Source organism: Hyalella azteca, unplaced genomic scaffold (genome assembly GCF_000764305.2).
Source record: "Hyalella azteca isolate HAZT.00-mixed unplaced genomic scaffold, Hazt_2.0.2 contig10453, whole genome shotgun sequence".
NCBI lineage: Eukaryota > Metazoa > Arthropoda > Malacostraca > Amphipoda > Hyalellidae > Hyalella > Hyalella azteca.
In genome coordinates, this window is record NW_025940493.1 from 11,873 (window position 1) to 83,961 (window position 72,089).

A 72,089-nucleotide genomic window follows, 5' to 3' on the forward strand; every position below is an offset into this window, starting at 1 on the left:
CTCTAAACCAATTTTAAGGCAATCAACTTGAAACTAATACTGTGAACAAGCAATGCCTACGTAACACAGAAGAAAACAAAAGACGAAAAGAAAAAATATAATACATGTTTAATTTTTTGCCCCTTTGAGACAACTTCGAAGTATTACTCCGAATGCATTGTCAATATTACTGATAATGCTCAAACGTCAGTTAACAGTTAAGAAAGCGAGGGACAATGATTGATTTGTTATGGATCTTGTCTGACATCCGGACTGCTTTCGATCTTATTGAAGTCAAACATAACTCCCTATTCCACATGAAACATGACATCACTTCATCATAAAAACCTAACGGAATCGAAGAAAGTGTATGTACTCGTCTCGTATACTACTGCAACTGCGGTGCCGGGGCCACCAGTCATTAATGGATTAGTCCTAACCTGGAATGACCTCAGCTCTTGCAATTAGTAACCAAGGGCGATGGTTTGATGCTTTACCATTTACAGCTCATAACCAAGTGTCAATGAATTCTTCGGAAACTATATTTTTTCCGTGTAGGTACGCGCATTTTATTCAGAAATCGACTTTTCCGTTATAATGAACCGATATACATCAAAAATCGATATGGATGACAATAAGAAACTGTTATTTTTGAAAGACGAGCATCAAAATCTACATATACACAAAATTTTTCGAACAGCTAAGATTTAAAGCACGACCATATTTATGTAATTTATTTCTTTAATGTCCCTTGAAAAATTATATATACCGTTATAAATCACACACGGATATTAGCAGTTGAAATATTTCAAGCATATATGCGCAATGATTTTTTTCATTGATTTGATATAGGAATTTTTCGGTGACGACTCGATGTTTTGCGGACATCAGGCCCAGTCTTCGTTGCCAAGCTTCGCTGACCGCTCCGACCTTGCTGAGTAAGCAACCTTGAGAGCTGTGCTAGGTGAAGTGGTTGAGATTCACCGATTGGAAATATTCTATGGATATATTGAGTATTATGCAATATGCACGTGTTCGATAAATCGAATTTCGCGGCGTTTATTGTTTTGATTGAATCTTTGCTTTGGATCTTGTTAAGAATAAGCACCCCAGTATGACCTTGTTAATTAAGAAAACGCAGCCTGGTATAAAATTTGGAATCGTATTGGAATACACAGAAGGAGTTTCTTATTCCTATTTTCAATAATTCATGTGGCGAAATCGCTTCTCAAAAAATGCTTTTGAAGCTTTATAGAATCATATTGCGGTTCAGTACTTTGAATAAGATGTTTAGCTTGTCATATGGGATTTAATGTTTTGCAATGTATTATTTTACATTAAATTGTAATTCTTAAAAAAGCACCCCGGTAACGTCTGGGTGGCTTATTCTTAACAAGATCCGAACCTTTTAACGCCTCAAAAAATTGTATCCACAATATAAATTTACGAGCGATAAAACGAATATACCCCACATAATGTTTCTAAATTACTTTAATCAGACATTGCAGTCACTGCCAGTCAGACCTTCAATGAATTAAACATATACAATTAGAAGGCTATGATTCAGCCGCAGCGTTTCAAGCCACCGTTTTCTTTGGTTAGCGAATAGAAAACGAAAACTTCGCGCGTGCGGAAGCGTCAATGCAAGTACGCATGTCGCCAGTCGCTGCGTCACGACGAGGAAGGGGCAAGAGATATGACGTACGCATAGTAAGCATTTAACGGACCAGTACGGAAATGACGGTAAGCATCGTGCTATGTCTGCTCGCGACTATCACTGGCTGAACACTAATTCCTTTGAACATTTTTGCGTGATATTCCGATATTTATTTACTTAATTAAATTAAACTTTTGATTGAAAAAATATGTACTGATCATATCGAAATTATGCCATATCAACAAATGTACCCACGTATCATCAGCACGAACAACTTGTTGATAAATATCATCAACATAAACACAGAATGAATTTTAAGCTTGACGTGAAGTTTTAACTTCACGGTCAACGGTCATTGCCAAGGAGTAACATTTCTGAGCTGGTCTATGGGGATAGAATGCATGTCCATCTCCCTAACTCCCATGGGAGCCGGGGCTGCGGGTAAAAAATTAGGCCTAAAAGCCGCCTCAATGAGATGGAAATGGCTGGATTTAACAAGTGAATATTCAAAAGTCAAAACACAAAATACATCTGAACAGATACTTAGTTTGCATTGTTCATTTGGTTCGACAGTTTGATGTTTGACCGTATACTTTTTACCATGAAATAGTTCGTGATTTCTGATTTCGTTCATGAAAAATTAAATTTTCTTGGCTTCGTTTACCAAAGAAATAAGCACGTGGAACTCCAAATTGGTTTGTGTCCAAGAACCACGTTTTCATATCAAACACAATAAACATGAGTGTGAAGATAATTTCGATGTTCAAAATGAACGATAGTGCTGAATTTTTTTGCGAATTGCGAGTTACATTTGCAGAAGTGTTACATATTAACATAGTAACTTCCTACATCAACGCGTTCACTGCGTTGCTAAAAATGATCGTATAGTGTAACAGATTACTGAAAATAAAAAATAGAAATAACTGTCATGGAGATATGGCAACGTTTTGAATTAGCTAGGATTTCCTAGGAATGAAGTTACGGATAGGCACAGAATTAAGAAAAACAAAGTGATTCCATAATTTCCTGTCTGTCGATAATTGTCTTTAACTAGCTACGAGAGCACTTACAAAGTTACAATTTAACTAAGATTGGCAGCTTAGCTAGCCTAAGTTAGTACCTACGTGTCATCAGAACTCATTCATCATGATTCATGGCAAGATTTTATTACTGTGTTCACGAATTTAAAAATCTCAATCATAACATAGCAGTCATAGGTAATATCACACAATAGTACCTATATAAATAGCAAAAATGACCTCGGAAATTCGAATTGAGACAGCAGTTAGAAACCATCTTGAGATATCAAGCGAAAATTATGCAAGTACACTACAAAACGAATCATGATAATTAAATTTAGTGTAAGGTCTCGGACACATAAATAAGGGCTACGAATCAAAACAATTCTGTGTAAACGCATGTGCACCCATGTGGCATGTGTCAGAGCAGCACCAGGTTCACTTGACAACTGCTTCACCACGTGGGTCCAGTCGAGTAAGTCCTTGAAACATTCTCTTATTAATTTATGGTTTTCACTCACATACCCACAACCGTTCAAAAAATTAGCCCTGCATTATTCACAGTTCATAAAATGATATCAGATTTTATAACAACACAATGGTTAAATAACTGCATCCGAATAAGCAACTTTACTCTTAAACGACCTGCCAACACGAGTTCCCGCGCTTACTGAGAAGCTTATGACGGTGTGACGGGACTCGGGAGCGCGTACTAGTGCGGCGTATGTCGGTGTCTGGCAACTATAGTTTGTGCGTAAATTCTAACTCAGTTCCACCAAACACAGATGAAATTGTGTTAGGGCGCTTCATTCAAAAACAGAATCGGGGATCTGACAGGCTTGTGTTCAAAATACTTCAGACAGGTTATCAGTAAATAATATACAAATGATTTCTAATCGATTCCGAGATCGGTCAATTTTGCCTAGACACGTTCTTCAATGGATTCATTTCATTTCAAAATTTCAAATACTATCATTACAATTTGCATCGTAATATGTTTCCATATGTACATCATAATAAAAAAGCGCATATTTTCGAGATGTGTAAACCAAAATCATGAACTGAATTAAAATTTTAGTATTAATCTATTCTTCGAGTGCAGATTTAACAACAAAATAATATGCGTTTAAAAATTACTTTTTAAAGACAACACTTCCAAAGAATCCAATGTCTTTGATGTTACACTGTTACACATGTACAATGAATTTCTAATTTTATTTTAAAATATTCAAAAAAGTAATTATCAAACTTTTAAATGTGTAGAAATTTTGTGAATTTCAAAATTATGTATTCTGTCAACTGATTCATGCAACAATGTCTCTAACTTTATGCCAGTGTGCAACATTTTGGACAGGTAGAAATGTGTGTCAAATATAGATTATAAGATTTGCAGCTAACAAAATTATTTTTAAATTCTTTTAAATATTAAAAAATGCTTAATTTTAAAATAATATATTCTGTCAATTGATTCACGCATTGTCTTCAACTTTATGCAAGTGTGCAAAATTTCATATCGATTGGGCAGGTAGAAGTGTGTTAAATATCTATTATAATATTTGTAGCAGACAGACAAACAAACAACAAGAAGTGAAGTTTAAGAGAAGTGTTGTAAAAAGTTGAAAGTAAAATATTCATATCAACTCATATCAATTTTAGCATTGCAGTTTAATTACTCCTCAATCATGGAAAATCGCTCCATTGTCCAAAATTCCAAATTTTATTTAAATTATCGCACAAATATGGAAGAAGTTCAGGTAAGCCGTAAAATTTCTGGTATAAGTGTATTGGCATTTAGGTACAAGTTCCAAGATCCGTGTTAAAAGAAATGAATTTACATGTTAAACTCAAAATAAAATTAATTGAATAATATACAGTTTCGCCCAAAATTATTAGTTATGTACATTTTGAAAAATCCTACTGGTTGCGCTTGTTATGGAAAGGACCAACCTGTATATCATTAGGCATCTCTGTTTTATTCTGTCGAATGTGGTAAAAATTCAATTATTAGTTACAAACTGCTTCTTTGCAATTATAGAATCCCATTATAAGGAACCCGTCAAAATGACTGAAAATGTATGCTAAGAAAAGAAAAACCCGTTTAAACTTAATTTCATCGTAAAGTTCTCACTTGAAACCAGTCACAAATGTGAACAAACTTTTTATTTGTTTGGTAACAAAATACAATTCCTCTAAGATCAAATTTCAGGCCCAAATAATATCCTACCACGATAAGTATTATAAATATGCACCCGATCAGCCCCTACATATTTACGGCGACAGGCTTCTAACGCACAGAGAGATGTGCAAATAGCCAATTTTGATGTAAAAAGAATGCAATAGATATAAGTTTAGGATGTTGTTTGCATTGCACTACCTGACACAACGATGGTGACTGCAGTCGAAGCAAAGCACACGATAATGCTCTCGTAACTTTGGCACCTCGAGAAGCATCGTGCTTCTGGTAAGCCAAATTCAACCTTGAATGGTGTAACATTGTTAATGATCGCAGTTGTCGTACACTTGGATCCACAGGTTCTTGGCGATTTAAAGGCCACACGTGTAGCATCATAACAAATCATTTTTCTTCCTGAACGTTGCAATATGAATTCGAAAACCCCTTCAATATAAGGGATTCAAACGTATAAATTTTTCATTTACAATATGACTTTTAGCCTAATGGTATATATGAATGGATTTTCTTCACGTCATGTAATTTGAATAATGTCCTTACATATTTTATCGATTGTACTTCTAGACTAAAATGTCTTCCTAATGAATTTTTAAATAGATTAGTTCATAAACAAGTATTCCTACTAATAATATTATGAAATAATTGAATTTTCAAGGGAGAAATTTAAGACTGATTCAAATTTGTGTTGTTTCTTCTGCAGTAGGTAGTTTAAGTACTCGTACCTATATATCTGGCACCGCTAGGGACCTTTTCGGGACCTTGGGTGAGTTCCTTAGCCCTGCTTCATAACCTTCGATGCTAAAACTTGCTTAGTTGTTCGTTGTGTTTAGAAGCAATAGGGATTAAACAAGACGTGATGCAACTTCTTCTCAGTGGGAACGTCACTTCTACGATTAGATATAAAAATATACTTTAATACAATAAAAATAAAATGAACAATAATTTCAAATGGATAAAAAGAAAATAACGGCAAATCTATGCATAATTTAACTAGAACTCAGTTGAAAATATACCTAAGTGAACTTTAGGTGTTATATTTCTTATGATTGTATTGGTAGCTCTCAGTGTCAGCTGATGTAGGTCACGGCATCGCACGATAAGCAACCTCTCTTCCCTGACCTCAATATCGCAGCAACCTAATAGCTTGCGTTCAAATTTGTGGCATAGCGATGCCTGGTGATATTCTGCAATACTAACGTATCATTTTGTATTACTATAAAAACATGTCAGTCAATTTTTATAATTCAATAGTTTGATTTTATTTTACCCATGTCTAAAACGCATTATTTTAATTTAAATGATGAATATTTCATTTCAAGCTTTAATAAACATTGCCGTTGGAAGAATATTAACAAAATTTTATTCATTTTTTAGTTCTTTCCTTGACTATTGTGATATCGGTCAAAATTGAGGCCGGACGCAAGCTTCTCAAAGCAATCGATGCTTTGATATCTAGCGACTATAGGAATAATTTTATAAACAATCACGTTAGAGTACTATCATATACATATACTAATATACTACACACTGACACAATGTACCGTACCTCAATTCTGTTGCAATTTCGATATTGTATGCCATAGATATTCCTATTCTGCTGATTAAAGAAGCATAAGCATTAATTGACGTTCAAAGGAGCTGTTGCACCTTCTTTGTCACTCTGCGCTCACTCCAGACAGACAAGGTTGGCTCATAAATAATATACGTTTAAAAATTACTTTTTAAAGACAACACTTCCAAAGAATCCAGTATCTCCAATCTTACAGATGTACAATGAATTTCTCATCTAATTTTCATTTCAATTTTTTAAATATATATAAATTTTTTAATATATAATTTTTTTCAAAATTATTTATTCTGTTAATTGATTTGTGCATTGCCTCTGATTTCACACCAGTGTGCAAAATTTCAGATCAATTAGACAGGTAAAAGTGTGTCAAATATCAGTTATAAGATTTGTAGCTGACAAAATTATTTTTTCAATTTTTTTAATATTAAAAAAATTTTTTTTTAATTTTTCAAAATCATTTATTTTGACATTTGATTCGTGCATTGTCTCCAACTTTACACAAGTGGGCAAAATTTCAGATCGGTAGGATAAGTAGAAGTGTATTAAATTTTGATTACAAGATTTGTAGCAGACAGAGAGACAGACAAGAAGTGAAGTTAAAGAGAAGTGTTGTAAAAAGAGCTGTAGAGCGAAGGTCACTGCAAGAGTTTACGTTTGCAACAATTATTTCGTAAATCAAACAATTCATAATACAATTTACAAACTCGGCTTGCTGCATAATGTAAAAAGACGGGAGACATTTTCAGCTTGTCATTTTTAAATGACCTAAGTCCATTCTTTTTGTAGATAATCACAAACTAAATGCAACCCTTGTATTGACACTTCCGTACTTGATATCGTACGTCTGGTATATTTTAGATCGTGGCGGGAAGCTGCGCGATTGGACACTGGCAAGGATGCTGTCTGATGTTGCTGTTTGACGTTGCTCCCATCAGGAACAAAGAATTTCTTATCCACTTTGTCGTTCCGTGGATCAGTGTAGTATAGTTAATACCAATTATTATTATTAGCTGTAATTCAAAATGCAAAAATGGTAGATTCTTCACATTTTTCATATTATCGATAAGTTGAATAATCGGAGTATGACTGTATTATGCAGTGAAGCTAGTGTCTTGTTACAGTGGCACGAGTGTTCAGCAATTTCAGGATTAATTATATATTTATTAGATTTTGAACTGAAATCATTTATCCATTCTTTACGTTTATCCTCAATTAAGGAATTATTTGTGTTATGCCTTAATTGTGACTATTGCAATCGTGTAATACCCGAGAATATTGTTTATTCATAACTTAATTACGACTTACATGAAAATGCATATTATTTGTTTTAGATAATTTAGTCTACAAAATGTTTTGATGAATTATTGATGGCAAATTGGCAAATTTTTCGGGCATTAATTGTGCGGGTATTTGAATAAACTTTTAAAATATAGTTTTACCTCATTGAGCGTACCTGTGGGCAGTGGTACTTATTATAAGTATTTCGTTCGCTACTAAGATTTATTCAATTGAGTCCATAGGCGTTCTTATTTAGTTTGTGTAATATGTTGTAGGAATTGATTTTTCCGTGAAGCTAAATCGATCCTTAAAAAAAGTTATGTTTTCATTAGAGAGCTGAGGCAGTGATTCACCATACTCATTATTGAAAATTTCAATCTTTTACTCAATGCTTCATAATTATTTTATGTATTATTTTATTATGTTAGTAAAAAAGTTTTTTAAACTCCGTTAGAGGAATTGCGGACGTTTGCACATTATATATGCATTTCTTGATTGCGGTAAAACTCCGGTATCTCATTTGGCAGGCAGCCCGCTACTGGTGCGAAAGTTCTTAATCTTGCAGGCGTCACTGCCTGAATGGAGGCTCCTTGACGTGCTTGCTTACGTTCACGTCTGAAGTTACACAGCGGCTCAGAATACGCTTACCTCAACTATTACGTCTTAAAATATGGTCCTATTTTCGATGCGCAGATGAACTAATGAATCCCTTGAACATGAATGAAAAGAGATAATGTAATTTATATGAAAATTAAAAGAGGTAATGTAATTTTTATTGAATAAAATGTTTTATTAAGTATTCAACATGCGTTTCGGTCGCGGTCAGCTTGTCCCAGATGAACTCCACATTTGAATAAATATCCAATTTTATAGCAATTGCTCGCAAGACAGTTTTTTTATAATTAAACTAACGGATTCAACTGCTGGGAAAGTCCAATGTTAACAATCTATTCGAGCAAACAAATATCAGAATAAAATCCTAACAGCGTTGTACAAACTAAAAAAGAAACACTACCAAAACCAAAGTTAACAAGTACGAGGAGTGACTAAAAAAATATAACTCAGTACTCACAGCAGTGAGTGACAGAGAGCGCATTTTCTCGTCGACGACAACATGAAGTCACGGACAGACGGACCGACAGACGGACATGACGAGCACAATGTAGCATTTTTCCATAAATGAGAAAATGCGCTAAAAATTAACTGCCGGAGCATGGTGGGCGAAGTTTTGGTAGTAGCCGCACTCTCCAGGTATGTGTGTGTATATACCGACATTATATGCCACTGAAATTCATCACTTAATACGTGTACGCATTTTTTTAGCGCATTTTTTCATTTATGGAAAAAATGCGCTATTGTGCTCGTCATGTCCGTCCGCCTGTCCGTCCGTCCGTCTGTCTGTCTGTGACTTCACGTTGCCGAGTATCCATGATACTCAGCAACGAGAAATGCGCTCTCTGTCACTCACTGCATTGAGTACTGAGTTATATTTTTTTATCAGTTAGTACGTGTGCCGCTCACTTTTTTTGCGCGCACGTCGATTTTTGATAATAGCGGTTTAATAATAATAATAGCGGTTTCAGCGTTATTAGGCCGTAGGCCTGTTGCCGATTTTTAACATTGCAGAACATTCACAGCATTTTGCGGTCTCGAACTCGCAAATCACTGCTACAATTCTGCTATGCTTAACCGCCCGGCCTCCTTGCCGATTCTGACCAGAAACTTTCGCACATAACTGGGATCGAACCCGCGCCTCTCTGCGCCAATCTTGGTACTCTGAACTTTAACCACTGGGCCACCCTGCCTCTGATGTCTGATTTTCGTGAGCAACGAGCTGCCATAAAATTTCGCTGTAAAACACTGGGAAGGAAATGCCACAGACAGCCTACATGGATGATGCTATGGGGAGAATGAAAATTTTGTAGTAGTTTTCCCGCTTCGAAATAGGGAAAATGTAAACTGATGAACAACCTCGCTCAGGTCGTCGTCCTTCCACTTCCCTGGAGAAACTGTTGTGAAAATTTGGGATCAAATCCCTGAAGATCGACGTGGAATTACTGAAAAACTTGCATAAATGTACCAAGTAGCTTGAAGTTCACTCCAATAAATTTTAAAATAAATTTCGGGTAGATAAATTAAAAAAAAAAAAAACAGCTCGGTTTTTTGCGGGTCTCCCCTAGAATCTATTACGTTAATCCAAATATTCGGTCTTTTACCCGTAGACTTAAACAAACGGAAAAATTGTTTCCAGCCGCAGCTTCTGAAATACTGGTTGCTGTCAAAGTAAAAAGTTTGTTACTTTTTACTCAAGTTTTGATACTCTTTTTGTTACTATAAAATTTGTTACTCTTTTACTTACTCAAAGAGTGCTACTCACAGGAGTAGCACTCTTGTCTTATTTCAGCCTTGTCTTCTTGTCTTCTTGTCTTATTTCGTCTATTTTATTTCACAGGAGTAGCACTCTTGTTTCTTGACCTCCGACTACTTTCTTATTTTATCAATGAGTCAATGACCAATGCATGAGGAGATAGGAAGCATAGGATTTGTTAGTCTCCGTATATTGTTCTGTAAATACGAGTAATGTACGAAATATTAATAAGAATAAGAATGAACGTTAAAGTATAAACCTAGAGCATATATAACAGATAATAATTTCTATGATATTAAAGGAATACACTCACCTGTTCCCATGTAGTAGGTTGCGGGCGCGTACATCGGTGCGACGATGAGCACAAAAAGTTCCACTCGATAATTTATAACTTTGATTTGCGAGAAAAAAACGGTTGTTCTAATATTTGAAATATTAATTTTACATGGCAAACTCTCAATCATGAATTCACGACCAATTAAATTTTAAAAATTCATTGCTACTGAGCATATATCACTCGAATAGCTTTCTGGTCAGTAGCTACCGTGACAGTGAATTAACTTGTGAGATGTCTGTAAATAAAAATTTATACATACCGTTACATTTACACTATGTCATCATATTCATGCCAAAAACATTACTAGATTGCTGATGAAAATGTCCTAATGTCAATACTTTGTTATTGCAATATTTTGCTTTTAGCTTTTTTTGTTATAAAAACATTACAGAGCATGAGAACTATTGTGATGCGAATATTAGGTTCTCATGGTAGTGTTTCATAACCTTCATAATATGATTTTTTCTGAGCTGCATTTAAAGTAAATATTTATCAACAATATCAGTTAAGAAACATGGATAAATTGTGCTTCTGTTATTTCTCACTTTTTTCATGACGGAAGCGTTTTTTAGATACGCGGCTCCTGTTGAAGTAAATGAAGTGTTCGCAGCACAGCGACTCCTTCCCTACACTAGAGCGTGGAGACTATATTGCATCTCATTAATATTACTGACAGTTTCTTTTAGACTGACGCTGTGAAAAGTGACATCAGTGGTTAATGAATGTATGCTGACATTTTCTTATTTTAAGTTTCACATTGTAACGGAGTTATTCTATAGAAATGCGTGTGAGTGATAAAATTTTTGTTTTCGTCTGAAGAATCTTTTTAATGTCGTAAAGATTTTTTTCAAGAGCCGTTTGAAATTGAAAATTATAGTTTGCTTGCGTATTTTCGGCTAAATATTGTTTTCAGTGATGCTAAGAAGGGTATTTATAACTATTTTCGTTATGATATACTTAGTTGGCTGAGAATAATGGTCTCCTATAACGTATGAATTCGATGACGCTTATCAGTTTTTTTTTCCATTTTAACCCACGATTCTGTTTATTTTACTTAATCCTTCTCACGAAACAGTTTCGCTCAATTAAAAAAAAAACACAATCTAGTCAAGTCAAAGAGGTCGTATAAGATTTTGCCGCGCACGAGCGTCAGCCATTTCCTTGTTTTTTTTTTTTTCAAATGACAATGCAAATATATAAGATGTCAATGCCCCAGCATGTATCACAATATTGCTTGACATTTCCATGTATCAGTCAACAAAAATGCAGACCTTCTAGTGTCAGAGGAGGTACGTCATGTGTCACTGAAGTGTAAGATGTCATATGCTTGTCATACGCTAGAGGATGCTTAGCTTCACATCTCCTGCACTGTCAGTAGTTCTGGGTCTTCCGTTCGTGTAATCCGACTTTCAGTGTTGGTCGTGCATTCGTCGTTGGAGTGTGTTAAATACTATGTTCAGTAATGCAATGAGCATTCATTTAAATATATGCACTTTCTAAATCCTAATTTTATGTTCTACAATACACATTGTAAGCTAAAATCGGGCCCCAAGTGTCTTCAATCGAATATTCAGAGTATTTTGAATATAGTTAAATTCTATGAAAAGGCTAAAGTTTTAAGGCTGCATATAACTTCATTATGAATATTTTACTGTTGAAACTGCATTTCAGTGAGGAAAATATTTTTGGGAGAATAAATCGCTCCTTCATCTCTATGTGGCAATTCACAACGTTGCAGAAATAAGCTTTAGTTTTAACAAGCAGACGCTGTGTTCAAGCGACGCTCTGAGATCATACAGTGTGCACGTTTTTTTTTTGTTTCAAAGAATTCAACTGCCGCTGTGTTTAATTTTCGCTGACATAAAATTTCAAGGAAAGGAAGTTATCATAACATAATAGTTTATACGACACTGTTTGATGGATGAGATTTACGGAAAGCGCACTCTTTATCTAACGTAATTTTTTTTATCATCTGAAATATTTTTTCTAACGGAGGTAGGTTTTTCTAATGGAGGTCTAATATAACAAGCGCAATGCTAGAGGAAACTTAGAGTACATCATGATCCACCTTGTTTATGGTAATTTCATTAGCATCAGTTGTATGATTTCTATGATTGTTACAAAATTTCGCACAACTCATAATAAAAAAAACGTTCGAACATCAGCCTATACAACGGGATTCGTATGGGATTTAACGTTTTTCGCTACTTCGCTGCTGCTTTTTTCGTATAGTGAAATATTTCCACATAGCGAAAATATTAATATCTGTTCAATTTGTCTCAAACAACGACGATCGCAAGCCACACGAGCTGAGCAGGACGTAAGGCTGTTTGGTTGTTCACAAGGCAAGGTAGAATAGCTACTGCTGCTTCAGTGAGGTGAGAGCAGCTTGAGCCCTTAGCACGGAGATGCTGGCACGCTAGCCGGGGGGTGTGAACGCCTTAGCTTAGGGCGGGGCAGCTTCGTTATACGAGAACTCTACCTTCACGCTCGGTATTTGCTTATAGGAATATATCAATGAAAATGGTTTTATGAGCTAAATATAGAAAATTATAATTGCAATAGTTTTGGGGATTCAGCTGGAAGTATTATTGTTAAATTCGAACAAAATTTTATTGAAGTGTCTTTAAAATTTTTCGTTCCATTTCAATAAATTTTTGAAATAAATTGATTTTAAAATGAATTCAAAGTTTAGATCTCTTGCAATTTGTGCCGCATATTTTTCTGCTTGTCAAACTGCCGCTATTAAATACAATGAAGAATGATACATATTTACTAGATATATAATGACTACATAAATATTTTTAAAATGGAAAAATCAGTTTCTGGACTATTAAATAGTGCATTCCTTGTCAAACTTGTAGTAAAGCAGGCACATTACTTGCATTGTGAAAAGGCATACTATATATTATACTGATTACAAATGAACTCATTAATTTCATGCTTAATATACTTGATTTGGATGTCGCAGTGCATGAGATTGAAATCGATGAATGCGTATATAATGCTGTCACATGTTTAATACTAATTAGATTATTTGTGACATAGTTCAAAGTTTAAAGTAGGGGCATTTGTTCTTATATTTGCTTATATAAATCGTTTATATATTTCATTATATTTTCAGAACATGAACATTTTATTATCAAAAATATATTCATAGAAAAATTTCTTTCTTTGTTATTAGTTTAACGAAAAAATCTATTAACTGTACCTGTATTTCACCATTTCAAAGTAGTATTAGCAACTTGGAATATATTCATTCGAGTTCATCCGTCATTTTAATTTATTCAGGGTAAAATTTTAAACCACATCAGTATTTATTAGTACAAAAATAGGACAGCTGCGTGCTGCGTCAGGGCTGGCTGTGGCCGCTCGTACGTCACTGTAATGCGTCCGTGCACATCGCGACTTCTGAAGAATGTTCTTGCGCGTGCGCTCACTGAACTAATATTTCAAATTTTTTATGGCTTGTTCTTGCAGATAAAATCTTATTCGTCTCTTCGGTGTATATTTATCAGAATTTTATGATCAGATTTGATGGACTAATATAACATCAGTATTAGTGCTACTTACCTGAATTTTCTTTTTTATATTTTTTTCAAGTTCAGTGCAGTCGAAGATTCTTAGTAATTGAATTTTTTTACCGCCGCGATGAAGTCTGGTTCGTTTTCAGTGTGATTTTAGCTCAGGAAAATAATTATTTGTATGGGTTTTTGTTTAATTATTCAGATTTTGTTCAATTATTCAGATATGAAATCTTGTTCGTATCGCAGCGACGTCTATTTAATGGTCATAATTATATAAGACAAGAATTTTATTAAATAAATTGAATGTATAGGCAAGGATGAAACAATGGCTCACTTCATTAATTGTGATTTCGACTAATCAAGAGTATAAATGTTTAAAAAATGAAAAAATTCATTTAAATACCAAAATAGATTTTAAATTGGCGTTAAGAGCTATAAAAATATGTAGGTTGAAATGACACTTCTTGTAAATAACGCACTTTTCTATTTATCTCTAGGTGATTCAATATGACGGGACGCAAGATGTTTGGATTTGGAATAACGAGTTTCTCGATTAGTGTGGATAAATAATCGAAACTGATCAACGTCGGGCTTACCAGCTAGTTAGAATTTATTGTAGTTCAAATTGCCTTTAATCACGTGAGCTTATAAACATTTGCGGTGACTCATCTATCTCAGTGTGCGGTTAACATAATATGCAATGGAAGTGTTTTTAATCGACACTAATCCCAGTATTACTTCAATGTATGTTGGGTGTTTTCAATTAAACAAGATTATTAGCTGGTATCGAAACCTTTCATTTACAATTAAAATAAAATCTAGATAATTAAGCACGCATCAAGCGTAAGAAAACTTCGTTTTGCTTTCCTGATAACTTGATCTTATTGCTTATTCCAACTCCGTTTACTTCTTTGCTGATCTGAAGTTGTTCATGAACATCGACCCTTGCTTTAATATAAAATATGACGCTTAAGACGGAAATTTCAATAGAATTGAATAGAAGTGCCGGCACTGAAGAAATAGGCTCATGACCTGTAGCCGATTCTTGAATTTTTCGTGACTTGATTCATAAGGGATCCTGCCTTTGTAACCCGATCTTTCCATAACTGACGATTGATTGAGATAGCTGCTGGACTTTTTGCCTGGTCCGTAAGGTGCTAGGCATTTCAAGACTGAACATATGCTCCTGCATAGCTTCGTCTAGTCTGTTCTTGAAGGCGTTCATACTCGGAGCGTCAACGATGCTATCAGGGAGGTTGATCCACATGTCGGTATGCTATCGTTGCAAATAAATATTAAACATTATCAAGTAAAAAGACGCTTCTACAACGCTTAAAATTCAAATTTTGAAATGCCACAATTAAAAACATTGAAAAATTTGGACATATAAATAGTGAAGTCCATACTTTACACATCAGTTTCCGTTCGTCCAATGTTATGACTATGAGCGGCAGTAAATCAACCTACATACATTGATAACATTACCAACATATAGGAGCGGCAGTAAATCAACCTACACACATTGATAACATTACCAACATAGGGGCGGCAGTAAATCAACCTACACACATTGATAACATTACCAACATAGGGGCGGCAGTAAATCAACCTACATACATTAAATAATACTGCTCACATAAAAATTAAGGGCGGCAGCAAATCAACCTACATACATTGATATACATACATACCAACATATTGGCGGCAGCAAATCAACCTATATACATTGATAACATTACCAACATAGGAGCGGCAAGGGAGGAAGCGTATGCATCATATCTCTGCCCTCATGGCCAGTCTGCAATAGTTGGCGCTGGGCCATGCCTCTTAATGTGCTGGGTCCTAACACTGACTCCTTCGCGGTGCTATGAAAATAACCGCTGCTATTTGCCTAAGCCGCGAGACCCTCTCATCTTCATCACTTACTCCTAATATTCAAGACATTTGTTTGTCATCCGGTCCTTGTCGTTTAGAAATATTTTTAATGGTTGGTCTTTATAGTGAATTAAACATTTGTTTTAAACTGAATTATATGGCTCCAACAATTGTTCTACATTACTTGATCTTTATAATTACAGTTTTTGGCCTATGGGTCATACATGATATTTATAAAATTGAATGGCATTGAGTTTTTAAACAATACATTATCTATCTAACTTTCTCAATAGCAGGGAAAATTATTCAAACATTTCACCAATATTTCGAAAAATGTTAAATTGTATATAAAACGTGAAGACTCTTATTTTTAGACTTTTTTGCGTAATTAACTGATATTTCTTCATATTCAGGCCACAATTTGGCCTCGTGGTGAAAGCAACGCAGGGAAGTAGGAGTATAAAAGTAAACTATTTTATTTGCATACTTCAATTTGCTTAAATAGGAAGAAAAAAATCCAATAGATTCAGAAAATTCTAATTTAGAAATGGTCTTTAGTTGAACGATCGTTTATTGCTATAAACGATCTATTCGTCTGGTCTTATGAATATAAGTTATAATGGCCTAATCGAGCTAACACAGCTGATTAACAGCTGTCAGATTCGGGGTTAAATGAATTAGTTGAATAATTTCAAGTTTATCCAAAACAAAATAGACGAAAACCATTAAATAAAAAACTATTAAAAGACAGCGTTATAATATTAAGATGAGATTATTTTTACGAACTTATGTAGAAGTCATCATCCCTCAGCTAATGTCTGCCACCTTCACATTTCTTTATGAGTTGTAAATGAAAGAATTTTTGTGATGCTATGGAAATCCTCTTAACGCGTTAAAACAAAAACGTTCATAACGCGGTAACTACGGAAACGTTCATAACGCGGTAACTACGGAAACGTTCATAACGCGGTAACTACGGAGATATTCATAACGCGGTAACTACGGAAACGTTCATAACGCTGTAACATCGGAAACGTTCTCAACGCGGTAACTACGGAAACGTTCTTAAAGCGGGAACTACGGAAACGTTTTTAACGCGGTAACTATGGAAACGTTCTTAACGCGGTAACTACGGAAACGTTTTTAAAGCGGTAACTACGGAAACGTTCTTAACGCGGTAACTACGGAAACGTTCATAACGGGGGGAACTACAGAAACGTTCGTAACGCGGTGACTACGGCAACATTCTTAATGCGGGAACTATATATGGCGTTTCTAATGCGTAACTATGGAAACGTTCTAAATTAATCGTTCATTCATGGAAACAGAACTTTTGATTTGCAAATGTGCCGAACAATTTATATTAAATAGGAAGGAAATAAACATTCTTTGAAAATATAACAACTAAAAAAACACGCCTACTCATTTTTGTTGATATCTTTTCTATCAGGTTCAATGTAATTTTAGTAGATTTAATCACTGTTCTAATCACAGATTTAACCACAGATTTATTAGCAGATTCAATCACAGATTTAAGTTGTATTTAATTATGCACTATTACTTATACGCGTTTTTAACGGTTGTTTTCAAATTTGTCGGCCCAAGTTTTGCAATAAAATGTGAGTTTTGATAAAATTTTCCACGAGCGCCCGCACGAAAACTATGTTTCATATTACACGTGTAACAAATATAAGATAAATTCCTTTTTTATTAGAAATTCATGGGAACTCAAGGTCCTCGCACGTTGCCTGAACTCGGTTTCCCCTCAGCGCAACATATGTCAGCGATCAGCCCGAAGACTTGCACCGCTCCAAAGAACATAACATGGAGCGTAGCGTTCATAACTCAGAGTAATGGTAACGTGGGGCATGTCAATCACCAGGTCCGCATCTTAATGTTTGTGAAGGCATGCGGCCTGTAGCGTTCATACTTGCAGCCACGCCAAGACAAGACTATACTCCCTCTTAGCCTTGCAGATCGTTTGAAGCTCAGGTAGACGAGATCTTCCTTAATAAGGTTGCGGTGATTTCTCGGGCAAACACCTGGTACCGATTATAACATTTAAAACTTTTCAGTCTGACCGAACTCAATTCGTTCCGTGATTGACTTTTGCGTGGATTTATCGATTCAAAAATATCGAAAATGTTGCGTGGATTTATCGATTAAAAGTTTGATTCTACATGACCACGGATTTTTTTCACAAAAATTGATTGTACAGATTTTGGGATTCAGCTCTAAATTTTGGCAGCCCCTGTATGAATTCATGACAGAAAAAAGCCAGGAGATAATTTAAATGTCATTAGTTACGATGTAGTTTTCTAAACTAGATTGCAAAGTTATTCTTCAGAGGGAACCATGTGAAACTGCTCTGAATGTCCACCTTGTTTTTACATCGCGAGTAAACTTCTTTACCGTCTGTCTTTACTTTATAGAAAGTATCTAACAAATAGATGGAATATCTATTTGTTAATTATGCTTTTCAAAGGCATATGCAATTGGATTACCGTTTCTTTAATGGCATGATTGAATGTATTGGAAAGCTTGTTGTTGTCAAAATTATTTAAGTTTGATACATTTTATATCCATAAACTGTTTCGGGTACTTAAAATTTTAGATATAGTATGATAGTAATAAAAATAAAAGTTTTCACGCCCATTTACCAAAGAGCCGTATTCCTACAAGCTAGAGCTCGGCCCATAATAGTGTAGGGCTCACGTTGTATACCCATCAGCTGACCGCTGCCAAAACCTCCACCTCTAACTTATTTTTATGTTTTTTGTTTGCTCAGTCGTCGCTCATCATTCGTTGTCATTTTTAAACCCTCTCCCCCTCCCTCTCTCTTTTTCTTTGCGGTCGCGCCTTCTCTTCAAAGCAGCCAACCACAACATCGCTTGACTGACAGCGGAGAAGCTCGTGTACTGCGAGCTGCCTAGCGTAATTACTGCTCCGCTCGCTAAAATTAAGCTGCTAATTGACTACCATTTTTATCGCTTATACTCAAGTCAACGCCTATGATGCAAGATTTATATTGTCCCAAAGCGCGTAACGTTGTACCTCGAATACTATAAATTAATTGATAAATTTAAATTAAATGAAAGGTTGCATGCTTCCTTTAATGCATGAAATGAATTGATCCAAAATACGTAGCCTTGAGCTTTTAATGCTATCACTGCGCCGAGCGCTCACAGGGAGCTGATAATTGAATAAATTTTAGTCGTTACACAACCGAGTGCCTTTAAATTTCTGCCGAAAGCTAATGTATCCAAAATGCGTATATATTTACCAGATATTGCCGTACTAATTAGGATTATTTTTCACACGTAGTTAGTTTCTTATTCTTTGGCCAGCCTGCAACTCTGACAGCATCGAGACGCAACCTTATCGGCCGCAACGCTTTGAGCATCAAATGGCCTGGAATGGTAGGTGCTTATAATAATAAGTATAATAGCGGTTTCAGCGCTTATTAGGCCGTAGGCCTATCGCCGATTTTTAACACCGCAAAACATTCACAGCTTGTTGCGGTCTCGAACACGAAACTCACTGCTACAATTCTGCTGTGCTTAACCGCCCGGCCTCCTTGCCGATTCTGACCAGAAACTGATGCACAGAGATGGGGATCGAGCCGGCGCCTCTCTGCTCCAATCCTGGTACTCTGAACTGTAACCACTTGGCCACTAGTGCCAGTTGTGAAAAAATAAATGTTTATCGCGTAAACGACTATACTTTCTGACCTCGTTATGAAGTCATTACGAGTCATTTTTCACCACACTGGTTCCTTGAAAATCTCGATAAAATAATCAAAATTTTTTAGTTAACCACCTTTCAGCGCCCAATTTTCATGCGAGAGTGAACGTCATGTTGCTGCCAATCTAATAATTCATCTTTCAATGAAGCTTTCGATAAGAAAATTCATTCTAAATTTAACTACGGAGGTAAAATTCCTTCAAAAACGAAAAACAAAGTAAGTGCACTAAAAATTTGCGTTCAAAACCAAAGAATGACGACTCGTAAATCTGAGGAAAAGGAAGCCAGTGCAAAAAGTTTTATTTTATAATATTAAAATATGGCATTGTCTGCCATCAATTTACTTTTCGTTAGAGGTAAATCTGTCTTCATTTTTGTGTAAGTAGGTTAGTCCAATGATCTTCATCTTCATCATCGTCGGTCAAGTCAGACTCACGTTCTTCGTTTTCTTCTTCATGGGCAACCCACACACCTTTACCACGGTCACCCCCTCTGCTGCTCGCACACGCCACGCTCAGGGGACGGACCAATTCCCCCCATAGGATGTACCCTTTACATCTTGGACATGTCCCGTCCACTGGGATCAGGGGAGCCACGACACTGACATCCAGTGAGGTGGTCGGTTGTGAAGATTTCTTGAGCTGACTTCCAGTGGATAAATTTTTTGATCCGCGTTGGGACGATGTCAGAGCGTGGCGGCTATCTTCCGTGTTAAGTTGGATCCAAGTCGGGAGAGACTGGGTAGGGTGACGACGAACGGTTTCTTGCAATAGCAAGAGACGTCCCAGACACAATGGGTGACTAACCAGATAACAATCATCGTGGGTACATCTGCAACAGATACGAATTTGGTTTAAGTTGTCCCCAAGCTAAGATGACCATTTTATCAGGTCACAAGATAACTTTATTATTATTCTAACTATAAAATCTCCCGAATTTTTAGTCAATTCTTATCGAATAAGTACAAAATAAGCTTAGGCTACGAAAAAACTAAAGTTTTAGCATCACAAGTGAACGTATAACATCAAATTTTCTTGCAAATTTCCAAATATTAAATCCATTACGAAAAGAATGCATTTACATTGAATGTAAATGCATTCTTATTCTATAATATATTCTTCTATATTCACCTTATTCTATCTAAAACGTCCATTGAGTCGTTGCACAGCCCACAAATGGCAGGACCTCCGTCAGCGCCTTCATCAGCAGGCAGGCGCTTCGACTTCTTCAGTTCGCTGATGTCGCACGTTCTGACCACCATGTGGGGAGGCGGATGCAGGTCTTGCTGTGGCAGACAAAAATATATTCACACCTGAGAACGAAATTTACACAATGGGTGGCTTAAGCAAACTTGAGTATGAATGGAATGAAAGGACGGGAGAATGTATATTTTATGGCCTTTATAGTTCTAGAAGCCACACAGTAACATCGCATCCTCGGTATTCTCGATAAAAACGTGTGTAGAGTGTGTGTTTTTAATGTGAGTACCGTTTCGAAATATAAAACACGTGCATCATTAAAAAAACTATACAGTTCAAACTAGTATTGTTTACCCTACTTTTCTATTTAATTCCCACTAATAATGAGGCACTTATCGCATCTTGGGTCCAGCTTTTGCATGCAATCGTCAAAAAGCTTGCCACCAGAGTGGAGAACTGTTATTTTACAGTCGTTTTCACTGCGTTATCATCGGAATGGCACTAATTTTTAGCGCATTTTCTCATTTATGGAAAAAATGCACTATTGTGCTCGCCATGTCCGTCCGTCCGTCTGTCTGTCCGTCAGTGACTTCACGTTTTCGTCGACGAGAAAATGCGCTCTCTGTCACTCACTGCAGTGAGTACTGAGTTATATTTTTTAAAGAACTATCGACACGTGTGACTGGGTTTATCCAACTTACAGACTTTGAAAACTGATAGTTGCGTTGCCTAATCAACTGACAGTGAAGGGGGAGTCGTAGCATTGGCTATTCAATAGACAGTGAAGAAACTGCATTCTCAACAGTGAAGAGACTGTATACTTAACAGTGAAGAAACTGCATTCTCAACAGTGAAGAGACTGTATACTTAACAGTGAAGAGACTGTATACTCAACAGTGAAGAGACTGTATACTCAACAGTGAAGGGGATATATACTCAACAGTGAAGAGACTGTATACTCAACAGTGAAGGGGATGTATACTCAACAGTGAAGGGGATGTAGTAGCGCTGCTCTAGCCACGTGACAGTGAGAGGCAGCGCGCACCACGGAGGCGTCTGAAGGAGGCAGCCCAGCAGCCGTACGCTGTACGCCAGTCGCGACTCCGAGGCTTTCTTGCGCGGCACGCCACGCAGCCGACGACTGGCTTCTGGGTGCTGCCAGGCCCACTCTACCTGTCGGGGGCATTAATATGCACCATAGCTTAATTACAGTGGTCTATCTTAATCATTGGCCGTCACCATATCCTAATTATATTGATCTATCACTGGCCAGGGCCACTCTACCTGTCGGGGGCATTAATATGTACCATATCTTAATTACAATGGTCTATCTTAATACATTAGTCACCATATCTTAATTACAATGGTCTATCTTAATACATTAGTCACCATATCTTAATTACATTGGTCTATCTTAATACATTAGTCNCATATCTTAATTACATTGATCTATCTTAATACATTGGTCACCATATCTTAATAACATTGGTCTATCTTAATACATTGGTCACCATATCTTAATTACAATGATCTATCACTGGTCTATTGTACATGGTTATTAATATGTACCATATCTTAATTACATTGATGTATCACTGGCCTATTTTGCATGGTCATTAATATATGCGATTTTGTAATTACATTGATCTATCACTGGCGATATATGAAAATAATTACCGTACATGGATCTGATCGTGAGTTCAAGCAACGGTTTTTTATAGTGGATAATCAAATAAATAATCACTTGAACGTAAGTAATATTTTCCCCAGCGTGAAGTGATTTTCCAGTAACAAGGACCTCATGCTAAATTAAATCATTTCAGGATTTACTCATGGAAAGTAGGAATAACTTTGATGCAATATGAAAAGACATATATGGAAAAATAATTATGGATGAAAATTTTAAGTTTTCTAATTCTTAATTATATGAAATTGTGAAAAAATGTATAATTTTCTATCAATGGTGGTACGTTGGTACGTGATCTCCGGGCATGTGTTACACTACGTAAGCTGAACTTACTCTCAGAGCCGAGACTTCGTTGGGGAACCCATGTGTCACTAAGACCATGGACCTGAAAAATAAATTTTTAATTGCAGTTAGAATAAATAAAAAAATAAATAAATAAATATTTGAAAATAAATTATATATTTATTTAAAATTTTATACATTAAAAAATTAAATAAATTATAAATTCCGTATAAATTTTGCAGAATGATATACAACTCGGTCATCAACGGGCGACGTATTACCGGTTCGGTTTTCGAGTTCAAAATAATGGAATAGGCTATGAAAGAAATTATTCAAAATTTGTACATAGGAAATAGGCTAAAATGAATATTATCTAGCAAATTTTATAGATTAATAATTTACTTCTAGTGTGAATATAGCGAATTACGAAACTCTAACAAGAAAACTACGAAATAATGGAAATAAAAAATAAGTAATAATATTACAGAAATAGCTGTGAATTCTGAATACAGATGAGAATATTACTAAAATAGCCATGAATTCCTAAATAGAATGAATTCCGCAACATCAGAATATTACTAAAATAGGAAAGAATTCAAAAATAGAACGAATTCCGCAACATCAGAATATTACTAAAATAGCAATGAATTCCGAAATAGAATGAATTCCGAAACATCAGAATATTCCTAGAATAGACAATGAAATCCGAAATAGAATGAATTCCGAATACAGATGAGAATATTGCTAAAATAATTCTGAACTGCGAAACTGATCATAATATTACTAAAATAACAATGAATTCCTAAATAGAATGAATTCATAGTACAGATGAGAATATTGCTAATATAATTCTGAATTCCGAACACAGAAAAAGTGCTTAGGGTAATAATAAGTCTACACACCACGGTCCTTTATGGCTTGTTCTCCACGCCCCGCCCGCATGTGAGCCGCGGTTGTGCTGCCGCAGACGCCGGTGAGGGTCGACGGTGAAGCCGATGTACGTACGACCAGAGAAACGAGGGTTCTCGCTCACCAGTAAATACACTCCGTAAAAACCGTCTTTTGATTGAGTCATATTTGTGGCGAATCAATACATTTTTATAAATTTAGTACGTATGCCAACTCTATAACGTCGTAGTTAATTCCTATTGCACTACCTAAACTAGTCAATTAACAGATCGATCTCACTGATGTTCTGAAAAGGTTCTAGTTCATTAAAGACTCTTCACAAATGTATTTGTAACTTTAGATCGAAAAATTTTCGATAATATGCTTTTACTAATCATTTAAACTTCGGCTGGGTACAGATTTACTTGCTAAGGAAGCCACACTCAAAGTCAATCAGGGGCTGGATAATTTTTACGTAGAAATTTTTTTTTTTGTCTTGTTTCGACAGTGCACATGGAGACTGTGACACCAAGTCGGTTGCGATCGAGCATACTACTAATGTTATATATAAGCCGCCATTGAATCGTATCAATTATATTTTATTTTTCTTATTGCACTCATAATAAGACTTTGAAGTAGTTTAGATTAATGGAGGTCTGCTAAGACCTGGTGGATTACGTATGTCAACAGTTGCACATCGGGGCCAGTTTATGCCGTTCGCAAGTAATACTTTTCATACAGCAAAAAAATCACATTCCATAAATCGTTCATGACCACAATAGTGTTCGCGAACCCCCTGAAAGGCCCTTGATAAGCGTGAACTCGTATTGAGAACACACATCACAAGCTGAAGTTGTAATTACTTGCGTAACTTCAGCGTTGTAATGTCAATAGAATTTGAGTTGAAGATCTTAAGGGGACCGTCTACCCTAAAAATCGGAAATAATAACTGTAAAAGTTTTTACGGAGGGTAGACGGTCCCCTTAAGTCGCCAGCCTTCCATGGAAAAGTTCTACTTCAAGAACGAAACTGGACCACGTATTTATGACGAGATCGAAACATGTCGGTAGTTGTGTGGTTATTAAATCATCAGAATTATCAGTAATCATAAAAATTATGATCTTTTCTAGACAAGAGGCGAGTTGAGTGCAGGATCTGCTCTGTGGCGACTCACGTATCATTTATGATAGTTAATATAACCTTCGCTTGCATTAGGCAATTGCCTCGTGTTCCACTTTATTTTGTCTGTATCTTGAATTCTATCCACTCTACAAAAATAATAAACCAAGCTTGAATAAAGCGGGATGAAATTGTCAAATGATAAAGGGTGCAATTACCTAGTGTCCATATTATATTTTGCGATAAGTTCGTGTATACAATTTTGCAGACATTATTTTCAAGAAACTAAGGTTCCCCAGGGAACGTCGACATCCCTTCAGTGCTTGCACGAACAAACACCTCCATGAGGGAGTTCTTCAAAACCTTGTAAATTCTCAACTTAAGTTCTGGGGTTAAAAATTTACTACCACCATCACTAAGAATTTACACGGTTTAGAAAATCTTATCTACGGTAAATAAAAACTCAGAGAAGGCTTTGTATTTATATTCTTAAATATGAAGCGACAGCACAAAATTATCTTCTAGACTGTAGGGAAATCATTTGGAACTGTGAAGCACAAAGCAAGAGAAGTCAAGCGGACGTTTACTTTGAACTAAAACATGAATGAAGAAGTTACAAGAGTGAAACACTAAATTAAAAGTAAACAAAGCTACTAAAATACATTGCTAATATTACCTGATAATACCTAAGGCTTATGTTAAAACCTGAGACTAATGAAAATAATAAAGATGACGTCCAGTCAATAAATGTACAGCCTAAGAAAACGTTTCTCATTCTAAGAAGAAAAGCAAAGAAGGTAGAAATGTAAAGATCACATAATTTACTCGAAAGGAAGTAATATAGCTTCTTCGAAATGTACCACCAATTAGCAGGCAGTTATTACAACTATCTAATGCTCACAATTATCGTTTTTCATTCAGGACCTAATCTCTACTTTTATTCAGAAACTAAAAAATCCTAAACTAAGATTCCTCGAGATCTTGGTCTACAAGCAGGCAAGCCAGACAATAAAACCATATGTTGGCGTATCAGCCGTAAACCACAGTCTTTTGTGAACATCCACGTGTTGTTTTCAGGACATCTCGGCCAAGATGCTGCGAAGTTGCGTCAGGTGATACGGTAATTCCTGCGTCTTGATGTTGAAAAGAGCGTCTTGCAAGGTGCGTCGTAGCTGTGATGTAAAAAAAAAAGAATTTCATAAAGACTGAAGACTGATCCATACTGATTCATTCCATTAAGACTGAAATAAAGGCAATGGAAGACGTACACTGAAACAACACTAAAATTTACTGGAAAAGCAATTAAATCAAGTATCTACCTACGAGAGATAATTTTTTTCGGAAAAAGCTCCTTGTATCCTAATTTTCCAATATATTTTCAATGCTGAGCAAATGGGCTCGTGATTTACAATAAATAATGTGACCTCCAATAAAGTGTGAAAAGTCATGAAATCTAAACAAAAATGTAACGAACAAAGAATTCAAACTTCAGTGACTTCTACAAATATTGATAATACAATAGCTTATACCAGCATACAATACAAGCTTATACAAGAATACAATAGCTTATATAATACAATCCAACCAAGCAAGACTCCACAGAATGGATATAATAATTCAGTGAATACTCAAGTGGAAATAATTCATTTCCACTTTAGCGCGCCACAATAAGCGGAACAAATTGTCGACTTACATCAGCTAGATCGGGCAGCTGAGAGCAGGACGGCACGTTGAGGAGCGTGTCGAAGAACTTGTGCCAAGCGTCTTGTTGCCAGTACCTGTGAGAGAAACCATGAGAAAACTGTACAGTTTTTAGTGCATTTTCTCATTTATGGAAAAAATGCACTATTGTGCTCGCCATGTACGTCCGTCCGTCTGTGACTTCTCGTTTTCGTCGACGAGAAAATGCGCTCTCTGTCACTCACGGCAGTGAGTACTACTGAGTTATATTTTTTTGACTGTTCATGAGAAAAGTGTGCATGAATAAAAAGAATCAAGAGAAAACTTTTCAAAACAAACCCTCATGAGTAAAGTGTGCAGTTTTTCGAACTGTGTATGAGAAAAGTGTGCATGATTTAAAAACAAATCAAGAGAAAACTGTGCTGAAAATTCAAAGAATGCGAAAAGTCTAAAATAACATGAAGAAGCTCTTCATAAGTTTAAAAGTTATACCGATTGATCTCAAACTGAAATATTTTCTAATACAACCTAGAATCAAATCAATCATTATGCAAATGAGCATATATTAAGTTATAGAAATGAGCAAATAACTTAACAATGCGATTAAGATCAACAAATTCTAATGACCGTCAAATCTACGTAGGCTATACAAAAAAGTTTTTTTTTAGAACTTTATGGTCATTTCCCTCCTCCGCAAGAATAAGAGATCATATAATAACCTTTTATTGATAAAAGATAACAGAAAAATTAATAAATTTGGTATATTAAAGCACAAATAACTTACAAATAAGTAAAGAAATGCGATTTAGAAAAGAAAGTTAAGCTGAAAGAGGGTAAAAATATGATAAAAGAGGAGGAACCTTTTTGAAGAAACGCAATTTAAAATGAATAAAAATGAGATTTGAGAAGGTTATTAACATGAGATAACATAACATAATGAGATTTGAAAAGGTTAATAACATGAGATAAATAACATAATGAGATTTGAGAAGGTTAATAACATGAGATAATACTTTTTTAATTAGTTCATAAATGGATTAAACTTATAAGGCTATAACCCTCACCACGAGTTTTCATCCAAAGAATCCATCACACCATGTATTTTCATCTATCTTTTATATAATATAAATCCAAGCTCGAAGTTCTCGATATGTAGAGGTTATTCAGTGAACAACGTTATAAGCGTTGTTTGGTCGATCAGCTAGTCTAGGCAAATAGGAGTTTTTTTACGTGGCATGGTTGACCCAAAAGGAAGGGAAACTCCATTTGCAGGAAAGAATAAACAAATATTTGTGAGAAAACATTTAGTTTGCCTAAAAGTTACCCACTTTTCGTTTGAACGTCGTGCCTTTGGGCAGCAGCGTCATGTCGATGCTGCGGCCAAAATCGATGAGCTTGAGAGAGCTTGGACACTCAGAGAACATTTCATCAGCAGATGCTGCCGAGGCGTTAATGACGGGAACGCCTTTGACGAGGAAATTATCCGGCTTGATATCGGCGTGGACGATTCCAGCAGAGTGCACACTTTCTAGAATCATCAGCACTTCAATCATGAAGCAGATTGTTACGTGTTCTGACATAGTCTGGCCTTTCTTCTTGTACCTTTTCAAGGAAAACATGTCAATATTGATTTTAGATGTCTAGGAAGGTCCAGGTACTAAGAATACCATAAGTAAGCAAATTTAATAAAGGAGTGAGTCAAGAAAGCTAAAAAATTCAAAATTCGACTGAATAATTTTCAAAATGCATATATATACACCGAGATAAAAAAGAAATTATAACTTTCGTCCTAAATTCTGCATCAAAACTTGAATCGAGAAATAAAAATATTTAACCTTGCTTTTAATTTTTCATCCAATTTTGATAGATGCATTACTCGTTTCCGATATTTTTTATATCTAAAAATTCTCTAACAGGAGTTACCGTTAAAAGTTTCAACCCTTTTTCTACATATGCATTAATCATCGCTAATGTTATTAACATCATAGGCTTAGTAAGTGGAGTAACCGTCAGTAGACACAGGGTCAGACACAGGGAGGCCGAGTAAGTGGAGTTACCGTCAGTAGACACAGGGTCAGGGAGGCCTAGCAAATGGAGTTACCGTCAGTAGACATAAGGACAGGGAAGGCCTAGTAAGTGGAGTTACCGTCAGTAGACACAGGTTCAGGGTCAGGCACAGTGAGACCTAGTAAGTGGAGTTACCGTCAGTAGACACAGGGTCAGGGACAGGGAAGGCCTAGTAAGTGGAGTTACCGTCGATAGAAATAGGGTCAGGCACAGGGTAGGCCTAGTAAATGGAGTTACCGTCAGTAGACACAGGTTCAGGGTCAGGCACAGTGAGACCTAGTAAATGGAGTTACCGTCAGTAGACTCAGGGTCAGACACAGGTAGGCCTAGAGAGTGGAGTAACCGTCAGTAGCTACAGGGTCAGGCATAGGTCTTACGCGTTGACGAGGTCGAGTAGACTGCCGTGTTTGTGGTACTGAGTGACGAGGATGGAGCCATTGTTGAAGAAGTAGCCACGGTTCGCACGCATCACGGACTCCAGTATGTTGGCAGGCCGGCCGGCCTGACGAAGGCGTTGTCTCAGCTCGTGGCAGATGTAGAACTCCCAAGGGAAAGCTGGGCGTTGAACCTTTAGTATCATCTGGCCAAAACAAACAGATGTATTAGCGATAGTAAAAAGAGGATACCAGATAGTCGATGAAACTGCCATATTAACCTTCGGCAATACAGTCACTGACCAGTAACTAGATTTACCGTTGTTGACAATGAATCAATCAAAATCAATTACAAGATTAATCAATTACTTCACTGAATAGCATAAAGCACTTTGAAAATAAAATAAAATGACATCAGACAAATTACAATAAAACCATTAAAATATATCATTATATGCAATTTTATCCTCATTCTTAAAAATATTCATGTACATTAAACAACAAAAAGAACAAAACCAAAGTAAAAAAAATCCCTTCAATGCAAATAAGAGTATTTTACTTGTTTTTTGTCATCCTCTTCTTCAGGAATCTGATCAGGCAAGAGAGTGACATTCATCGCATCAACAGTCGAGGCCTGGTAGACTTTAGCGTATGCCCCCTGGCCTTTGATACGCCGTACGTGGAAGTGTTCAGTGCCTAAAGTTACCTGGGGAATGCATGGATATTTGAAATGTGCAATAATGAAGTCCAACCTGTACCAGAAATTAATACATCTCTGTCACGGTACTAATTACGTAGACCAAAACCACTATACACGAGTAAAAAAATTACAAAGTAGTAATACATTTGAGTTTCGGATTGAGGAGCTAAAATTCTGGACAGATGAATCATAGTCCTTGCAGCCATTCAAATTTGAAGATTATTCAATTTTATGAATAATATTGATAAGTCGATGCGGTTGGGTTTTCAGAAAGCAGGACAGACCACCAGGGCCCCAACATTCGTAAATGGTATATTGGTTGGTTGTCAGCAAAGAAACACAATATGGTTCTAATTCATAATAAACTCACGTCGGTCTTTCCCTCAATGACTGGGAAATTTCTTAACTCGATAGGCCCTCTGCTATACTCACGTTTGTCTGAGGTTTCACCAGGGGCATTTTGATATCAAAGCCGATGAAACCGGGCCTATCATGTAGCGGGACTTTGAGATTTTGTAGCAGATTTAATATTAAATCTTCATTGAATGGGTCGATATCGTCGGGGTTCTCAGTCGTTCGCTGTGGAACCTACGTGATTGAAGAGTCGATTAGAAAATACTGTACAATGTCATGGAATGCCTACGGCATATCTAAGAAAATTGAGTAGGGATTATTATTATATTGCACGATTATATCAGTAAGCAAACGAAAAGTGCTGGCTGTAATTTTAATCTGTTACGTCAACAGCATAATTTTTGCAAGGTTACTGAATTGATCTATTTCTTGGGTAAATAATAGGTAATAAAATGTCAACCAGAAAAAAAAATGTCAATGCTCGACCAAGGTACAAAGTACTGACAGGCATTGATGTTTCAGTAGAGCTTGCAGTGTATACGGCCAGATTCTGGTCATCAGCTTTGGATGGTTGACGCTTCAGATCTTTGTTGTCATCTCGGCCTGTAGTGGCGGTAACAGCGAAGAAAGGTTCATTGCCGGACATGTTCAGCAGCATTTCGCTCAGCTTGTCGGGGTCAAAAGAAGTCTGATTTTGGCACGCCTGAAAACGAAAAATATGGACAAGAAAAAATTGAGGTGAGAAAAATAAATAATGGTACACAAAACTGAGAATTGAAGGCTAAATAGAAACTAAACTCGTAAATAGAAACTAAAATTAGTCCGAAAAAGAGCCGAAAATGTAATTTGGTCCCCTTACAAAAGATGTAATGGAAATAGTTTTGTCAAAAAGTGCTGAAGTACTTCTACTCGAAAATTAACACTAAGAATTGGTAAATGAAAATCGTGAAGTTGAATTTTACAGCAATTATACAAGAAAAACCTGAAGCTTATCTTAAAGAAGAATAACATTTATTCCGTTTAGTGCCAGGCAACATCTTGTTTCTCACTTGGGAATCAGCAGAGCCACGACGCTTCTCAGTGTCCAGCAACCTTTCCCCAGTCGAAGCGGCGGGTGGGTCAACTGTCATGGCGCCGGGTGGGTCAGCTGTCATGGCGCCGGGTAGGTCAGCTGTCATGGCGCCGGGTAGGTCAGCTGTCATGGCGCCGGGTAGGTCATCTGTCATGGCGCCGGGTGGGTGAGACCTCAAGGCATCGGTTTGGTCAGACCTCAAGGCACAAGTCTGGGAGCTTCCAATAGCAGGAATGGCGTCAGCGTAACTAATGGACCTGATTTTAGCACATGTTCCGGAATTCTTGGCAAACGAGATGTGGTCCATCATCTGTGTGCTCTTACTGTGATCAGTTGAGCGGCACAACGTTCCGTCTCCCTGATTAAATACAAATAAATTAGGCAAGGCAAACTGTAAATGTCGTTACATCGATCTTTTGCTTTCTACAAAGTAACCCCAATAAAAATATTATAATATTCAACTCTCTTGAACACATAGCAGAGATGTTTGAGACTTGGTATTGAGTACACACATACCTCCGTGTAAATTATTTGCTGATAAAAATATGTTATAGAAAGTCTCATCCTACCAATACAATAATTTTAAAATTAACTTTAGTCGGGTACAATCAGATAACCAAGAATAATCAGTTCAAATAAACATATTATAAATTGTTCTGTTCTTTTGTAGAAGGATGGTGTATCCAAGTGAATTAATACTCCAACATCATAAGGGAACCCTCGCCCAGATATTAATCGACATGAAGCGTATAATACATAGAAACTAGCTGGAGTCAAAGATATGTAAGTGGAACACTTACTGCGTACAAGAAGGGCTTGGTCGTCGTCAAAGTACTGCAGCCAGTAGTGCTCCTGTTGGTATCATGTAATAATTTAAATATAAGTCAATGCACACCCACCAAGAAGTTTTAAGCCTGTAAAACTAATATTCAGTGTTCAAAACTGCTCAACTAGATTACAGAAGTCGATGACATCTGAATTTGAATTAATAAGGTCATTAACCCGACTTCCCACAAGCAATACATACATTTTATCTATGAGTATGTCAAATACGAATTACTTTTAGCTACAAGTTTCGGCGCTCATGCGACACACATTTACTCTACATTCAGTCGACTCATGCGAAGTCTTGTTAACACATTCCTATGACTAAAAAATTGACAAAACTTCTTATTTCTCCCAGTTTGAATAATATATGAAAATATAAATAAGACCGTGTCATGATTTATTCAACTTTTAATAAATTACAGTGACTTAAAGAGATTTTCACCCAAATTTCAATGGTGTAGAAGTAGATCAATAGGCAAGCTTACTTAACACTGTGATCCGAGCCCTCTATGATGACGCTGAGCTGTGGTGCAACAGGCTGCCCTCGTGCCATAACCTCAGCCGAGGCGTACGAAGAACTGGCATTGGAATCCGTGGACGTGGCGTCCGCAGCACAGGAAGTGACAGCGCCGGTAGTACAAGTGTCGGCCACCTCAGGCTTCTTGGCCACGACAGGAAGAGGTCGGAATGATCTGAGATGTTGGAAGTAGTGTTAATTCAAACCATGCCTGCATTTATTCCTAGAATACATTAGCAAGTAGGAGTGATGAAACTGAAACGAGTCAGGTCAGGTCAAATGAAAAGAAACGTTTAATATAAAAACTTGTTAAAAAACCTTAGATGCACTGATAATTTGATGTCCAAAACATTCAGTGTCCCAATAAATGTAATAAATGTTGAACCCACTCGCCGTTCGAGCTAACTTTGCATTCGAAATGTTCACGGTACTTGTTCAAATTCCCGAATACCTAATCATTAAAAAAATCTCAGTGTAGTATCGTCTTACCGTTTATATCCGGGCATGAAAGCCATGGTGAAATCGTCGCCTTCAACCGAGACTTGTGGAACGTTGCGTGAACACCAAGCCGCTGCACAAAAAAAAAATAATAATAATAATAAAAATTAAAATGCGGTAGATAAGTGAAATGAGGCGTAAAATGAAAATTTTAATATAGGGGGAAAATACACAATAAGAGAAGTAAAGCAAAAAAATTACGAGAGAAATATTTTGAGAGAAAAAATTAAATAACTAACTTTAATTGAGGAAAACTTATGGTAATGAAGAGAAGCGGTGAAGAAAATTTTAATCTGGATGATAATTGAATATAGGGAGTTAGTAAGAATGTGTAAAAGAAGGGCATTGTTGTTCACCAGGAATTTATTTGTACTTCAGAATGTTCTTTATTCTATGGCTTGGCTTTAAGTAACCATAATGCACACTGTTGGCAAAAACTTATATTTACTTGCTTATAAATGGATTGAATTTATCAATTTAGGTGATATTTTCTCACCAGGCGTGGACGCAACGTGGGTGATGTCAGCAAAATCAGCTTTGTTCGATGGAAGTTTCATGGTCAGCTCCGGGAAATCACTGAAGTCGGACTGGCTTGGCATAGGAATCTCCATGTCGTCTATGTCCATACACTGGAATATTCATCAGCATTAGAATACAAAGCTACGTGTTCAGAAATGTAAGATATTTTGAATATTATTTTACAAGGATGAATGTATAGAGAATGCGTAAGAAGCACGCACAAAATTAGCGAGAATATAAAAGTTTTGAATTAATGGCACATGAAATTGATTGATTTATAATTGACTGATTGGTTGATAAATTTGATGGTAAATGGTGATTGATTATATCTAATTTGATTGTCCACTTAGATTGATGACAATTCAAATGCAACGCTCCAGCCAGTGAACAAACTATTTTCCATTTAAAATGTATTGTCTATTTTAATTTCAAGTTGACAGCGTACCTTTGATCTGAACAACCTTACACACACCAGTAATGTTCATGCAACGTGACTTGTAGATTCCTAGTCAACTATTCATGAAAAAAAAAAAAAAATTCCCCACTAAGCCAAACCATTCAAATACATGAAAAATTGTGATATTCATAAGTACTTAGATCGAATATAAGTGTTGACATGTTTCGTTAGTCAGCTTAAATAAAGCAATGTATAAAAATAAATATGAATAAGGTTCACCAAGAATTTAAAAGCAAACAAAACGCCAAGTTTATTCACAATATTGACTTGAAAACGTTCTGGAGACCAGCTCCATCATCAGTCCAAAAATGTAGAGAATACATGCACAATCGGCAAATAAAATCTAAATACTGTACATAAAAAAGCATTGAAACCTAAGAAACGGAAAACCAACAACGAAGTCTAAAAGCCCCATTGATCAACAATTTCAAGTAGAAAATAATATGCGTTTAAAAAGTACTTATGAAAGACCATACTTCTAAAGAGGCCGGTGTCTCTGATATTGCACATGTACAATGAATTTCTTATTTTATGTTAAATATTATTTTTTTTTGTATTCTGCCAATTGATTCATGCATTGTCTCCGATTTTACCTAAGTGTGCAGAATCTCAAATTGATTGGACAGGTAGAAGTGTGTTAAATATCCATTATAAGATTTGTAGTAAACAAACTAACAACAAGAAGTGAAGTTAAATAGAATTGTTGTAAGAACTGCAATCTCTATCAAGACGAGGTTTTCGTCCAAGTAAAAATGATGTCGTCAATCACCATGGCGTTTTCTTTGATTTAAATTCTTCACGAATACATAATTAGGATATAGAGACCTGATCATCGGTGTATGCCAGCTGTTCCTGAGGGAAGAGCTGTGGCATCGGCAGTAGCACGCCGACCCTTGGGAGCTTCCGCGGTATCTGGAAATAACCAGCCGGAGGTTCGTTCTCGTCCTGAGAACGAAATAATAAGAAAAAATACAAAACAAATAAAATGTGTGCCTACATGTGCCTACAAATAAAAGACAAATAAAAATGTGCCTACAAATAAAAGACAAAATAAGCATGCGAAAATTCACAATCAAAATATAGATTCATCACCTATAAATAAAGAAAAAAATATGTTTTGCAACCACTCACAATCAAAATCTAGATTCATCACCTATAAATAAAGAACAAAATATGTTTTGCAAATTTTGCAAGCACTCAAAATCAAAATCTAGATTCATCACCTATAAATAAAAAACAAAATATGTTTTGCGAACACTCACAATCAAAATCTAGAATCATCACCTATAAATAAAGAACAAAATATGTTTTGCAAACATTCACAATCAAAATCTAGATTCAACCACCTACAAATAAAGAACAAAATATATTTTGCTGACACTCACAATCAAAATCTTGATTCATTGTATATAGGAAGGTATATAAAGTGCACATCAAACTCGAAGTTAAGATGTAGTAATGACACCAGGATTTTGAAAAACTTGTCAAGTAATATTCAAGCAGAAAAGAGAGCAGTAAAGTCACCTTCCTCTTCGGAATCATTGCTAAATTTAAGACGCTATACAGTTGACACTTGGAAATTTCTTTGTGTGACGATTATCCATGGTTATTGCTTAATTTCGGTTATAAATGGTTATTTTTTGAAAAGGAAATTCTTATAAATCACAAGTTATAAGTGTAAATTTGGAGGTACATTATTGAATAAGGCTCACTGATCTCTGCTTGAATATCTGCATCAAGATACATTAAAAATAAAGGCAATTAATTTCATGATATTGCTAGGACATTTATTTTGATGCTGAGGCTTCACCGTGACAGGAGTGGGAGTTTCAGAGTAGCGCGTTTCAAATAAAATTGCCGAGTCCTTCGGTCGTACTGAGAGACCAGCAGCAGTGGAAGGGCGTTCAGCGAGGCCGGTGGTAGGGCGTTCAGTAAGGCCGGGGGAAGGCCGTTCAGTAAGGCCGGTGGTAGGGCGTTCGGCAAGGCCGGTGGAAGGCCGTTCAGCGAGGCCGGCGGTAGGGCGTTCGGCAAGGCCGGTGGAAGGGCGTTCAGCAAGGCCGGTGGAAGGGCGTTCAGCGAGGCCGGTGGTAGGGCGTTCAGCGAGGCCGGTGGAAGGGCGTTCAGCGAGGCCGGTGGAAGGGCGTTCAGTAAGGCCGGTGGAAGGGCGTTCAGTAAGGCCGGGGGAATGCCGTTCAGCGAGGCCGGGGGAAGGGCGTTCAGCGAGGCCGGTGGAAGGGCGTTCAGCGAGGCCGGGGGAAGGGCGTTCCGAAAGACCGACAGGCCTAACAGAGAGCCCCGAAGAACGAGATGTTGATTTCTTAAGTCCCTTCTTGGACTCTTCACCAGATGGGGCGTCACAATACACTGAAAACACGGCGGGTTTTTCAGTTGCAGGGACCAGATCATCCTGCAAAAACAGGGGAAAGTTATAAACATTCATTGAAATAAATGATGACCTGGCAGAATTTATACTTGAATTAACAATTTTTTAGGCCTACAGAGGCAAGTAGATCAGATTCAACAACAAATGCAGCAGCTGTTGACATTGCACGAACAACAGCAGAAATCACAGCAACAGCTGCAGAGCCAGAGATCCCTGGCAGTGCAGTGTTACAGCTGTCTCTTATACACATCTAGATGTGTATAAGAGACAGCAACAGCATCGTGCATCAGGTGGCCCAAATGAGGGCGGATGAACGATAATCAGAGGCGGCGATCCATCGTGGCCTGGGACTGCTATGTCCCAAACAAATACTAAGTATACTAAGGAATTGGTAGCATTGAACTCACATGGAATATTTCACCTATACGTATCACAGGACTCACTGTAGGCAGAGGCGCAGGCAGCAACATGCTGTCGCCCAGCACATCTTCCATGCCCAGTCCAAGGTTAGTTTTATTCAAGCTCTTGGACCAGATCTCCCGCATGAGACGCTGTGCCTGTGAATAAGCCAGAGTGCAGACGAGACATTGAGGAAAATTGTCAACGTAACTAATATCAACATATAGGTTAATGATCATTGATTGTTTTAGGAACTAAAACAAATATTCATTTGGATTTTCTTTTTGAGAAATAAAGCCAGTGATGAAAATACAACTGGCTTTGCAAAAATGTTAAAAATGGGGTGGATTTAATGTAGTATTTGATACTTATAATAATTTTTGGCGCTTAAATAAGTCACAATTCAGGCTGATGTTGCTCAAGATTTAAATTGGTTTTAATAACCTTTTTACAACACTTCTCTTTAACTTCACTTCCTGTCTGTTTGTTTGTTTGTCTGTCTGTCTGTCTGTCTGCTACAAATTTTGTAATCAAAATTTAATACACTTCTACTTGTCCTATCGATCTGAAATTTTGCACACTTGTGTAAAGTTGGAGACAATGCATGAATCAAAGGTCAAAATAAATTATTAAAAAAATTTTTTTTTTCAAATTAAAAAAAATTGGAAAAATAATTTTGTCAGCTCCAAATCTTATAACTGATATTTGACACAGTTTTACCTGTCTAATTGATCTGAAATTTTGCACACTTGTGTGAAGTCAGAGGCAACGCATGAATCAAATAACAGAATAAATAATTTAAAAAAAAATTTATATATTAAAAAAAATTATATATATTAAAAAAAATGAAAAGTTAATTTTTTAAAATTAGATGAGAAATTCATTGTACATCTGTAAGATTGGAGATGGATTCTTTGGAAGTGTTCTCTTTAAAAGGAATTTTTAAACGTAAATTATTAGTATTTTAAGTCACATATTTCGGTGATTTTGCTTCAGATTTTGATTTACTTAAATTACCTCCTTAGTGTTCACAGTTGGCGAGGAGATCATGGTTTGTTGGCCAGGGTCAGGCTTTTGGAGGCCATCAGATGCAACAACTTTGGGACCAAGAGACTTGTGTGCAAATGGCTCTGTGGATACTAGGAAATAATCATCGTTATTTCCAAAGCTTAGAGATGGCGATGCTTCTGAGTCCCAACGATCTATGTCAACAAGGTATGATACGTTATTTTCAGGGGTGGGCCGAGTGAGAGTGATGAGTGGTATTACCAGGGCACGGGCTGGAGAACCTGACAATTATAGGAGTTTATCAAAGCTGATAGTGATGGAGAATGAAGAAGATAACAAAATACAATAGATTCCCTACAACTGGATAGGTTGTAATTGAATTGTTCAATTACATAAATAAAAGCAACATTAAAGTAATCAGAACCATAAGTAAAGTTAGGATACATGCAACCAAACAAGTTAAGTTAGAACTAAAGAACCGCTTAGAAGACAACAGGACGTTTGTAGTCAGAAATCAAGCTACTTTAAAGGCTAATATAGAAATTAAAAAAAAAAAACTGACACATTTTTACCAAGTATTTCTTCAAACAATGAGAGAATCTGTTGTTTCCATATAGAAAAATACTTAATACAAATATCCGAATCGAATCAGTATATTTTAAGATGGCTTTCAAAATTGGAAATAGTGTCTCAGGTTCGAATTAAAATATATTACATGGAGGTTCCATTAGCGAAAGCTCTGAAATATCCTGGAGCCCAGTGAAGTTGATGTCGGGTAACAGGGATCCAGCAGAAGGCGGCAGCTGCGTCGAGTGCAGCTGAGGGGCCAGGTTAAGGTGGGGTTGCAAGCTGCGACCCGGAGTCTGTGAGCAATAGAAGAAGTTAAATATTTATTCGATTTCAGTTTTAATGTAAAATAATGAACCAAAAAGTTTTGTAGAACTAGGATCAATGCATCAACTCCAACATTTGCGCAATTCACATATGGTTTTCATGAGTAGGTAAACAAGACGCAGAACAGACGTCAAACGTGTAGAAAAGTGGTACCAATAAAGATGTATCTAATCTGAATCAAGCTGATAATGCAGTTGGAGAGTTTATCCAAGTGACGACAATTATTTTCCAATATAAAAATTTTAGTCTATTTTTAAATTCTTAGCAACAATTTCAATTCCCCTGATAACAAATTCCAGTCTGAGTATCTAGGCTGGAGTGGCCTGGGATTGCATTGCACAGATTACATAACAAAAACACTAATGAATAAAAAACGGTCTACCTGATGCGGCAGAATAGAGAGATCTGCAGCGCCTTCAAAGACCGAAGTGTTGTTTGCCGTTTTGTTTATGGCTATCCAACTATCTTCAAACAAACAAGCCTTTGGCTGCACAATAAAAATACAGATGAACATTCAATATACCGTCATAGTAAGACTCATAGTAAGTGCCTGTAGCTGAGAGGTTAAATCAGAATTTTTCAATATTAAGACTCTGTGCTGTATATATACTTTTTCACTTCAGGAGTCTTAACTAAATCATAGCTTAATAAAAGGCTATAACTAGACCAACAACTACAGCGTTAGAGGTACACGCAATGACCGACCTTTTGGGCAGGTCCGGCTTTCAAACTGCTAATGTCAAAATTAGCGGCTGGTTGGTGAGAAGGTGGATCTTTCTGAGTAACTCCCTCATCTTGTTGGGTGCCAGACTGTTGATTGGCTCCTGTTATTTGAAGAGAGGCTAGCGTTGCTTGCTGAGTTACACCCTGAAATTGTTGGATATTAGATTGTTGATTTTGTTGATTGGCTCCTGTTGTCTGTTGTGAGGCTAGCGTTGCTTGCTGAGTTACACCCTGAAATTGTTGGGTGCCAGACTGTTGATTGGCTCCTGTTGTTTGTAGAGAGGTTAGCATTGCTTGCTGAGTTACACCCTGAAATTGTTGGATGTTAGAATGTTGATCCACTGCTGTTGTTTGTTGAGATGTTAGCGTTGCTTGCTGAGCTACACCCTGGAATTGTTGGATGTTAGACTGTTGATCCACTGCTGTCTGTTGAGCAGCAATCGTTGCATGATGAGGGGTCACCACTGCCGCTGCAGGAGCAACTGCTGCCAAATGCTGCTGACTGGTCAGTAATTCAATCATCTTCTGTTGCTTGCTCAGCATGTCTTGCATTGAGAGCATTGCAGCTGCAAAAAATAGTTTAATTAAAATAGAGTATAAAAGAGAAACTATAGTTTGTCTTAAGGGGAACTAGAAACGATAAATCAGTTTTTTTTTCAATAATGTTCCACTTTTCTGAATATTAACAAGAGCAAACAGCATGCAAAATTCTGAACACATTTTCCAATCAAGGGGTTACCATTGCTGTTCTCGACCTGAAGCAGCAGCAACTCGTGTTGTTTCTTCTTCTCCTCCTCTTCTCTTGCCAATTTCTCTTTTTTAAAATAATCTATAGCCCGGAGTTCTTCAAATTGAAATTCTTCAGTGCCTTGATAAAGCTGCCAAGAGATAGAAAATAATATTTTCAGTGTATAAAACAAAATCTCGCATCATAATTTTACACTATCACTATTTCACTATTTATTTATCATTTATACCTATTTCATAGAGGGTCTATCATTACTAATATACGAAATAAATAATTGAAAATTAGGGTTCAACATACAAAAAAGCGCTGATTGTGGTTACAAAATCTCACTTGAACTGCTTGGTATGAGCTAATATTTATACAACATATAATACACAGAATGATACTTATATACATATAAAATATAGATCTACATGGTATACAGGAATAAAAGATAACTCGACACTGAATCAAAGATGTACAGCTTAGCAAAGTAGAAAGAGATGCGGCGCAAGAAGCGGCGTGAAGCGCGCAGTTTTATAAAGAAAACAGGTTTCAATATGTAAACAAAACATGGCACGATAAATTGCATATTTTATTAGTCTTTGCTTGGAGAAGTAAATTTTGAGTCTGAATAATTTCTTTCATTTATATTGCATCGTTCTTAGCCTTTGTCTATAAATAACTTCATTCTATTGCATTGCTCATAGAAAGAATACCATGATATCGTAACTCTAGTCATAGATTCAAACACTACTACAGTTAGTACACCTTTACACAGAAAGGGTGATTGCCTCCTGTTGTTTGTAGAATGTAGCTCTTGGTGATAATTTTTATCTTTATTCCCTCTTCACCAAAGATGAACACTACATTCTCGCCATTCCTCTTAATCTCTTACAGCCTTCATATGCTGTTTAAATATTACAGCCACAGTTGTTCCCTCAGACAAACCCTCGATCGTTGCGATCCCTCCTCCCGTGTTCTTTCATACCCCATTGCAGTTCTCTCATCCACGTTCTTCATAATCCCCTCCTCCCGTGTTCTTTCATTCCCCATTGCAGTTTTCTCATTCACGTTCTTCATAATACCCTCCTCCCGTTTTCTTTCATACCCCATTGCAGTTTTCTCATCCACGTTCTTCATAATCCCCTCCTCCCGTTTTCTTTCATACCCCATTGCAGTTTTCTCATCTACGTTCTTCATAACACCCTCCTCCGTAACTCGTTTTTTTCTCACATCCTCAACACCAGATTCACAACTTTTTCCTTCACACAATAAAACACCCGTCCTCACTCCCAATAATCCCATTGCTTGTTATCTAATTGAGACCCAGTGTCACTTCCCTCATATCAAACACTCCCCACTTCTACTTCAGCCATACATGTTAATAGCACACGCTCACAAGATGCTCACCCTATCATGGTTCACGCTACACTGCTGTCCCCAACTGCATTATTCTGCATTGCCACCAACTTGCGTCACGTAACAGCCAGCCCACGCCACGTAGGCTACCGGCGTTCCCCGAACCAATCAGAGCGCAGCACAAAGCAATCTCACGACCAAACAAGCGTGACGTCACAACCATTCGGCAACACCAGCGCAGACCAATCAGATATTAACAATACATAGAGCATTGCAAGTTTGATGCGATCACTGCTTTTGATAAAAAGAGTTAGTGACAGATTTGCAGGGTTTGGCACGGAAACAAGTATAGTTTGAAATGATGCTGAATTAATGCAGCATGTTATGTTTCTTACTGAATAAAAATAAAGAAAAAGTGGAATAGTTTGGAATAAAATACCTATTGCATATTACCCTCACTATCTTACCATTTCCATTTTTACAAGAACTCCCATATTTGTTGTAATTATTTACATCATTTACATCCATATATGATACCAAATTTTGTGTGGCACTAAACGTAGTATACTGATATAACAAAGAAAACCCTTGCCTCATCTCAAATCATTTCCCCCAAATATAGTTAAGGAAGTTACAGGTCAAAGAGTTAGACCTGACCTTTTGTCTGTCGTAGTAGGGCCGGACTAAAGGATCAAAAGGTTCAGGAATGAAAGGCTGGATCACGTCTTTCTGGGCATCACTTGCAGGATTCTTCCACTCCTTGAGTACGTTGTTACAGGGTGGAATGAAGTGACGCGGCCGCTGCTGCACGTCCTCGTCGTGGTAAACTGCAAGGCATGCAAAATTTTAGCTTGAGTGAGAAATTGAACGTTTTCAGTATCTATAGTTCTATCTTCTATATCAGTATACATAATGTATTTCTATAGATATACATTATTAGCATAAAGATGCATTAGGTTTAATTTCATTTTAACCTTAACTCGAACAAAGATGAACATATGCGTTTTTAATGCATGTAGGTATATTATTACGTATGTGTTGGCGATGAAAACTTGGCGATGGAAATATAATAAGTATTTAACTAACATTGAACTCAGGTAAATTAAGGTGGTCATACCTCATAATAACTCATGAATAATATCAACCAATACTATAAACGAACTGCCCACACTAGTACAGTATTGCACATAAAACGTCAAGAGAATCAAATATTATTACATGACCGCTTGGTCTACCCATAGTAACTCTAATTACAAGACATTTAAATACAAATAGAATGGCTGACAGTTTACGAGAGCAGGGACATAGGGGTAAAATAAATCAAACAACACCTCTAAATGATAGCAAAGTAACTTACTAGTCACAGGAGTTTTGGAGTATTTGCTGATCTGGTCAATGGGAATATTGACAGGCGCTGCCGCCACAGTCTTCTTGCTCCACTTGCCCGCTGCCTGCTGGTTTTCTTTGCCATATTGTGACACGGAGGGAAGCTTTGTAGCCTCACTGCCTTGAGTTGCAGAAGAGTTTGTTTCTTTATCCATTTCTGTTGCAGGATTGTCCTGAGAATATAAACCAAGTCATCATTTAATTACTACAAATATTTTGCACTTTAATTGACCAATACTTAAAATTTACATTCGTTCTCTTTCATAAGGAATATTCATCAACCTATTTTGTGGAAAATTGTGGTTACCGGGTATTAGCAATTGCATGATACACATAGCTTCTCATTTTTTCAAGACAGTGGTTGCACAGTCATGTTTATATTTATTGTTTTAGTAAAAAAGCTGCTGGAATTAAAAATATTAAAATTTCATTGACATGTACAGTAGAATTAAAAATTACATAGTTCATTGCATGGAATGAAAGTTTATCAAGTACATGTTGAGTAGCTACAAACTAAGTCATAATAACCTCATATATATTGTGTTTGGTGGAAGAGGCGGAAGATAGGACATTGCCAGTTGGCCCGATGCTGCCAGACAACATCACTTTGCCGGCTCCTCCGATAACTGCTCCATCAACACGCTCCACTGGAGCTTTGTTCTTGGCTAATTTCAGTGATGATAAAGCTATTCTCTGAGGACCCTCTTCATCATAATCATCATCATCATCTTTCTTGTTCATTGAGGCAAGAAATATGCGAGTTTGAAAATCCCTGTAATAACAGAAAAACTGATGAAGGGTACCTACTTACAAGTTGAAAGGAAGTGAGTTAGCCCTTTTAACATGTATATACCCAAGATATTCGGAGAAAAATTTTAATGCAAGTTAATGATATTCATACTAAATTTTATTTAAATGCTAAAAACTCTTGTACAACAATGTTGAACACTAAACTTCATGGAAAGAAATTCCTTTAAAAATCACATGAAAAAGATTGAACACTGATTTAATAGCTTCAAAACGAGTAATGAAAAATTTTAGACAAACCGGTACTACACAAAAATGTATTAATCTTACCTAATTTATGATATCAAAATTCTAAAATCACAGCAGAGGCATTTTAACAGATCAAAAACATGGAGCTAAAATTATTAGGGATTTATCAACTGAATCAAATTAAACAAGTGCATTGCACAAATCAAAAGCTTTGTGATCTTACAACTTAAGGCAATGTCAATCATGATTAATAAGAAAACAGAATAACAACCAAACAAAAAAAAAATAATAATAAGTAAAGACAAAACCCACTTGTGAGCTTCAGCAAGTTTGAGTGTGGAGTCTTTAGCTCTCTCCAGGCCAGTCTTGTAGATGAGATCAGCTTTCTTCATGTTACCACTGGCCTCCATTTCAAAGGCATATCTTTCGTAGAACCCTGAAAGTTCTGTGCATAAGCCTTTCTTCTCTAACACATTGAGAACTTCTATTGGATCCTTGTACATGCTTGCCTGAAAAAAAAGTTGAAAGAAAAGTGGAGGGATGAATTACACATGGATGAATTAATAAAAAAAACTTGCAAAGAGATCAAAGAAACTTTTTAAACAAATTTTTACATGGAAAACAAAATTAGCAGTAATATGTAACTAATTCAACTCTATTCATTAATATAACACTATTCATTATTATATAAAAACACATCAATTTAACAAACCTAGGATAATATTTTTATCAGACAGGCAGTTTTAACTAGATGAACAATAAATAAGCTCATCTCTTAAACTTCTATATTATTATTAAATGGCTAAATAAGCTTCTTCAAACACGTATAGTTAAAGCCAGAGAATTTGTTGATTTAAATTGTCAGGGTCGAACACTATTCTTCAAATGATGTTGGTTGATCAAAATGCAGGTTTAAGGAAGTAATTTCAATTTATTACTGACATTTTGAATGTAACAACATTCATTTTCAATTTTTGAGAAGAATTGAGTACAGAAATTTTGAAGGAAATAAGTATATGAAACATGAAAATATGATAAAACCAGAAAATTTTAGACTGTGAAAATAACATTGAAACAATCTCAAAGTTTTGGGAATCCAGTAGTTATGAGAAGGACAGCTGGAGTCCAATGAATAGAGATAAGGGCTTCAGTTAATGTCAGCTGGATGATGTCAAACCATTGCAAGATGACAATGTTGGTGGGTTCCTCCAGCACAGCACAAGTGGCAGTCTTGTTGGTCTGACATTGTCAAGAGTGTCACAGAGCACATTGAATTCATTGCTGATGTTTAGATGAAGTTGGTGAATTTTAATGCTTTGAGACCTGGTCTAGTTACAAGCTAGTCTTTGGTGGCAGGATAAATGGCTGCTCAGTATTGTAGTACAGTAGTTACTGCAATTACTTAACTGTAGTCCAAATAATGAAGAAGTCTACAACCTTCTTTGAAGCAAAATTCATGGATTACACCAGATTCTTGAAGAACACCCACTTTTTAAAGAGGCCATTGCTGCTAAATAGTTTGGGGTTTGATGTCAATGTCAATGGTGCCATCAAGCCTGTTGATTTCATAATGATCTTGAGATGAAGTTGATCGACTGTATTGCTTCGTGACCTGGTTAGATGGCAAGCTTGTCTCAGGTGACAGGATAAATGGCTGCCCAATGTCATAGTTGTTACTCCAATTATGTACTCCAATGTAGTCCAAATAATGAAGAAGTGTAATACCTTCTTTGAATCAAAATTCATTGATTTTTATAGATTTAGGTTCAATCAAATTTATTTATTTTCATTAAATTTAATTATAGATTAGTTTTAACATAGATTTAAATTCATAGATTATTGTTTGGCCCCAAAAATGTAAATAAATGAATTCTCTGATATGAAGCATTAGTGTTTATTCAAGCTTATTCTGCCATCTAATACTAACTTCTGTGTGACCTGACAGAGAGAGATAAAGTGATAACTGTGAGGCACATAGCTGAACTATTACCTACAGATAAAAATCACACTAACCAACAGCAAAATCAAAAATATGACATTTGATAACTCAGAAAAATATTTCAAACTGTCTCAAGGTATTTCAATCAAGCAACTTCATCTTAAGGGGACCGGCTTGGTGAAAAATAGAAAACTTTTGCTTTTCCATTTTTTTCGCTCATTTCGTAGCTGCTGAAAAGGCACATCTAACGCAACAAACCACATGTATGTGCGTGCTCTAGTCTTTGCATAAAGCAATTTAAAAAATATATAAAATGAACATTTTTTTAACAATACGTACAAAGATTTCTTTGAATTTAATCTGTATTTATAGATCATTACTCCAGTTAATTGCAAAGTGTTTACACTCGTTTGAAAGCTACAAACAAGACGTGTTCAACAAAGCAAATACCATGGATGTACATGCAATATTTTTTGCATAATGCAGTTTTGAACTTTTATAAATTGATCATTTCATAACATTGGGGGACAGACAAACGTGCAAAAATGAAACAACATGCATAAAAAAAACAATGGGGAAAATTGGAGCTCAAGAGCCACTAGATAATTTTGTTAAGAATCAAATGAGTTGTGTCTCGATATTGTAGCTTGTGATTTGCAAAAGTTATAAACTTTATAAAGTACCCCCTTTCTTGCCAATTTCTATTAATTTCATGTTTTCATTCATTTTTACGGAAAACTCATACAAGCAAAATGTTATTTTTATGGTTTACATATATGCGTGAAATTTCAGAAAGATTGGTTGATAAATGTAAGTAGTTTTTCCGGAGTTGAGCCGGTTTCCTTAAGATCCACGATGAATTCAATAGGTTCTGTGAAACCCAGGTCAACAATGTCAAACCCCAAACTACACACAGCACTTAAATTGCTTTCATAAATGAGCATTTTGATCAACCAAGTCACCTGAAGAAAATTCTTTGACCTGCAAATTTAAATCAATGAATTTCCTGGCATTAATCATCCATGTTTAAACAAAGATTAATATAGTTACTAACATATTTAAGCCATAATTGCAAGAAACGAGTGTCGTTCTGATACTGCTTTATGAGCTCAGGACTGGCATTGATGTCGCTGAAACATTTCTCCAGCAGTGGCATCAGCTTGCTAGCCTTTCCACCAGTGGGATAGTTTTGCTCCACCCAGAGTGCATAACGATGCCACACATCCAAAGGATCAGGACCAGTGTATGAACGCAGTTCCGTCTCAAATGCACTGGAAAATACAAAATAATAAGTTTGTTTTCTCACAAGATTAAATGACTAGAGAAGAAAAGCAGTGAGGATGATCTACCTATATACCTACTATCATATATCAGTTAGCCTGAAGTTATTGTGTAAAGGCACTAAGGCAGTAGATGAATTAACATTAACTTGACTTAAAAACAGATGTAAATAGCAGAGGTTGACTAAAATTAACAAAAAAAAAAAAAAAAAAAAAAAAAGATCAAGGGCACAGTTTGATATGTAATGAATTTAAAAAATCAAACTTAAAATTTTAATTCTTTTTATAAGTAGGTATGTGGAATGATAGATAGTGGCATATATAGATAAGAGGCAGCTCAGATACCATATACCTACATATAAATGGCAGAATGTAAAAAAATTCAAGTCAATCAATTTAACAAATTTTTACAAAGTTCAAGATATACATACTACTAAAAATTAGAAATTTTTGCCAGTGGTGCTTGTGTACATAAAATTATGAAGAATTATAGGTATTCACGAGAGCATGAATGAAGGAAAGTAATGTTCCATAACTCACAATACAATTCTAAGTTAAATATCATGAAATGTTTAAATGAAATTGGTATAGAAATTAAAAACTAACAGTCAAGGTAATTTTAAAGACTAATTTCATCTCTTTGAGGATTGTATATATGAGTTTATGGAGATGATGTTAATGGAAGATTTTGCAAAAAGGAAATTAAATGTCCAGCCAAAAACTTTGAAAAATATGAATGGGTAACAATGTTAACTTACTTCCTTTGCCTGTTTAGTTGATGCTGAGCATTATGATCAAGTCCAGCTATCATAGAACCCAACTCTCGGCCTTGACGGATAGGCTGAATGTTTTCTTTGCTCAATTCCCAATCACTAGTATCTTCCATTCTGAACTGATAGTCTGTTATACATTATAACCTGTTTAAAAAAATATATATTACAATACTTCAATCTTTGCAATATTTGAACCAGAAAAATTGTTGTAGTTGAGATAAATATTTAATTTCAAAACCAGTCTTGATTTGGCAAGTCATGGCAATTTTCTGAAACAATTGAGCATCACAGCTAATGGCTTTGCAATTCAAGCAGAACAAGCTCAAAGATTTCAAAGAGCAAAAATACCATCAAACAGGGTAATAAGGGATGGTTGTAGTGTTCTTTGTTAATAACTTCTTACCATGAAACATTCCATAAACAAATTTAGGCCTATTTCATAGCTCTTTGCGAGAGCTTCAGAGCTATCACATGGCATCTTCAGAAAAATTCTGCATGCTATTTGTAAGGTGCCAGAAGCAAAATAAAAGCATCCTGAATAACCCCTGGGAGTGGGGTAATCCGGGACACTTGAAATAAAACTCAATTTCAAAACGTTTAAAGCATGCCAAGTGTACATACTCATCCATTACTAACAGTAGGTACTCTAAAGTCCTCTTCTTCATTTGTAGAAGATGTAGATTTAGAATAAATGACATTTTCAGTGATTTTTACTTTTTTTTCCTTTAGTGATATATTACCATATCCATACATTAGTACTGTATTATTGATGTGATATTACCATATCCACAACATGCCATTGAGCATTTACAATGACTTTGTCCACTGCAAACTACATATCAGTAGCCATATAGCTCTTTTCTGTATCTGTAAGCTTACACGATGGCTTGTACAGGGTGCGCCAGCGAAACTTACTTTTTTGAAAAAATTCCTGACTTTCCTGTGCGGTTAGTTGGTCGGGTAGAGGGGCAAGAGGGGGTGCATCTGAAGGGGAAAATTCCCAAGTTTGTTTCTCAAAGTTTCTCAAATAAATTTGCTGTTGTGCATGAATTAACTGAACGCAATTTTGTTGCCTGTCAAATGCATTTGAAATGCTGGTTGACAACCTGCCTGAAGACGCGGTCTTTTTTTTCAGTGACGAGGCTCACTTACACATTTCTGGCTGCGTCAGCAAGCAAAACCTGCGTTATTGGTGTGGTGTAAATCCATGGGAGCTTCACCAGAAGCCACTTAACTGTGAGCGAGTTACTGTCTGGTGTGCGATGTCGGTAATGGGAATAATTGGTCCTTATTTTTTTGAAGAAAACAATTGCGCAGTTACCGTTAATGGAGCTCATTACAGGAACATGATCGAGGAATTTTTTGTTCTAAGACTCAAAGAAATGAATGTTAGGAACATGTGGTTTCAACACACACAGCACGAGACTCAATGAATTTGTTGCGACAACATTTATCAGACTGCCTCAGCTCTCTCAGAGGCGATCTCCAATGGCTGCCACGCTCTCCAGATTTGACTCCATGCAATTTCTTTTTATGGTGATATTTGAAATTTCTGGTTTATGTTGATCAACCACGGACCATAGCACACCTCAAGAACAACATTTGCGACGTCATTGCCAAAATACCAATTTATATGCTGCATAGAGTGGAAACCATTATAAAAAAGCGACTTCATTAGTTTATGCGCAATGGAGGCCGTCATTTATGAGATTTAATTTTCAAAACTGTATGAAAAAAAATTTAGGATACTGTTTTCTCGAATAAAAAAATTTTAAAACGATAACTGAAGTACTTTTGTTTTTATTGACTTTTCAAATAAGTAAGTTTCTGTGGCGCACCCTGTAATTTCACACCATTTTAATTGGTCAAGTGAATTCACTACCTATAAAAAAAAAAGATCATAAAAACATACTTAAAACAGAAAGGAATATTTTAGTGACAACCATCATATTTTTTGGAGGAATTAATCATAGTTAAGGTTAATTACTTTTCATTTTATGTTGCCTGGTGCACAATTATATCTATGACATTCTATGCACTATTTTGTGACGACCAATGATGCATTAATTTTTCGTCAAGTGAATTTTTTTCTGGGCAAGATAAATCTAATCTAAATCAAATCAAAATCCTCCTACAGTTTTGAAGCTACAGCAATGAGAGATACACTGTCAAACGGGGTAAAAAGGGATGGTTTTGAGCATTTTATGTTAACAACTTCTTACCATGAAACATTTCAGAAACAAGTTTAGGCTCATTTTATAACTCTTTGCGAGGGCTATTGAATGGCATCTTCAAAAAAATTCCATATGCTATTCGTAAGGTGCCAGACGCAAAATAAAACCGACCCGATTTACCCCTGGGAACGGGGTAATCCAGGACACTTGCAATAAAAGTTAATTTTAAAACGTTTGAAGCATGCAGAGTGTACTCATCCATTATTAACAATACTCTGAAGTCCTCCTCTTTCATTGTAGATGATGTAGATGTAAAATAAATGACATTTTCTGTGATTTTTACTTGTTTTTCCTTTATTGAAATGATATTACCATATTCATTACCATATTATTAATGTGATATTACTGTATCCATGGACATGCCATTGAGCATTGACAACAACCTTGTCCACTGCAAGTTTCATATCAGCAGCCATGTAGCATTTCTTCTGTATCTGTAAGCTTACAGGATGGTTTGTAATTTTGCACAATTTTAATTGAGTCAAGTGATTTCACTATAACAAAAAAAGATTGTGAAAAACATACTTGAAACAAAAAATAATCTTTTAGTGACAACCATCATATGTTTCGGAGAAATAAATCATAGTTTAGGTCAATCACTTTTCATTCTATGATGCCCAGTGCACAATTCTATATATAGCATTCTATGTACAATTTTGTGACGACCAATGATGCACTAATTTTTCGATAAGTGAAATTTTTTTGCTGAGCAAGGTAAATGTAATCATAATTCTTTGTTGTTAATCAATTTTTTTTGTTAACTGGAGCCTTTTCTAACTGAGGTTCTACTGTAAATGCCTTTTTCATGGTGTACCTAATTACCCCAGGGGGGCGTCCCTTTTTACCCCATTGCACGGAAATACTGCCATTATTTTTTTGGAATGAGATAGGCAAATTCCATCAATTAAGTTTTCAAGCTGACACCTGGGTGCAACTTTTATGTAAGTAAAATTTTTAAATATGGCGACAATTTTTTTTTGCTTCAGACCTTAGCAGAGGTACGGTACTTTTCCAAAATAGCACTTTTCAAACTTTTTTTTCAGCGATTTTTTAGAGATAGTAAATGTTTGATTTCTTGACTAGCTTTATACATAATAGATAGTTAAAATATTTAAGTTTACGCCACAATTTTTAGTTTTGCAATATTTTGATTAGTTTAGCTGTTACAACATTTCTACGAAATGTGGGACGTACGTTGCTATTTACCCCGCCCATCCCTTTTTACCCCGATTGACGGTATCATTTGATTTGCAAATAAAAGATCTAGAGATTGGCTGTAGCTTTTTTCCAATTCCATTGTAGTTTTGAAAATATTTTGAATAATATACATTTAAAAATTACTTTTTAAGGGGAGCGTCTGGGGTCAAATTTATCTCGGTTATTTACAGATGGATCGATTTGAAATTTGGTACACATACCTATGTAAAACGGAATTCTAAGACTTTTTTTCCGTGTGAATTTAAAAAAAAAATGAAGGAAAACGTTGAATTCATAGAAAACGGCCAAAAAAGGGGTACTTTAGAAAGCAGCAGCTTCTGATTTGGATTACCAGAAGCTGAGGCGACTCTAAATTTTGATAGGGTATCTCCTCCTAGGATTTTCAAGCTACAACATCGAAACACATATCATTCGATGCGTAAAGACCATATCTAAAAAAGTGTGTCTGTGTTTTTTGAAATTCTCATTTTGTGGGTGTGGGAGCATTTTTAGTAAAGTTTTCAGAAATTTTTCGGTTTTACCCCTCGCCCCCCCCTTTCCTTTTGCAGAATAAAATCTAAACTATAACAAAATTAAAAAAATGCATACACACTTTTGTAGATCTTTTTTTTTACAAATCGAATTGTCCGGGATTGATGTCATTACTGACTATTACGTCACCTTCCGTGACATTACTATTTGCGGGTCACCGAGTATATAAGCTCTCAGAGCGCACTGTTTAGTCAGTCCCAGCAGAGTCTCAGTCTTAGGCAGACAGCCTTCAGCTGCAGTCATGCAGACTCCGGCACTCAGACCAATATGTAGTGTCGTTAACTCTATCTCCCAATCTACTGCACATACTGTGCTTGATCCTGTAACTTCTATCGAGTGTATCCCATGAACCTTTCTTCAATTCTTAAGCTTAGATACACGACTTGTTATTTATCCTTCCCTGGCCGATGAGTATTTAATCTGTTATTCGGACAATTTATAAATGAACCAAAACCCCTCAGGTCTATCTACGTCTAATTAGTAGATCAGACAGATCCATTCAAGGTTTTGCCTGTCAGCATCAAACGGTGTATTCTAGATACTGGACAGAATGGTGTTTGTCTCATTGATGTAGCTTCAAAACTCTAGGAGGAGATAGGTTTGCAGTGACAGTAAGTCAACTTTTCAGTAGGGCCCGACAAAGTCGCACACGCCTCAAAAAATACATTCAAGGGTGCAAGGTTGCAAGACTACACGATATTGAGGCTCAATTTCTGTCATTGATGGAGCGAACAACGGCACGAGAACCATCCCATATGACTGCAGGGGGATAACTGAAGCACAGCGTGTTCAGACTAGCTATTCAAGTGTGCTCCCGGTAATTTAGGCCTATATTAAATGTTAAGGAACTCAACCACCCCTAACCCTTTTGCCATCTGTCGTGAACGGTGAACGCATAAATCAACACACAGAGATGGTTTTGGTACCGTTAGATGAGTCAGAATGTAAGCTTTAAGATGAGTATAAAAACCGAAAAAGTCAAAATTTTTTATTTTGACCCAGACTCTCCCCTTAAAGACAACACTTCCAAAGAATCCAGTGTCTCAAATCTTACAGATGTACAATGAATTTCTCATTTAATTTTCAAATACTAAAAAAATCAATTTTTCAATTTTTTTAATACATAATTTTTTTTAATATATACCTATTTTTTTCAAAATTATTTATTCTATTAATTGATTCATGCATTGCCTCTGACTTCACACAAGTGTGCAAAATTTCAGATCAATTAAGACAGGTAAAAGTGTGTCAAATATCAGTTATAGTCAGATGGGGTAAGACAGGACCGAAATCACTAACAGGCATGTAGCATCTATACCATGAATAACTAAAAAACCCTAAACCTATCACAAGGTGTAGTTATGCAATGGGCTTCTAAGCTACAACTCAGACATTTTGAATCTAACATAGTTTTCTGTACAGATTAAAAAAAGTGAGCTGGTCCCATCTTACCCCACTGGGGTAAGATGGGACCAGGCATGGGGTAAGACAGGACCAACTGGTAATTCTTATGTTACAAGGTTTTTAGTAAAAATATAAATCTGATATTCAATATTATCCATCTAGAAACACATTATTTGATTAAACAACCACTTGTTACTGTTTTGTGTTGCAGGAAGTCAACTCTAATATCAGTCACATTGGAGTTTTTGCCATGAGAAAACTTTGTTAAGCATAGAAATAGTAGGTTGGCTTTGATTCATTGTAGAGCACTGCCAAATGCTACATGTATATTCCATTAGTGTCATTGTCTGAAAATTTATCAAATTGGTAATAAATTCAATGGATAATAACTTAAGAATCGGACATCATGCGTTTTCTTGCTAACTGCATTTGTGGTGCACTCCTTCAAACATAGCCCATGCCCTCTCACAAAATTGTGATAATAATTATTTTTTATGTTTCACACAATGATTTTTCCCCCAACCACTCTTGCACATTGTTCTGCAGCTCACTAATGGGAAGAGACGTCCCTATTTTCTCCATCCCCATGCTGCAATTCACAATAGTATGCTAAATTTATCTAATTAAAAAAGCTAATAAGTTAGAATGGTTATTTTAAGCAAAAGATGAAAATTTTGACCAAAATACTCCATGTATACTTATGCACAATAATATATTCATTTGAAAGCTATTTTTGATAATCTTTGGGGTAAAAGAGGACCATTTGTGGGGTAAGACAGGACAATTTATGGGGTAAGATAGGACCACTTGTGGGGTAAAACAGGATCATTTAGTGGTCCCGTCTTACCCCATGTCCAGTCCTCTTTTACCCCATTTTAGAATACATGTCAGGCAGTGATGGTAGCAGGTAGGAATGCCTAGTATGTCTCAAAAGTTGCTTGTTACTTGAGGTTACCTGCCTACATCCACAAACCTGGCCAAAAAATTTTTTGTTATTAGACAGAGCTTATTTCCCAAACAGGGTTAACTGTTTTGTGACCCTTCTTTACATAGGTTTTCTTTGAAAATTAGCCAGAAATTCATTATTTGCAGAAGAGGGTTGAAACAGGCACTGAAATGACAGGCAATGATTGCTCTAACATATTCTTTTGTCAAATTGAATTCAGTGCAATTAGAATGCACGCCATGGGCTGGTCCTTTCTTACCCCATGAAGGCTGCGATCCTGTCTTACCCCATTTGACTATATATAAGATTTGTAGCTGACAAAATAATTTTTTCAATTTTTTTAATATTGAAATTTTTTTATTTATTTCCAAAATCATTTATTTTGACATTTGATTCATGCATTGTCTCCAACTTTACACAAGTGTGCAAAATTTCAGATCGATAGGATAAGTAGAAGTGTATTAAATTTTGATTACAAGATTTGTAGCAGACAGACAAACAAACAAACGAACAAACAAACAGACAAGAAGTGAAGTTAAACAGAAGTGTTGTAAAAAAGGGAGGAAAAAGGGGAAGAAAACCAAAAATTTTCACAATTTTTTCAAAAAATGCCCACCCACCAACAAAAATTTGAATTTAAAAAAAAAACAACAACAAATTGATAGATACGGTCATTACACATCAAACAATATGCATCTTGATGTTGTATCTTGAAAATCCTAGGAGGAGATAGTTTTCTACAGTACCCCCTTTTTGGCCGTTTCCTATGAATTTAACGTTTTCTTTAATTTTTCAAAAAAAATTTACACAAACAAGTGTTAGATTTATGTTTTACATATGTGTACCTAGTTTCAAAGTGATCTGTCCAAAAATAAACAAGTTTTTCTGGGACACAGATGCTCCCCTTAACCTCAACTATGATTCATTTCTCCAAAAAAATATGATGTCTGTCAATAAAATATTCCTTTTTTTCAGGTACATATGTATTTTAAGATTTTTTTTATAGTGAATTAATTCACTTGACCTAATTAAAATGGTGCAAAATTACCGTCAACCGGGGCTACTCGGGACAGTTTTGAGCATTTTTTTGTTAACTGTTAATAACTTCTTAAGATGAAACATTTCATAAACAAGTTTAGGCTCATTTTATAGCTCTTTGCGAGGGCTATCGAATGGCATTGTAAAAAAAAATCCATATGCTATTTCCAAGGTGCCAGAAGCAAAAAAAAAAGAGTGTCCTGAGTAGCCCCGTCGAATGGGGCTACTCCGGGCACTTGCAATAAAACTTCATTTTAAAATATTTGAAGCATACAGAGTGTACTCATCCATTACTAACAGTACTCTGAAGTCCTACTCTTTCATTGTAGATGATGTAGAGGTAGAATAAATGACATTTTCAGCAATTTTTACTCGTTTTTCCTTTATTGATATTACCATAAACATTAATTACCGTCAACTGGGGTGACTTCAGCCCCGTTTTTTACTTTGACTTTTTGACTTTGGCCATCGTTTATGACCCTGCTTTTGTTTGCAAAACAAAATCAAAAATGTGGCCTAAGTCACCCCTGTTGAGGGTACCATATTATTGATGAGATATTACTGTATTATTGATGTGATATTATCGTATCCATGAACATGCCATTGAGCATTTACAACAACCTTGTCCACTGCAAGCTTCATATCAGCAGCCTTATAGCATTTTTTCTGTAGGTATCTGTAAGCTCACAGGACGGCTTGTAATTTCACACCATTTTAATTGGGTTGAGTGAATTTACTATAAAAAAATATAACTCAGTAATCACTGCAGTGAGTGACAGAGCGCATTTTCTCGTCGATGAAAACTTGATGTCACAGACGGACGGACAGACAGACAGATGGACATAGCAAGCACAATAGTGCTCGTTTATGCGCCATGCGCTCGTTTATGCGCCATTTTAATTGGGTTAAGTGAATTTACTATAAAAAAGATCATGAAAAACATACCTAAAACAGAAAGGAATGTTTTAGTGACAACCATCATATATTTTGGAGAAATAAATCATAATTTAGGTCAATTAATTTTCATTCTATGATGCCCGGTGCACAATTCTATACATAGCATTCTGTGTATAATTTTGTGACAACCGATGATGCACTAATTTTTCGATAAGTGAAATTTTTTCGCCAAGCAAGGTAAATGTAATCAATATTCTTTGTTTTTAATCCTTTTTTTTCTTAACTGGAGCCTTTGCTTACCAAGGTTCTACTGTAAATGCGTTTTTGGGGGTGTCCCGAATAGCCCTGGAGGGGGGGGGGTGTCCCGAGTAGCCCCGCCGTGCGGAAATGGGCGCCATTTTTTTGGAATGAGATAGGACAATTCTGTCAATTACGTTTTCAAGCCAACACCTGGGTGCATCTTTTATGTAAGTAAAATTTTTTAATACAGCGAATATTTTTTTGGCTACAGACCTTAGCAGAAGTAACTTTTCAAAATAGCATTTTGCACCATTTTTTCAGGAATTTTTCAAAGCTAGTAAATGTAGTATTTTTGGACTTCCTTTATACTACATAGATAGGAAAAATGTTGACGTTTACACCACTATATTTAGTTTTGCAATATTCCAATTAGTTTTGCTACTATAACAGTTTTACGCCGTGTCGGAGGACTGTCCCGAGTAGCCCCACCCTAGACTCCTGCGTCTCGAAATAATTTTCTTGAAATAAACCGGGACAGACGTAACGAGACGAGAAAATTCCGGGAAAAAATTAATGGGACAGAGGGTAAAATTTGTCCCGGAATAAACGTATGAACCGAGACAAGACTTCTGTCCCGGACTTTAAAACTGAACCGGGACAAGACAGACAGATCTGAAATGAGACATAACAAGACGAGACAAGATTTTTCTAAATTATTAAGGACAAATCAAGTTTTTCGATTATGATACGAATTGTTTCGAAAACATGGGTTGAAGAATGACAAGTTAGCCATTTATTGCTAATAGGGCCATAGACAGTTACCAGCTAAATTGAGTTAATTACAGATTTAGCAAAATTTGTCTGACTAACTGACATGGCAGTTAGTTAGTGGTCCGACAAACACCGCAAAACTGTCGATGTATGGCTGAGTTTTGAGTAAAAAATGTTACTCTTAAGTCTCAACTAAGGCTTCCATGGCACTTTATGGGAACCGTACGAGTACGAGTCGAGTTCATTACGTGTTCAGAACGAGTTCAGGCGCCACGGAGCGCATTGGGACGCAGGGTCTAGATTAGTCAGTCAATTAGTAGACAGTGGAGTGGAGTCCTGGTAAGATATTCCTAATAATACTAAAGCTATTTTTAGATTATCTCTGCCTTTAATAAAATTTTGTGCTACGCCTCCAGGAAATCATCACAATTGCGCAGTTTCCGGAATTGTTATTAAACGCTTGTTTAAGGGAGGGGGGGTATCGCCTAAAATTTTGGATTTTGCCATTCCCGGTTAGAAGTCTCATCTTAAAGCTGACATTCTGACCTATCCAACGGTACCATAACATCACTGTACATTGATTTATGCGTTCACAACATATCGCTAAAGGGTTAGGGGTGGTGGAGTTCTTAAACATTTAAGATAGGGGGAAATTAGCTGCCGAGCTCTTAAATAGAGTGGCTGCTTGAGCTGCACTTCAGTTACCCGCCTGGCGTCATATGGGGTGGTGTGCATGCAGTCATTCCCACCATCCTTGACTGAAATCGAGCTCCAGTAACGTTTAGTCTTGTATCCTTGCTACATTGAGTGACTATTCCGATGCGCGCGGGACTTTGTCGGGCTCTACTGAAAAGTTAACTTATTGTCACTGCAAACCTATCTCTTCCTACAGTTTTCAAGCTACAGCATTGAAAGATATACCATTCGATTCGTAAAGACCATACATATCGAGCAACGAAGCCCCCTTTTTAGCGCATTTTCTCATTTATGGAAAAATGCACTATTGTGCTCACCATGTCCGTCTGTCTGTCCGTCCGTCCGTCCATGACCTCAAGTTTTCGTCGACGAGAAAATTCGCTCTCTGTCACTCACTGCAGTGAGTACTGAGTTATATTTTCTAGATTTGTGCATAGTTTGGATTGAAAATGGGGGGAGGGGGGGAAATCAGAAGAAAATGAGAAGAAAACGGGAAAATGCGTATAAAAAAGCTCAGACAAAAATCAAAACTCGGGCTGTATTACTCGATTGGTATGGTATTTACAAATCGAATGGTATTCTTTCGATGCTGTGGCTTGAAAACTGTAGGAGGAGATAGATTTTCAAAGTACCCCCTTTTTCCGTTTTCTATGAATTTCACGTTTTCTTTGAGTTCTTACGAAAAAATCATACCAACAGAATGTGCTTGTATTTCGGTTTTACATATATGTGTAAAGTTTCACAAAGATCCGTTAGTAAATGTGGAAGTTTTTCCGGAGGGAATACCCACCCTAACGTTATTTTAGAAAGGATACACATGGATATTTCGAGTTCTTTTTTGAAGATCAAACTATTATATTTTTTCCAACTTAAATTTTGTTGTATTTCAAAATGTTGTTGATATTTCTTTCCAGACTTTTTTTTTGAAGGAGAATGATCACGGCAAGATCGATGAATCTGATTCTGTGATTGTGCTGGAGGCAAATCAAAGTCTGTCCAGTCAACCGATGTTACCAGCTACAGGCGACAGCTAGTATGGCCTCCTCCAGACCATCATAGAACACAATTTTTGGAAAATAAATAACGTGCTTTTCCATTTTATTTGCCTGTCAAGATTAAGTTCCATTACTTCCATATTAAACCACAACATGTATTCGTAGCAAAAATCATTTCAATTACCAAGCTCCAATCAGAATAGTAAAAGGATTAGTCTCAAGTTATTATATAAATGTATGATGGTAAGCCAAAGTTTACACCACATCAATAATTGATTCGTCTCCTTATTTCTCGTTAAGTCTCGTTAAAATAGCTATAAATTCCGGGAAATTTTAATATACCTATTTTAACCGGGATGTCTCGTCTCGTCTCGGTATCGTCCCGGAATTCCTATGGAGGGCTGAAAATTGTCCCGGTTTTTATTGCGAACCGGGACAGAGCCTGTTGTCTCGTCTCGTCTCGGATACAAAAAAATACCAAACGCAGGAGTCTACCCCACCCATCCTGAGTAGCCCCACCCATCCTGAGTAGCCCCGGTTGATGGTACTAGCCCAGTTCTATAAGCTAGAGGAAATGCTATATAACAACTCATATGAAGCTAAAAGTGGATAAGGTCATTATCATTGGCATGGAAGCTTTTTTTATGAGGGGAGTTTGAAATTGTTAAAGAATAGAAAAATAAGTTTTTGTTAATGAAAAATGGATTTGGCAATATCCTAAATAAAGGAAAAACAAGTACAAATCACAGAAAACATCATTTATTCTACATCTAGATGATCTAGAAATGAAGAAGACTATGGAGTTCTGTTAGGAATGTAAAAGTACACTCTGCATGTTTCAAACATTTCAAATCAAGTTTTATTTCAAGTGTCCCATATTACCCAGTCCCAGTGGTAATTCAGAATGCTTTTTTTTGCTTCTGACACCTTACAAATAACAAATGGTATTTTTACAGATGCCATATGATAGCCCTTGTAAGGACCTTTAAGATGAGCTCAAACTTGTTTATTAAATATTTCATGATAAGAATTTATCAGCAAAAAATGGACAAAAAAGCCAAACCTTAATCATCTTGTTTGATGGTATGTGCCATTTTTTTCCTTTATTTTCACCCAACAAACAAAAATTTTATAAATGGGCCACATTGGCTGCAAGCATGAGCATTTTTGCTGCATTCATGGGTGGCTTCTGCCAGAATTTGAAGAAATTATCTTGTGCTATACTATTCTGGAAAATCATTCAGAAATGGGCCATGAATGAGAATGAGACAAAAATGCCTGATCTTGCCATTCTGTAATATTGGACACTGGACAGAATTTTCCAGAAATTGCAGGTAAACACAATTTTACATATATGACATTATTAAAACTTTCAAAAGAAATCAGGCTAGGGCTATAAAAACTGGTTGAAGTAGACTGCAAGCGTGGACATTTTTGTCCAAGTCATGAGAAACTTCTGCCCGATTTTCTGGAATGGCATAATGCATATATCCATTTACCTACAGTAATTATCAATTATATACATTTATATCAAATGGCAAAAAGCCAAAAAGTTTATTAGTATTGTGGGTGAAAACAATAGTTTCACAGGTGATTTTTTGAAATTGCAGGCTAAAAAATTTTTTGCTGAAGAAATTGTGAAAAGGCTACAGAAATTTGTATAAATTGGCATTTGTATAGCCTTTGCAAAATCTTTTCATAAAAATTAAAAAATTGGCAATTTTTGCCTAGCAGCCAGCTAGTATGGAATATATCTACTTGGCGAGCCGCGACTGAATTTTTCAAGCCGTGGTTTTATGGATTTGCCAGCCGTGATTCCATTTCTACGAGCCATGATTCTATTTCACCGAGCCGTGAATTCCATATCTCGGCCATGAAAAGCCATTTACGAGGTGCGAATGCAAATTTATTTACAAAGTTTATGCACGTGTTACCCCAAATCTCTAATTTTACCCTTAAACAGTCAAACGGCAACAATAAAATTTGTCTCTACTGTAAGTTCAGCACGTGTTAATATACAGTCTGACCGCTTTGACATGACCGCAACTATGCGCGATCTTCAACAAACGTTTTGTTTATTTGTTTACATTACGATGTTTATGTTTTTTCTGCAAGATATTTTTGGCGGAAACGGTAAAGCAATGCGGATTGCGGAAGTTGAAAATTTTATGAAATGACATGTTTGCGAAGTGCAAACCGCGATTTTTTAATCAAACAAAAATTTATGACATTCGAGCTGCGAGATTTCATACCTACTGAAATTATATGATACTATTAGAGCCGCAATATTTCAGACAAAAATAGGACTTTTCCAGACTCAGCAGCCAGCATTAAAGAAATTAAGAAAACTGTCCATAAACAATCATTTTTACCCATAGTTTTAGGAAAATTCTGCATAATAATCCAGAATTTCAGTTTTGAAGCAAGAAATAGGTAAATTTTTTAATTATTTGAAGCCAAAATAAATTTTGCGCACCTTCCGCTATTCTAAATCTAAACTGGGGTAAGGGCCATAAAAACGTGTGAAATTAACGGCAGCACATGTACCTATTATTGCCACGCAGCCACATTCACTGCTTGTCATTTTAAATTTTCCAGAATGGCTCAGCACAGCGCTAGGCTCAGGCTGCTAAGCCTATAGAATACTTATACTGAATAGTAAATACAGATCAGGCTTGCCTCTGAAAGAGGAAAATTGGACAGAAGAAACCCATGAATTAGACAAAAATGCCTATGGCTCTTGCCAACTGCCAAGTTCACCCATTCCTATAGCTATTTCCCAATTTCTTTAATGAAAACATTAGTCTATTTTTACCTAAAAATTCTGAAAATCACCTGTTAAACAATCTTTTTTGCAAACAATTTCAAGAAACTTCCAAGTTCCACCCAATATTCCAAATTTGCTTGCCAGCCTGGGCCCCTGGAGGCTGGGGCAGTCCTATTGGAAAATTGGGCAGGAATCAGCATGGTCTCTGTCGACTGTCATCAAACATCAGCTGTGTCCACTGTCCAGCCATCAACAAGGAGAAGGAAGTATTACTATTACATACCTAGGCAATAAAATCTCTAGAAAAATATATGCCTACTATGCTACTAATTACTAAATGTATGTACCAGAACTTGAGATTTGAGAACATGCAACAGGATCATTCATGCTGATCATCAGATCATGCATTCAAAATGTCACACGCGATACGTATCGGGAATCGGGAGTGACATCACTGCAAGCTTAACCACTTTCTTTTTGTCATAACTGATAGCTCCTGCAACTTCAACCCACATCGTCCCACAATTTGTGGGCCACAAAAGTAAGTCATTGTTAATTGTCAGTCGTTCTCATTGTTGTCATTTAGCAACATACGTGATACGATCAAAACAAAGCATACCGATACTCATTTTACTGTTATCAAAAGAAGGTTTAATACTTCATAGCTAGAAAATTACACGCATTCTAATAAACAAACTATCGCAACATCAAACTGTCGGAAAAGGTAGAAATGAAATGTACAAATATTTGAAGCTTGGTTGAAAAATCCCTTCTTCAAATCAAATTCTGGCGGTTCTACTTAAAAATCCTAAAACTTGGATCGATTCAGCATAACATTAGAGATATTGTAAAGCATCTTGCACTGAGTAATGAGCAGAATTAAGCAATTCGTAATTATATAATCAAAGTTTGCATTATAACGTTCAATAATTCGTGAAAAACTGACATTTAGGTTTATGTATTGTTGGTTCCAGGTTGGAGGTGAATGAAAAAGACATCTCCTGGACTGTTCCGACATTTATGGAACGAATTTTCATAGCAGGTATTCCACACATAAATTTATCTATACAAAACCAATCTTGACATAACCAAAATTGATTATATTATGATTATGGCTGTGATGGCACAACTACATGTATGTATACCGATTCGTACGGTTGGTGTAGCGGCTATATTTAACAACTGGCCCATGCGTTACCGAATGGCGATTGTGATCTTCACCGTGAAATTAATTCACCTATGCACGTATTTCTCGATTCCCTCCACTCCATCTTGCAATTAAGGTAGTGTATGGACTACGGGCAAACACATATGAAATACACTTGTATGCAATTATGCACACATCTGAGCAGTGCCACAGACATTAATACCAACATACGTCATGTTCGTATATCATATGTTCATAGATCAGGTACGGTCCGGTCGCACAGCTGTCAATAGGTAAAGAGGACATGAGGCAGAACAATCTTAGCCACTAAGGTTCACCATCTCGTCCAATACAACCGAGTCACAAGTACCAGAAATAAATCGTATTTAAAAAGGTGAAACTCTTATGGTCAAACGTTCTCGAGTCAAGACATTAGGGTAGCAATTCCAGGAACTGACTTGGCTAAGTCCGTCTCCTCTTCCGTAACCAAATAAACTTACAAGAAGCGTCCCACAAAAAAAAAAAAAAAAAAAAAATACGCATAAGATGATTTCCGGTTTGGTCTAATAATTAAAATCATTTTATTACAGTTTATTTACGAAAACAACATGCAATGCTTACGCTAGAAAATTTTTAGAGCTACGACGATGCTGCACGCAATGAGTTGTAGGTAGGCTAATTTAGGAATAAATAAAAATCAATGTGATGAAAATACTCGATACATTGACAAAAAAACTTAATGTTGGAGGATTTTTTCGGGAGTACATCCTAGAGTGAACCCCATATTCGAAAAAAAATCTCGAAGATTAAAATAGAAAAAATTTGATGTACATAGCACGCTAAACCCAACGGTTTCCTAAGTAGGAAGTGCTCACAAAATAGATAAGACGAATCCAACGCGTGCATTTCATGTGCAGATACGATCAAGACAAGTGAAACTCTCAATCATTTTTGGGAAGCTATTCTGTAATCAGTTAAAGCGAAGAAGCGAGCTCTAAAAGTATTTTTCTTAATCAAGTAAGTCGTCGAGCGAGCGAGAGAATACCCCGTTAATCAGGCTATATATACAATGATTCGTCAAGAAAATCCAGTTTCTTAGTCGCCAACTGCGTTAGAAATTTAAAGATATTCAATGCCGCCGAGCAGTGCGATGCATAAAAATTTCTTGCATTCATCACAAGAAAATTAGCTTCCTTTTGAATCACTCAAAATCGAAAGCTGCTGACTAAAGGATGCCGATAAGAAAATTATTTTACAAAAAGTACCAACAACAAAAAATATTTTCAGTTGCTATATTAAATTTTCTCATATTGTTCGATTATGAGATTATATTAATCCAGGGAGAGAGAAAACTTTATTTTCCCTAGAATCAGTATAAAAAAGTTCTTCATCTACCAGTTAAGCAACAATTTCCTATCAGAGGCCAGAAACATACATTTTCTTTTGGAACCATTCACAAACTCTCCCAAAATCAAAGAGCCTCCAACAACGACGATTTGCACTTATGACAGATTAGCGTCTGACGCAAGACGGACGACGAGCGATTAGACGAAGTTAGCGAGCATCCGCAGGTCTCGAGAGCTTCAGATGTAACTGCAACCATCATTGGAGAGCAACCGTGCGCTGGAGATGCAGCATTTCGCTCGATTTTGCGGACCGCTGTTGCGGTTACTTGGGTTCCGTTGCGCCAGGAAGCCCGAGTCATGCATGAAGGCCTCCACCCGAACAAATCTTTGCAGAGTTGTCTTCTGCGCTAGTCAGTCGTAATAGACATAAGGACGAGTCGTGGTTTGAGCACAAACTTGTCCAGTATGGTATTATTGTGATGCTATGAGGACACGGCCTTGTCTTCAGGCCTACGCGCTGGCTCAAACTCAGGGGAACAGGCGACTGTAGTCCAGGTAGAGGCTGGACTTCAGGATTTTCTCCCATTGACGAACCGTGTACTCAAACCTGAATCGTGTTCAAGAAATTGAGAACATCCACCACAAAGAATAAGCACTACAAGAAAATAAATTTTTCACATGCTTACAACTACATTATTTGGTATTTGCATTGAACTACAGAGGATTAAATATAATAGTTTGAAGAAAGAATGAGTTCATATGAGACAATGAACCAAAGACTTGATTCAAATAAGAATTTGAGAATTAATCAGTTAAGCTGAGTATGGAAATCAGTCATTACTAACCAGGCTCGCTCAGTCGGCGGCGAGTCATAGCCAGGGAAGCTCCTGCGCTCCAGGCCCATGATGGCCGATCGCAGCGTCTGCATGGAGGGCGACAGCGAGTTCCTCTCTGTAGAAGATATTAAATTGCGATAATGAATACTGGCCTCGTGGCTTCTGAAACTGATATACTGAAACTGATATAACTGATACAAAATACCATTGAAAATGTGAACCTGCAAGGATAATCTTTCAACTCGATAGTTAATTATTTCTAAATGTAGAAAGCATGCCCAAGCCTCAAAAGTCACTGTTGACTATGGCTGAAGTCAATAATCTCGACTTTACTCATTAAGAATACAAAAATACTCATTTACTATACCTACACACCATCAATATTATAAAAGATGTAAATTGTACATAAACAAATATTTCCACTGACGCTAGAAACTGTGAAGCTGCTGCTAAGACACTCCACAGATAAGGAAACGGCAAGTGAAAATGGCAGTTAATCAATCATTATGATAAAGCTACACATAAACGGTGCCATTAAAAATGAAGTTCGTGTATGAGTCGAGAAGACGAGATAGAAGCGGTCATGTTAAAAGCCAGTTGAGTTCTGTGTAAGAATTGTAGAAATCAAAGTGGTCCACATTATGTGCCGCATTATCAAAACTCACTCAGGTACAGGTAGCTACAGATTTATTGTCTGTGAATGGTGGGTTTAGCCTGAAACGTTGTCAGTTATTAGCTGACAATTTTGCGAACTTTTAATTATTTTTTATAGTACGACTCCAGGTGACACAGAATGGAGTAACAGTCGTTCAAACCAAGAGGCAGCTGCTGAGTTTGTTGCGTGTTGAACACTGTGAATTGCGTGTTGTTTTAAACAGTGTTAACAACACAAAATTATACTTCTATATAGGTATCTCTATCGTTTAGGAACGAAATAATCTAGATTACTGCTTTTTCAAGGCATAAATTCATTTGGTTCACTACCACACTTATGGAACAAGTTGTCAAGAAATGAAGGGCAAGCGGCCTGGAACGACTAATAAGAATCGTATAGTTAGTGAGACGGACTGGATTGAAATTGGTGTGCTGGGAACTATGAGAAGACAATAGGCTTAATCGGCGAGTCAACGCTCTTTTCCAGTGATGTTGTTGTCCTGCTGAGAATTGAAACTTGTCACGTTGCAGATTTTCGCACGGTTACAATCATACCTAGTGCAGGTAGAGTTGCTCCTTAGCAGTCCGATTAGGATTTTTACAAGCAAAGAAAGTATTTACCCTAGGCGCAGTTGTGGATAAAGGGCACGTTATCATACTTAGTGCAGGTAGAGCTAAGCAGGCCGATAGAGATTAATACCATCCGATGTCCGGACCTCTTCGTGGTGGATGGACCCCTCCGGTGCGACCCGTCGCTCCATTGGGCCAAACACGGACACAACTCCCGGACCTGCTGCGGGCCGTTTTTTTCGGCTTGGTGGCGCCCCCATGCGGGGCGTCGCTTCTACCCTACCGTCTCTCTAACCTCGGCCGCAGCTCGTCCATCTGACCAAGTCACCATTGCCCTCCTCCTCTTGATGGCGGGTATTCACCCTAACCCCGGCCCTGACCCCTGTGGGGTCTGCGGGCGCCTGGTCACCTGGAGGGGAACTTCCTTCCGGTGCTACCGCTGAAGCGCAGTTGTGGATGAAGGGCAGAGAATCGTACCTAGTGCAAATAGAGTTATTCCTAAGCAGGCCGATAGGGATTAATACGAGCTTAGAAATTATATACCCTTAGCGCAGTTGTGGATGAAGGGCAGAGAATCGTACCTAGTGCAAATAGACTTATTCCTAAGCAGGCCGATAGGGATTAATATGAGCTTAGAAATTATATACCCTTAGCGCAGTTGTGGATGAAGGGCAGAGTATCATATTTAATGCAGTTGAGCTAAGCAGTCCGATTACAATTATTACCAGCTAAGAAAGTACATACCCTTGGCGCAGTTGCGGATGAAGGGCAGAGTGAAGAGATTGACCGTTCCTCTGGGCGCCTCCCCCACACCACTGCTCATGTTCAGCAGACCTGGCCTCAGGTGACGGCTCACGTGGCGCTGAGAAGTAAGAATTCTTAGGTTATTCTTTCAAGAATAACCTATCAAAATAATCATTACAAATTGGCTTAAAATTGAAGAAATGTATGAATCAGTGCTGGTGTGGACATTTCTCATTTACAAGTGAAAATAATTTACTAAAAAGTGTAGAGGGGAAGACTTTCAAGATCAAGATTATGTACACTTTTTCTGGATTTATGTTACAAGAGCGATAGAATTAAAAAAAGAGTAATTAATTCCAAAATAATAGACAGAGAAGCCATTAAAGTGTGTCACTATTTAAAGAGGTAATAGTTTAGCTCAAAAATTCGAAATAAACAGTAGTTGAAAGTGACGATATCCAACAAAATTATGAGTCACAGATACGGCGATGATTAAATTTCAAGGACCTAATCAAGTTCAATTTTTACATTCTCAAATTGCGGTACACGTGGCCAAGTCAGATATGCCCATCATGTATGTCACCTAAAGAAAAATTGACACCCTACTGAAATTTGTACCGCTCGCTTCACGCTTTTAGCAGAAATTTGAGATCAGTAGACTGTATTGGACAACATTTCGGGATTACACAATAAGACCAAGAAGAAACGTCTTGACCGAAAACGGAAGAAACAGAAAAATTTTGATCAAGAGGGGTTGCTAGAAAGACAGAGAATATTATTGGGAATCAAAAAGAAGCTATATAAGGTAAATAAATTAATGGTTAAATGAATTACTATACCTCAATGAAGGTCAACGCCTGCAGACTGGGAGGAGCTGATGACATCTTGTTGCACACAACCATCACCGTGGAGCTTACCAGAGGCTTTGATTCTCCGCACAAGTCCGGTGTAGAGCCTGCAGCATAAATGAAGCAAGATATAGCGCACGCGGTAACTAAGCAACTAGTTCTAGAACAGATATATTTAATATCCCACCTAACATAGCGTCACTACAGTAAAATCTGGCAGATTGGTCCTTAAATAGCAAAGACTGGTCGCATTTTTACTTTCGCAAAGACGTCACTACAACCACTTTTTCAGAAAGTGGTCACTACATATACTTTTTAAAGACTGGTTACTGAATTCATTTTTGGAAAAACTAATCACTACATTCACTTTCGTACGTACTCGATGGTGGTATAAATGGTACTAAAGATACTTTGGTAAAGATTGATGACGACGTACACAGATGTAAAGATCCGTCGATACACACACAGTTGCTAAGACTTGCACAAAAGCATTGAGCTACAAAAATTTGGTTGACAAAACGTGTTCTTCCTATTCTTCTTCCTTTCATTCATCTGCACAAAATAAATTTCAAATTCACTCTAAGCTAAAATGTTTCAATCTAATGAAGTTATGCAAGAAATCGGCAATTTTTGGTGAATGATAAATAAAAATACCAGGTAGTCCAATGTGACTACGAGACAGAGTAGCTAGAACGTTATTATCTTAGTTTCTTCACAACTATCTAGCCCAGAATTATAACCGAAAAATGAGACAGATGCTAGTTGAACCCATTAAGGGGTTGTATGAATTGAACCTAATTAGGGTGTATGAATGAGACAATTATGAAGTGAATGACGCAAATACACGGAAAATGCCGTGAAGGAACAAATATTCTTCTTTTAAAGTGGACTACAAATTAAATGAATGAGGTAATCATTGGCTAACATGCAGCCTAGAAACATATATGGTATTTCTAAATGAGACTGTAAATGAAGTGAACGAGTTATACATACGTATGGTGTGAGTCCCCGTTGCTTCATCAGATCGATTAACGACAGCTGCAGCCTGCAATACAGAAAATTAAATATAATTACACTCCAGGAGCGTTTCTGAACAATTCTTTACCTACGATACGATGAACTGCAATGCAAACAATTAAAATGTATTTGATAGAAAATTTAGTGAAATCATTGACATTATTGGTAGGTACAAATATATTTGAAGTATATTCCTCTGTTAAAATTGTTCAAAAATTTATGAATACTCGATATGGTTCTATAGAATACAGCAATGCCAGAGACAAAGGGTACCTATGCAGAAAACTCATGTTTTACGGGCATACAACAATGAAAATGAATGAAAGAGTTCACGTTTATGATATTGAAATGAAATATTTATGCGTTTAAATTATATTGTAGTTTAAACTGAAATGATATTCATCAAATGGTCAGAAAATTAAGTATTATATATAGGCCTCGAGCGTCATAAACTTTATCAGTGTCAACAGCAGAGCATCGGAATAAAGCCCCATACCTTAGTATCAGTATAAAGTAAGAAACTTTTTTCAGGGATGAGAAGTTGAGCATAATTACCTTGATAACTTCAAAATTATGAACTTTGTGTCGTTAAGAAGATGAAAAAAATCATGTACTTTGTGTTGGGAAAATGACCAAGCGATCAAACTTTAGGTAAAAATAAACAATAAATCATAAAATTTGTGTAGTACTGAAAACAAGCGTGTATAATTACAGGATCTGGGGCAGTGGCTCTTAAACCGAGAGCCAATTAATAATTCATTCAAGGCAATAAAAGGCATGGTCCGTTTTTCGATGTAAAAAATATTACTCAGTACTCACTGCAGTGAGTGACAGAGAGCGTATTTCTCGTTGACGAAAACTTGAGGTCACGGACAGACGGACAGACAGACAGACAGACGGACATGGCGAGCACAATAGTGCATTTTTTCCATAAATGAGAAAATGCGCTAAAAAGTGACGAAAAATTTGTGGAAGCCCAGCATCAAAACACTTGTTACTGGGCCTCTATTTATAAAGCATTGACAACGGTAATGACACTGTAGATATAAAGTCAACTTGTAGCAGAATGAGATTAACTAATTAACAGGCATTGAGCTACAAGTAGAAAAGACGATAGCGAGAGCAACAGGGACAAAGGTTAACCCTTAGAAACAAGATGAGTTAGTTTGCGGTTTAGTTGAGTAATAAACTGAATGAGTTTGAAGACCTCTGTACAGACCTGAAGACACTTGAGCAGCTCAGTTCCTTGCTCCCTGGAGTCTTGCACGACGACCACGACGTGGCAGACACGTAGCGCCAGCGCCATAAACTGCAGTGACCTGGTCTGCACCAGCATCTCCAGAGGTCTGCACGAGAACAGGGGAGTCAGGGTCTGCATGGTTTCAATTCATTTAAAATGTAAATAAAAAAGAACCGCAATAAATTTAATGATAAATAATTAGATTTAAATGTCTTTTACAGACAAAAACCATGCAAGTGGAACCAACATGCGGGAGTCAGAGGTCCCGACGGTGGTGTCCATGGCTCCTGGGGCAAGCAGGGCAGGGAAGTCCAAGACGATGAGACGCTGGGGCGTCACTAAAACATCCAAGCCTCCCGTGCAGTGGCTACCCTTTAGCAGCTCTGAACGACCACTTACTCGAAACCCACGGTCACTGTAAACAGTATATTTGATTGTGAGTTTTTTAATGATAGTTAATGTTAATACATAATTGGGGCAGTTGAAGGCACACACATAAATGGATAGTTCCATGTAAAACGGGCACTTGAATGCACAGTAGAACAAAATGAAATGATGAGGTAGTTGATTGCGAGTACCTACCTAGTTTTGGCTATTGCACAGTATGTACATTTTTAAATGTCATAAAAAGTATTCATGATGCCAGAATTTTAATAATGGAACAAAAATCTGAATTATTCTTAGTGTACGTACAGTGAAAAGAGTTATGGTTGCAAAGTTCTTATAAGATACTCATGGGAGTGCTACCAGGTATTATTAAATTATTCCCACATATTTACAAGCAAGAATAGGTAATTTGTACAGTGTGTTAAATTGGGAGCTTGAAAGACACACCTGCCAGCTGGAGGGTTGAGTTTGGTCTGCAACAGCAGTGAGGCAATAGTACTTTTGCCAACACCTTGCCTGCCAATCACCCCCACCACCAGGAAGTTGGTTTGCTCCAGAAGGTAGGCATTGAATGCAGTGTGGCCCTCACACAGCTTGAAGTCTAAATCAATCAGACGGAATGGTTGACGCATTTCCTTGGATGGGACAACTTTATCTGAAATGTCATAAAACCAATGGATGAGTGAGAAATATAATTGCAGCGAGGCATTACACTAACCAAACTGCTGAATAAACAAAAGCTGTTTTATTGTATGAGCTCCCATAACTGAAAGAAATGTTTTCTCATTTAACCTGCAGCTGATTAGGTTCCATACCTCAAATAAACTGTTGCATGCATAAAAAAACATTTAAATTTGCATCTCCTTTACAAAAGGCATTTGAAAATTAATTAAGGACTTGTTATAAAAAGTTGTTAAACATTTTATTAACAAGAGCCCTAAAAAACTAGGAAAAGTTCTTAAACATGTTCTTTATCACAGTATTAAATTAGAAAATATAAAAAGGTGTAACACTGTTAGGAGTTAATGAACACCAGCAAATATTACACCAAGATATACAAAGATAAAAACTCACTCTCAAGGTCACTGAAAACTGAAGGCTTGAGACCTTTGTCATAGATGGTAAGTGGTGCTCCTCTACGCAATACCTCACGCTCGGCACTCTTCTTCTCACTGCAGCAAAAGAAACATTAATTGAGAGATTTGATGGCACATACACACACACTACTTTTTTACTTGGTTTTGAATAGCCTTCAGTAACATTGTTAACTCAATAAGTAAAGTACCGTAAAATGGGGTAACTTAGACCGGCGGGGTAACTTAGACCACTTTTAGTTTTTTTAACAAAAACCCCCACAACTCAAAAACTATTTGACATAGAAAAATTTTGTCAATTGGCATTAAAGGCCTAATACTGAGGCTACATAACACAATAGAAAGATTTAAAAAGTTTGCATATCTAATAGGTTAATAAATTAAAAATGTGACCCACAAAAAAAAACTATTATTTAAAGCCTGTCAGAGTACCCCCTCCAATTTTTTCATTATTTGGTTAAATAACTCCAGGTTTTGATGCATTGTAGTAGAACTCTTCTAGTTACATATGCAAATGACAAATTTTAGGAAAGTGTTATAATTTGCAAATGGGGGGCGCCGCCCCCAAATGGGGTTACTTAGACCACCTAATGTCAGCCCTGACGGGGTAACATAGACCGGCTTGGAAGTTAATATAAAATTACCATATATAACATATTTTATGTTTGACAGCCTATTTATGTTTTTTCTTTATGTTTCAGACTCTACAGAGTCTTATATATGGTAATTTTAACTTAATTTCCAATCCAGTCAATATTACCCCATCATGGCTGCCATTAGGTAGTCACATTTCCCTCATTATGGGGTGGCGCC

At 36.6% G+C, this 72,089-nt stretch overlaps 4 protein-coding genes across 4 annotated transcripts in view; all 4 read right to left on the reverse strand.

Moving 5' to 3' along the window:
• The window catches only part of LOC108665739, an 18,531-nt gene extending 8,098 nt beyond the window's left edge, over positions 1-10,433 (reverse strand). Inside the window, exon 1 of the mRNA XM_018152531.1 lies at positions 10,376-10,433. Coding sequence (XP_018008020.1) covers positions 10,376-10,409 — 34 coding nt within the window. The 5' untranslated portion in view covers positions 10,410-10,433. The remainder of the gene's footprint in view (positions 1-10,375) is intronic.
• Positions 10,434-19,828: 9,395 nt separating this feature from the next.
• Positions 19,829-23,909, reverse strand: LOC108665737 (structure-specific endonuclease subunit SLX1). The gene is made up of 5 exons (XM_018152528.2): positions 23,616-23,909; positions 22,765-22,816; positions 21,732-21,917; positions 20,676-20,830; positions 19,829-20,376 (listed from the first exon to the last, which is right to left on the reverse strand). Exons 1-5 carry the CDS (start codon positions 23,786-23,788, stop codon positions 19,914-19,916), a joined length of 1,029 nt encoding a protein of 342 aa, XP_018008017.1. The 5' UTR covers positions 23,789-23,909; the 3' UTR covers positions 19,829-19,913.
• A 1,280-nt stretch (positions 23,910-25,189) lies between these two features.
• LOC108665736 lies at positions 25,190-47,845 on the reverse strand. The gene is made up of 27 exons (XM_018152527.2): positions 47,642-47,845; positions 46,658-46,874; positions 43,977-44,173; positions 43,197-43,440; positions 42,640-42,841; positions 41,940-42,109; positions 39,933-40,071; positions 39,176-39,759; positions 38,853-38,957; positions 38,292-38,439; positions 37,586-37,857; positions 36,613-36,726; positions 35,597-36,193; positions 34,815-34,818; positions 34,612-34,736; positions 33,307-33,439; positions 32,802-32,883; positions 32,281-32,487; positions 31,768-31,819; positions 30,945-31,325; positions 30,401-30,598; positions 29,974-30,129; positions 29,401-29,547; positions 28,845-29,047; positions 27,729-28,002; positions 26,414-26,521; positions 25,190-25,892 (listed from the first exon to the last, which is right to left on the reverse strand). The coding sequence occupies exons 1-27, from the start codon at positions 47,767-47,769 to the stop codon at positions 25,794-25,796; spliced, it is 5,286 nt and encodes a 1,761-aa protein (XP_018008016.2). The 5' UTR covers positions 47,770-47,845; the 3' UTR covers positions 25,190-25,793.
• Positions 47,846-63,116: 15,271 nt separating this feature from the next.
• LOC108665741 (nonsense-mediated mRNA decay factor SMG9) overlaps positions 63,117-72,089 on the reverse strand; it is a 13,924-nt gene continuing 4,951 nt past the window's right edge. The window contains exons 3-11 of the mRNA XM_018152532.2: positions 71,257-71,354; positions 70,630-70,837; positions 70,043-70,210; positions 69,775-69,901; positions 68,532-68,583; positions 67,530-67,645; positions 66,691-66,808; positions 64,732-64,837; positions 63,117-64,493 (exon numbers count right to left, since the gene is read on the reverse strand). Of these exons, the coding sequence (XP_018008021.1) occupies positions 64,415-64,493; positions 64,732-64,837; positions 66,691-66,808; positions 67,530-67,645; positions 68,532-68,583; positions 69,775-69,901; positions 70,043-70,210; positions 70,630-70,837; positions 71,257-71,354 (1,072 nt within the window). The 3' untranslated portion in view covers positions 63,117-64,414. The remainder of the gene's footprint in view (positions 64,494-64,731; positions 64,838-66,690; positions 66,809-67,529; positions 67,646-68,531; positions 68,584-69,774; positions 69,902-70,042; positions 70,211-70,629; positions 70,838-71,256; positions 71,355-72,089) is intronic.

Coding starts and splice junctions, on each gene's coding strand:
- LOC108665737 (XM_018152528.2), bottom strand. CDS start 23,788: ATGACTCAATCAAAAGACGGTTTTTACGGAGTGTATTTACTGGTGAGC. Junction 21,918..22,764: donor ACGAAGTCTCGGCTCTGAGA/GTAAGTTCAGCT, acceptor TGCCCCCGACAG/GTAGAGTGGGCCTGGCAGCA. Junction 20,831..21,731: donor GCTACTACATCCCCTTCACT/GTTGAGTATACA, acceptor TGTCTGCCACAG/CAAGACCTGCATCCGCCTCC.
- LOC108665736 (XM_018152527.2), bottom strand. CDS start 47,769: ATGGAAGATACTAGTGATTGGGAATTGAGCAAAGAAAACATTCAGCCT. Junction 46,875..47,641: donor CAACTAAACAGGCAAAGGAA/GTAAGTTAACAT, acceptor TGTATTTTCCAG/TGCATTTGAGACGGAACTGC. Junction 31,326..31,767: donor CCAAGCCCTTCTTGTACGCA/GTAAGTGTTCCA, acceptor GTATTTAATCAG/GGAGACGGAACGTTGTGCCG.